At 37.0% G+C, this 69,859-nt stretch overlaps 8 protein-coding genes, 1 long non-coding RNA gene and 1 pseudogene across 9 annotated transcripts in view; 4 read left to right on the plus strand and 6 right to left on the minus strand.

Moving 5' to 3' along the window:
* Positions 1 to 837, plus strand: part of LOC119996117 (calmodulin-like protein 2) — a 1,210-nt gene extending 373 nt beyond the window's left edge. The window contains exon 1 of the mRNA XM_038842641.1: positions 1 to 837. This exon is cut by the window's left edge and continues 373 nt beyond it. Coding sequence (XP_038698569.1) covers positions 1 to 491 — 491 coding nt within the window. The 3' untranslated portion in view covers positions 492 to 837.
* An 804-nt stretch (positions 838 to 1,641) lies between these two features.
* On the minus strand, positions 1,642 to 5,132 carry LOC119997955. Its single transcript, XM_038845200.1, has 5 exons — positions 4,519 to 5,132; positions 3,970 to 4,126; positions 2,577 to 2,797; positions 2,243 to 2,416; positions 1,642 to 1,993 (listed from the first exon to the last, which is right to left on the minus strand). Exons 1-5 carry the CDS (start codon positions 4,702 to 4,704, stop codon positions 1,907 to 1,909), a joined length of 825 nt encoding a protein of 274 aa, XP_038701128.1. The 5' UTR covers positions 4,705 to 5,132; the 3' UTR covers positions 1,642 to 1,906.
* A 3,417-nt stretch (positions 5,133 to 8,549) lies between these two features.
* LOC119995903 lies at positions 8,550 to 9,081 on the plus strand. Its single transcript, XM_038842375.1, has 2 exons — positions 8,550 to 8,768; positions 8,866 to 9,081. Exons 1-2 carry the CDS (start codon positions 8,576 to 8,578, stop codon positions 8,979 to 8,981), a joined length of 309 nt encoding a protein of 102 aa, XP_038698303.1. The 5' UTR covers positions 8,550 to 8,575; the 3' UTR covers positions 8,982 to 9,081.
* A 3,026-nt stretch (positions 9,082 to 12,107) lies between these two features.
* LOC119995936 (heme oxygenase 1, chloroplastic-like) lies at positions 12,108 to 15,100 on the minus strand. Its single transcript, XM_038842417.1, has 4 exons — positions 14,427 to 15,100; positions 12,842 to 13,065; positions 12,500 to 12,607; positions 12,108 to 12,371 (listed from the first exon to the last, which is right to left on the minus strand). The coding sequence occupies exons 1-4, from the start codon at positions 14,863 to 14,865 to the stop codon at positions 12,279 to 12,281; spliced, it is 864 nt and encodes a 287-aa protein (XP_038698345.1). The 5' UTR covers positions 14,866 to 15,100; the 3' UTR covers positions 12,108 to 12,278.
* Positions 15,101 to 19,386: 4,286 nt separating this feature from the next.
* On the minus strand, positions 19,387 to 22,138 carry LOC119995875 (SPX domain-containing protein 1-like). Its single transcript, XM_038842342.1, has 3 exons — positions 21,732 to 22,138; positions 21,137 to 21,263; positions 19,387 to 20,064 (listed from the first exon to the last, which is right to left on the minus strand). Exons 1-3 carry the CDS (start codon positions 22,023 to 22,025, stop codon positions 19,619 to 19,621), a joined length of 867 nt encoding a protein of 288 aa, XP_038698270.1. The 5' UTR covers positions 22,026 to 22,138; the 3' UTR covers positions 19,387 to 19,618.
* Positions 22,139 to 35,443: 13,305 nt separating this feature from the next.
* Positions 35,444 to 36,780, minus strand: LOC119997044. The gene is made up of 2 exons (XM_038843815.1): positions 36,764 to 36,780; positions 35,444 to 36,194 (listed from the first exon to the last, which is right to left on the minus strand). The coding sequence occupies exons 1-2, from the start codon at positions 36,778 to 36,780 to the stop codon at positions 35,444 to 35,446; spliced, it is 768 nt and encodes a 255-aa protein (XP_038699743.1).
* A 1,707-nt stretch (positions 36,781 to 38,487) lies between these two features.
* LOC119997891 (ethylene-responsive transcription factor WIN1-like) lies at positions 38,488 to 39,642 on the minus strand. Its single transcript, XM_038845119.1, has 2 exons — positions 39,523 to 39,642; positions 38,488 to 39,059 (listed from the first exon to the last, which is right to left on the minus strand). The coding sequence occupies exons 1-2, from the start codon at positions 39,600 to 39,602 to the stop codon at positions 38,540 to 38,542; spliced, it is 600 nt and encodes a 199-aa protein (XP_038701047.1). The 5' UTR covers positions 39,603 to 39,642; the 3' UTR covers positions 38,488 to 38,539.
* Positions 39,643 to 43,369: 3,727 nt separating this feature from the next.
* LOC119997552 (TBC domain-containing protein C1952.17c-like) lies at positions 43,370 to 46,196 on the plus strand. The gene is made up of 9 exons (XM_038844655.1): positions 43,370 to 43,836; positions 44,112 to 44,204; positions 44,366 to 44,470; positions 44,612 to 44,752; positions 44,848 to 44,946; positions 45,166 to 45,294; positions 45,442 to 45,621; positions 45,697 to 45,813; positions 45,903 to 46,196. Exons 1-9 carry the CDS (start codon positions 43,525 to 43,527, stop codon positions 46,080 to 46,082), a joined length of 1,356 nt encoding a protein of 451 aa, XP_038700583.1. The 5' UTR covers positions 43,370 to 43,524; the 3' UTR covers positions 46,083 to 46,196.
* A 594-nt stretch (positions 46,197 to 46,790) lies between these two features.
* On the minus strand, positions 46,791 to 50,064 carry LOC119997045 (annotated as a pseudogene).
* A 697-nt stretch (positions 50,065 to 50,761) lies between these two features.
* LOC119995840 lies at positions 50,762 to 52,631 on the plus strand. Its single transcript, XR_005467735.1, has 3 exons — positions 50,762 to 51,643; positions 52,120 to 52,197; positions 52,305 to 52,631. It is a non-coding gene; the product is annotated as an uncharacterized LOC119995840 (long non-coding RNA).
* Positions 52,632 to 69,859: the final 17,228 nt, after the last annotated feature.

Below are 69,859 nucleotides of genomic sequence, written 5' to 3' on the forward strand. Positions count from 1 at the left end.
GTGACAGCACTAATGAGCTGAAGAGGGTATTTGCAACTTTTGACAAGGATGGAGATGGGTTTATCACAAAGAAGGAGCTCAAAGAATCACTGAAGAATTTGAGGATCACGGTGTCAGAACAAGAGGTTGAAGAATTCATGACAAAGGTTGATTCTAATGGAGATGGGTTGATTGATTTTGATGAGTTCTGTATCCTGTGTGATGAGTCTCCTGTTTTATGTAAAGAAGGTGGAGATCAAAAAGAGGGTGGAGGAGAAGAAGGGGATTTGAAGGAGGCATTTGATGTTTTTGATAAGGACAAAGATGGGTTGATTTCAGTGGAAGAGTTGGGCTCTGTTTTGGATTCCTTGGGGTTGAAGGAAGGAAAGAAGATTGAAGATTGTAAGGAGATGATAAAGAAAGTAGATATGGATGGTGATGGAATGGTTAACTTTGATGAATTCAAGATGATGATGAGAAGTGGAAGCAGCAGGCTTGTAACAGTCTTCTAAGACCATACCCAGAAGACAAAACTATCTCCATGGATGCATACTTGAGGTTTCATCATATCTTCATATCACAAGTAGAAATTGTACATACATCACTCACAAATATGTTCATTCATTAGAAACTGCAATCCAGTTCACGTTTCTTCCCAGATCTCTGATATAGTACATTAGGAAGATCTATCTTAGTAGTAGAGGAACTAGACATCATGGTTCATGTATGAATATAAAAACATATTTGCAGCAGATGGAGAATTTTCTTTCTTGTTTGGATTTCTTTGTGTTATCTGTTAGTGATTTAGAGTGTGTTTGGATTGAGAGATTTGGAGGGAATGAAAATGGATTTTCTTTCCAATTCTTTGTTTGGATAGTTTAGAAAAAAATTAAGAATACTAAAGTTGCTCTCACTGACACCATCTACGAGAAGGGGAGGTCGTCGTCTTTCTTTCCAGCCGCCATACGGTTCGGTTCGCCTTAAAGCCTTAAATACGGAGAAGGGGAGGAGCCGTTATCTATGTAATTACGGTCTTTGTTGGCCGTTGAGAGATTTGGAAGGAATTGGAATGAAAATTTTATTAAATTTTTGTCAAAATTCTTTCACCCAAAATGGAGTCATTCGGAGAAAAAGAATGACTTATTAAGTTATAAATATGTTAAAACCTTATTTTACCTTGTAAATAACACTTTAACATAAAAAATAAAGATAAATTAATAAATTAAACTAATTTTTTTTTTATTTTTTTTTTATCTATCCAAATATTAGAGAAGGAAAACTATTATTCATTCCCTTCCTCCCCTCCCTTCCAAATCCCTCAATCCAAAGATACCTAGTGTTCTATATTATGTTGACTTGTTCATTCCCTGCCTGCCTCGCACGGCACGCCTAATGATGAAAGCGCCTTGCCTTGGGAGGGCATTTGTGTGCAACACTCAACAGCTGAAGCATGAAAAGGCAAGAAATGTGGAACCCACTATAAAGGAAAACCAACCACCATCTTCTGCTTCTTATTGGGCTACAGAGGGCTAAAGAATTCCAGCATTGCAAGTAATCAAATAGGGTATATATTCGGGCCGAAAGGAAATGTGGAGTCCAATAACTTCACACAATCAAGGAATAAAGTATGGAGAAGGCGGCACGGTTTGTGCCTTCTGACAATAATATAAAACAGCTGTGCAAAGCACTGAGAATTGAGCTTAAAGATTAAGTAGATAACACAATTCTGTTTAACAATGTATTTGAATGAAGTCAATAAGCTTAATTAATTAACAGCAAACAATTTGAACATAGAAAGAAAACCCTGCCAAGTTGGGCACTAAACATACATGAAGTGCCTACAAAACGTGGCTGGCTTTTCATGTCTGCTCTGATTACACCTGCATATGATCCATCCTCCGAGCAGCACTAACACATTCGCCGACCTCTAGAAAACATCAGGGTGAAAATGCCCAGGGATAGAGTTGCTTTGCTCAGCCTGCTTCAGATGCATTGTTAATGCATAGTTGTTAACCTGATAAGGATCCACAAAAACAATCACTAGTTGTTATTGCAAGGAACAGCTAAAACTGATGATCCACTCTTGCCATCAGGAGAAAGAAGTGCATATAATAGTATGCCAGCGCTACTTATACAAGTTCCTATGAATGAAGGAGATGCACATAAAGAACCTAGAGACATAGTTCACAAACTAATCTAAAATATAAAGAAAACAATGGTACATTAAAGAAAAAATTTAGCAATTAGGGATCAAAAGATCAACCTCCAAGGTCCTCAACTGCTCCTGATACTGGGCTAACAGTTGCTTCAGTTGTTGCAATTCCTGACTCCTATCTTCAAACTCTTTCTGTCGCTCATGCTGAATAGCCACTGCCCGCTTGAGAATGGTGTTCTCGTGGAGCAGTGCTTCCACTTGCTCCTTCAACACCATATTTTCCTACAGCAGTACAAAGTAAGCACAAAACCAGGTGACAAAGTAAGAGACCATAACAAATAATACAGAGTTCACTTTATCTCATCCCTTGTTTTTCCTCTTAAACTCATCCACCAAAACAAAAGAGAAGATAAAAGACACAATAGATCAGTAACTGAACAACCTGCTGAAAGCTTTGGGCGGCCTCTGCTCCTGCACGGGAATGGATAGACTTCTCCAGAACTTCCAACGCTCTAGATGCACGAGCTCTAGCATCATCAATATTGGAGGAACTCATCATTTCTTGGACAAAAAGTTCCACCCATTCTGCACCATCCATTTGTAAGTTTGATGGAGCTGATGGATCCTCAGGCACAGGAAACTCTCCATTAGAATGTACAACACCTGCAAGACAAACCCTTACCATTACGAAGCATTCTCACATTCCAGAAAAAAACAATTATAATAATCATCAATGATATATTTATTTGACTACTCATCCCATGGAAGAAGTTTAAAAGGAAGAGCACACAACTCACACAATCTTTCACAAAATAAATAAAATCAAGACAAGCACCTCAAAACATATCCAAAAAAAGGGCATAAATCCATGAAGTAAATGGGCAACATTTATCAGTTCCAACTGATAAAAATGAATATCAAAAGGTTTACCAAAAAGGACATCCAATGAGTATAGCACCCTTTGAAGCGACCAAGTAAATTTGAAAGGCATTAAATATTGTCATTAACGTTGCCATATCGCGTAAAAATAGGTCTCGCACACTCCTTCAAATCACTTGATGATAGACTCTGTAATGGACTCTCAAGTATTACCCATAAATGAATGCAGATGAGAAGAGACATTCCATAAAATTCATGAGAAACATGCAGGAAGCCAGAAGGAAAGAAAATAACAAAGTTACCCGTGTAAAAGGAGAGAAAGCATCACTACTCATTCAGATAATGAAAAATCCCATTAGAGATGGCAGAAATCGTCACATTCAAGTACAAATCATCCACAGGAGAAGATGTAAAATCAGATGGCAACACAGGTTGAAGTGAATTAGTGATGAAATACTTATTATTCAGCAATAAGGTGCTCAAAGGTATATCAGCGAGCAGCAGTTAACACTTGCTGGCATAGGCAAAGACTCCAACTGTGAAATAATTAATACAGAAAAAAGTTGAAACCAAAGGATTATAGTGCCAATTAACCAACATTTATATTGTGTCGATATTCAAAATGCAAGGTATAAAAGGTTAACATTACACTAGTAATGCAAAGGTGGATAGGCAAAATTGAAGATTGCAAAGGAAAGACAAGTAATCGTACCACACTGAAGGTGAAACTCATAATGATCAATCGTCACGATTATACAAGATTGAGAAAATACTAGGGAAGTGATGCAAGAGGGGAAGAAGAAACTTTGTGAATTCATTCTGAGAATCAACATGATAAAATTCCAACCATATAAAAATGCTCCAAGTCATACAACTATTACATCATTTACATGTAATCCGCCGATGTAAATCACAAAGCCTGTAAATCCAAGAATTTCTCTATGAATACGGCATACCTTGTGCTTGAAGTTGAGCATTTGCCTCCAGAGATATTTCAGGTCTGCCAGCCACAGTACCCAAATTTCTATCACGAGATCCCAAACGAAGTTCAGTCAAACTTCTGATAGCCGAATCCAAGTCATCTCCGCATTCTTCAAGAGCTTTCTCAATGAGCTATAACAGTTTTTTTTTCACAAAAAGGTCAGTAATTTACAATATAATATCAATTGAACACAATCAAAATCTGGTAACACATAAATCTCTCTGCTAACAATAATTCAACAGGTTGTTTAATACTTCACCAAGGAACTCCAAGCACATGAGTCATTGGTAGATAGAACTTAGCCTGATGAATTGCGTATTAAGCACAAAAGCAGCAAGAATAAATCTATATATTAACACCATAAAAGCAAACAGAATTCCTCATAAATTCCTATCTTATTCTCAATCAAACAAATCTCGATTGTTCCAGAAGCAAGCACAGAAAGTTGCAAAAAAAATCGAAAAATTGACAAATACAAGAAATGTAACGATTGATTCCGAATTGAATAAAGTAAAGTAAGAACCTGTTTGTCCATTTCAGGAAATTTTTCCAGGAGATGGTCAACCAGCGCAGAGCGATTAGAGAAGGATCTAGGCGGAGAGAAACGAACGGGAGAGGAAGAAGAACAACGGATTCTCTTGGAAACGGGAGGTGAAGTAGCAGGATAGTCCTCGAATAGAGATCTCTTCCCGCACACTACGGCAGACATAGTTTCTCAAAGTAGCCTCCTTTGGCCCTCTCTTTCTCCTCTTCCTTCTCCTCTCTCTACCCCTAACCTCTACCCTCTATATGCCCTAAGCTACTCCTCGATCCCTCTCTTTATCAATCATGCAGCGATTTCGATTATCGATCGACCGTTCGATCGCCTCTGAATCCTGTCGAAACAAACGTAATCCGATTTCCTTCAGATTCAACGAAATCGAGAATCAAAGCGTTCCTGCAAAGAAAAACAGAAGAATTGTCGCATACGACCGCTTTCTCTGTGTTTGTCAATGAGAAATTTTGTTTTGTTCTGGTTTTTTTACGATCTAATTCGTCTTCTACCTGCGCGACCATGAAACTGTTGGACGAAGAACAAAGTGACGGTAGATAGGGTGAAACGGTTGACTGAATTTAAGACTTTTGTTTTTGACACTTGGTTGGACATGATTACTCGTCTTAGTACTTTTTAAGTTTTTATCTTCGTTCTTAGCAACCTGGGCGCGAGAACCGTCGGATTAGAGATGGGAACGAATACGCCGCGTAGGATACCTTGCACGACGACGTCGTATCTAATCCTGAGTGCTTTTCGAAGAAATATAAGGAATCATTATTGTAAACTTGTTATTAAGGGCAAACATTGATAGGAGTGTCAATTAAGTAATGAACAAATTTGTGAGGTAAACCTGACGAAGAAGGATTGACATACATAGGATAGGAGGAACCATTATTCTCAACTGATATAATATTTTCACAACTAATCTCAAGCACAAGCTCAACGGTGTCAAGACTAAAATCTCATATTGGTCTAGTATAATTCAGCCGAGTCACGAGTGGTTTACAATTAAAGTTCAATTCCTCTCGTGTTGAAGACGTGTTTTCACATAATATTTTATATATATAATAATGATCCATGCAAGTTCTCATGAGCAACTAAGGTTGAAGTTTTACATTTTTGCTCTGAATCTTAGGTGGACACACAACAATATTATTGATGTAGCCCATGTGTTCGACGTAATGTCTGAACTGCCTGCACTAACTATCATGTGACCTGCAAAGTGCTCTGTCTGATCCATGGGCCTTTCATCTAAAGTTTTTGAGGTGTTTCTCTACGAAGCATAAGAAGCATGAGTAGCCAATTCTCCCATTCATTTTTTATTTTCATCTAGGCACCAGCACCATTGGGTAATTTGCTGTTATTCAATAGCTTAATTATCTATTTTCCTTTCTCCTCATCCATGCCCTTGGTGTGAATGTAGTAGGTTTTCCATTCCTTGTGTGTGTATGTGTTTTAAGTGTGTTCATTATTCATATATATAGATCCTCTGTATTTGTTTGCATTGAACATCTTTATTTAATCGATCTTGTTATCTGTTTCAGTATCAGAGCATCATTCATTGTATAAACACCAACCTTGACAGTTTAACTGTAGTCCATTGTCTTCATTTCTCAACACTTGTAGCTTTATTTTTGAGCGTCTATGCTGCTACTGTCACCACCCCAAACAACACACAACCACCTCAGAGGTTGGTCATGAAGCTTATTCACCATGATTCTATGGGTTCAATGCGAGCCATGCCAGACATGTTTTCGACAGTCATATCCTATACTTGACCCTTCACAATCTTCCACTTTTCTTGCAACGATCCTCTTTGTTTACAGTTCGGTAATGTGAAATGCGACTCTCAACACAGATGCGGCTATGGCGTGGAATATATGGATGACATTAAGACTGAAGTAACTTGGGCCTTGGAACAATTCAGCTTCCAAGCAACTGATGAAGGCATTGCTGTGGTGTCCAATGTGCTTATGGGCTGCAGAAGAGAGAAATACCAAAAGAGCGAAGGGATCGCAGTAGTTTTTGGGCTTGGCAATGCTTGCCCCAAGGCATTGGCTCGCGTAAGTGTTATCGATCACCAGTATAGCTACAATCGATTAGCTCTTGGTGATGCCGGTAACGGCGATCCAACGCAGATATAAAAGAGGGAAACCTCTACTTTGTAAGACGTAAGTGTTGGAGAGGAAGATGCTGATGTGTTTAAACCAAAGGGTGAAGGTGCAGTCATCATTCATACCGGAAGTACACTCACATCTCTACCATGTTTAAACAAGTATAACATACTTTGTTTTCATGAAGTAGACTACACTCACATCTCTATCACGTTTAGACAAGTATAACATACTTGTGTGTGTTTTCATGAAATAGTGGGATGGAAATTGATTTGATACTTTAGGCGTGTCAACATCAATTTGTTGTGTTATGGAGGGAATGTAAGAGGAGAGATTCACTGGGCTTGTAGCAATCGCATTCCGCTTCGCCGGGCAGGGATGATTTGATGATGGATTAATTAAGAAAAGAGTATGTTTTTTGAGGCAGATTCAGACCAATTTTCTCTGTCTGCTTATCCCCTCAAGGATTGGCAGGAAGATCTCCATGATTGGAATCGTGGCTCAACAAAATTATAATGTGGGTTTTGACGCTCATTTAAAGTGTGTGACACTCATTTATGATTTTCAATGTACTCTTGCTATAAACACCCAATGACCCAATAAATAAATATCACATACTGTTAGAGATGTTTTTAAATGGTTATCATTTGATTTCTAGCATTGTTGATTATGATTTGTGTTTCTTGTTCTTTTGTTACCATAAACAAATAAAAGTATATATTATTATTAATAGACAAATAAAAGTAGATATTATTATTTTGTTGGGGTTTTTATTTTCTCTCTTACTTTATAAAATTCAGAATATTGAAAACTCGGTTGGGCTTAAGGCTGGTCCAGCTCTAAGAACACAATGAACATCGTACAAAATTGGGCCATGCCCACATTGAATTCTCTCGGACTTTCGGAACAATTCCCTGCGTTGTTCTTGATCAGTTCATCAAAAAAAAGAGTCCGAATTCGAACGAAATGCTGATTTGATTGAATTGTTGCTCACTATGATTCGGAATATATATATATATATATTGTAGAGAAAGAAGTGTATAAGGTCGTCTTGATCTTTCTACTTGTTTTTAGATTGACAATGCAGAAGGGTATGGTCGTCTTGATCTCTCTACTTGTTTTCTTTTTATTCTCAACCTCCGAAAGTATGAAGTAATTGGAGGAGCAGTTGAGAGGTATTTTCCCAAGCAACATCAAGTCCTTGAAATACCATATTCATGAGGAGGGAGATGATCAATGGTTGTGGGAGATAGAACTTAGAGAGTCGTGGTTGTTCCGTTGATTTTTTGGATCCTCAGGGTATTACTGTTGTTCAGTATGACGAAACCATCGTTGGCTATGAACCTTTTAACGTAACAATCATCTTTTCCCACAAAATTAGTGGGTTGGTGGTGATGAAAGAATCACAACTAGTAATTTCTCAAATCACTGGGATTGCGATCGAGACCTTCGTCCGTGAACCATTGATAGATGTGCCTAAGATTGTGGTCGATCAACAAACAAGAAATCGCTCAATTTTATGATGATTATGGCAGACCCTCTTTCAAAACACAGTCACAGCCTACTCCTCCACAGTTCATTCTCAACTAGATTATTATAGTATAGTGTTTTTTTTATGTTCTACTAAATTAGGATTAGCATTTAGCTGCCAGACTGGATTATAATTTTGGGTTCTCTTGCTGTTTTCTATTGTTTTCTATAATAGAAAAGTAGTAGATAGTAAAGTTCTGATCTTTTTATTTTGTTTTTTGTGAACATTTGATGTCTTTTTTTGGGTTCTCGAGAATCGAAAAGCTAAGTGACAGACAACCTTTCCATCTTCCTCCTTTTTAAAAAGTGTCTCTGTGTCTTCTGCAGTTAGGGTCTTCTGTATTGCTACTGTGTTTTTCTGTTGTTGGGTGTGTTTTTTTGTTGTTGGGTTTAGGGGATTCATGGAATGTTCATCCTGGGATATGATAAAACTGGCAAAAGAAAAGTTGGAGATGCTAGAGACCCAATACCCAAATCGTTTTGATTATCTGAAGCAAGAGCTCGAATCTTTCATTTCCCTTCATGAATCCAAACATTTCCTGCCTGAGACCAACTTTCCCTGTTCTTCCTCTGCTTCTGCTCCTGCTACTCAAGGTTTGATGCATCTCTGTACAGTCTTCTTCTTCTTCTCTCAATTTCATTTACGTATAAAGAGTTTGATATTCTTATTTTCACTGTGTTTTGAAAACAGCATCAACCAGTAGGAAATGGAAGAGGAAGAAGGAGAACAGGGTTGATTCGGTTCTTGAGAGAGCAAAATTGTGTCTTGTCAAGATTCAAAAACTGAAATCTAGCTTCTTACACTGAACGCCCTGAAAGTGAAAAGGCATTTGGTAGCTTGTTGATTGGAGTGATTGTAAGAATTGTGACCATATTTGGAGTAAAAATTTGTAAATGTTTAACTGAAAATCTTTTAACATGTTCCTCCCTCCATTATAACTCAATTCAAATCATTCTTTTAGTTGTCGTTATAGATGTGATTGTTGTGGTTTTTAAGAACTAGCTGAAGATAACAAAATATCAAAGATTGCAGCAAAAACTTTTCCTACAGGGAAAAAAGTGACCTATTCAACTATTAATTTTTGCTCTTTCAATTAAACAATTGCAAAGGTTATGCCTTTTATAACTCTAAGTTTATAGTTCTTAATATTTTTAACCTCCTAAAGTATTGGCGACTTGGAGCATTTTACTGGCGTTTTCCCAGAAACATGAAGTCCTTCCATTACAATGCAGATCATTAAGCTAGGTATATTGAAGTTGAAAGCTGTAGAATTTGCGGATCACATCAGTCCTGATTACATAACTGTCTTGTTTTCCAACAATCTCAGTGAGATGATGATGGAATATGGAACAACACTATCTTAAATGGACTGGTATTATTACTTAACAGAAATTTATAGACTACATTTGTAATAATGTGGCAGTAGTAGTTGAGTGTGCTTTGCTGGTGGATTCATGAGAAGTTTTGATGGTTAACATTATTAAGAATTGTATGTATCTTCAATGACACAGTCTGTGTTTAAGTTTTACTTTTTTGCTATGTATCTTACTACAATAACTATTGATGCAGCTCATGTGGTCGACGAAATGTCTGAACTGCCAGCATCAACTATTCTGTGAGCTGCAAAATGTTTTTGGTTGATCCATGTGCCTTTCATCTAAATTATGAGGTCCTTCTATTTGATATTTTTTCTTTTGCTTGGCTCTTATTCAATAGCTTAATTATCTCTTCTCTTATTCTCTTCATCCATGCCCTTTGTGTGAATGCATTAGGTCTCCCATTCGTTTTGTGTGCATGTGTTTAAGTGTGGACATATATATACATCCTCTGTATTTGTTTACATTAAACAGCATTTCCTGCCATCTCTTATTTATCAGTTTCAGTAGCAGGCCATCGTTCATTGCCTAAACACCAACCATGGCGAGTTTAATTGCATTACATTGCCTTGTTTTCTTAACACTTCAGGCTTATTTTTTAGCATCCCTGTTGCTGCTGCTGTTATCACCACCTCCAACAACACACAACCATCTCCTAAGTTGGTCATGAAGCTTGAATGTTTGACTGCCTCACCAAGAACTAATCGGTTACTGATGCATAGTACAGCTACAACCGTTAGTTCTTGTTGATGCAATCAATATTCAATCTTTTTACAGGAGCTGTTGGAGCCGCCATAAGTCCTTTTTTTAAACTTCTTTCATGTTTCCTCCTGTAAAATAGGATATAGCTCCAAGGTTTTTGCTCCATTTTATTCCTTGTGAACTTGCTTCTACATTAATTTATAAACACGTAAACTAACTGATGCTATGGCATTTGGCAACATGCAATTTGGGAGATTACTTCCATTTGAAGAAGAGGCTATGAAGCATGAGTAACCAATTCTCCCATTCTTTTTTCTTTTCTTTTTTTCATCAAGGCACTAGCACCTTTAGTGGTTATCCAACTTCCAACCACTTGGCGATATCTCTCCGGACTTAGGGTACGCTGTCCAATGGGAGTTCGAACCAACCAGCTCTGTATTTGTTTGCATTGAACAGCATTACCTCTGATCTCTTGTTTATCTGTTTCAATAACTGACCATCACTCATAGCCTACACACCAAACACAGGCCATTTTAAGTCCAATACCTTGTCTTTGTTTTCTTAACACTTCAAGTTTTACTTTTGAGCATCCCTGCTGCTGCTGTAACATGGCCATGAAGCTTATTCATCATGATTATGTTATGCTATGTCACCTTTCTATAATTCCACAGAGTATTTCTGATCATGCAGAACTCCTCTTGAGGATGCAATCACTAGTTCTTGTTCTATATTCACATTTTTTTATGAGCAGTAGTTGATATTATTTATTATTAGGTATCGTTTGCCTTTTGATCAAGTTTCCCAGACTGATAAGAACTAAAAAATGTTGTAGTTATCTGATTAAGTGTTGTAAGCGAAATCAGTTCTAGTTTAATCAAAGTCCTTTCTCCTTAGGACTCTGAATCTTCCACACACACACATATGTATGTATGTAGAGAAGAGTCGTGACATAATCCAGTCATTCTATTGAACAACAATGGCGAAGGCTATGCACTTGATCTCTCTACTTGTGTTCTTCTTCTTCATCTCTACCTTCAGAAGTAAAAGTATGGCAAACTTGGTTACGATTCCAAGCAACATGGTCTTGGTGGAGCAGTTGACTGGTGTTTTTCCAAGCAACATGAAGTCCTTCGATTACCATCGCAGCCATAATTCGTTGGAGATCGAACTCGATAATAGCTGTATTGTTGAGTTCATGAGGAGAGATTGTTCTAATGCTGGTAACGGAACGGCCTGCGCTGGTTCTGATTATGAAACTGTCATCTATTCCAACCAAATTTCTGGGTTGGTGGCGGAAGAATTGGATGGATCAGCACTGAATATATGTCAAGTGTCTGGAATTGGGATCTTTCAATCCCTCCGTACACCCTTGCTTACTGTGGCTAGGATTGTGGTCGACCTTGATCATGACCCAAGAAGAGCTCGTTTTTATGATCATCAAGGTACCAAGATTCTTGAAACACCTCTACAGCTTTCTCCTCCACAATGCATACCTAGACCTCTATATTGGTAGTTAGTTTTGAATAATTAATAGTGTAGTTAGTTTCTTTCCCTTTCGATGTGAAAAAGGAGTTATTGTTGCAACTTTACTTTGGATTAAAACCTTTTTTAACCGAGAACAACTCTACAAGCTAGGCCGCCCAGACTCGGGCCGCTAAATAAGCTCCGACTCGGGCTGGGATAGGCACGCTCAAACTCGCAAACAGATTAGCAAACCAAGTGAAAATAGTGGCATGCTAAGAATCAAACTTTCGATCTCGGCGAGATTCTTTACGCCCTAAATCTGATCCTGAGATATATCTCATTGTGCCCCTGTTCCAATAACATTGCACATACTGAACAAACACAATAATATCCTATAAATTATTTAATTTGTTTATATTTGTTCTGCTAATGCTTGACATTGGTAGCTTCACCAAGTTCACATAACCCATTGAAGATTTTTAAAAAAAGAAATGAAAAGGATTGAAGTATGGAAAGCAATGTTCAAGGCTTGCGCCGGTGCTTACAATGGTCCAAAGGGCATCATGACAATACTAGACGGAGGATGTCCCCTGAATGCTTGAATGATTTCTCAGTTTCTTCCAAACAATGGTTCTTCTCTTCTCGGGTCCAGCTCTGGAACAAAACACCAATTAAAGGCATTTTAAGAAGCAGCCGCAATGAGATTATACATGAGAACAGAGAAGTGAAATCCGCAGAGGCGGCTAATAGAAGTTCTGTGTAGAATAGCTATATAATTATACCTCGGCAACTTTATTCAGCTTGTCCTTGACACTCTGCAACAGCTGGGAAAGGTCACCATCCCATTTATAGAACTCTAATTCCTTCTTGTTCAGTATCATCTCAGCTACCTAAAATATAGCGTAAGTAAGCATTAGATAAATTCTTGAGCTTATTTTCTCTAAAGAAAGTAACAGATATAACATATATAACATAGCTAGATGTCCCTAAAATATTTGTCCATGCCAGCATCGGACATGACATAAGATGGGCCTGCATAGAGCGGAAATCCAGTATACTTTGGCATAACTGCTGTTAGCCAATTTCCATCATCTTGGAAATGCTTTGAAGTGCATATCCGTTACCTTCTTTCCAATCATTCGACCCCCAGCAGTATGGGCAAAATATATGTTGTAGAAATGGCAAATGAATGCTTGAGGATCCTTCTCCGATAATTCCATAAGATATTCTGCATAGGTAACACCTGGAGACGAGGGCTCGGGAATAACATGGCCTTGTTCTTTGAACCACTCCAAATCTTTTGCCAATGCTTCAGATCTTTCCAATCCAGTGTTTATGAACTCAGCATCTACAACAAAAAAGACGAAGTAAAAATATGCTTTAGGTACCGACATCCAACAGAACCAGAAATAAATAGACCTAAAAGACCACATCTTCGATCATGTGATTGACCACACACACAAGTGGACTTAGCATGAGTGCATTAAGTGTAAGCTGCAATGCTTATTCCATGCCATAAAAACTTTGTATTCAACCCAAGGTCAAAGGAGGTTATGCCACTTCAATACCAAATGCAAACTTAAACTAACTGAATAGATATGTCATTCATAAACATCACATGAGAATGCCACGAATACTGAAAACTTGAAAAGTGTAATTCAAGTACTAAAAGAACTAGCTCCTTTCTAGTCCCCATAGACGGTTAGAATTTGGAACACCATGCTATGCTGAAACTACCTCCATCATATCACAGATTAACTTCGACTTAGAAAGAGGGAAAAAAAACATTTTATTTGCTAGAAAGACAGATTCTTGACCATTAACCATCAGACGATTAGGTGTTACTTGAATTCTACATGGGAAGTCGATAATCAACTGAATAAGCAACAAAATTAATTAGGCAGGATCAAAACCTCAATAACACCATTAAATTCCACCTAAGTTGACGATAGAGTTTTAATTAATTGAAACTCATCCATATTATGCAAGGAGACATTGCTTTTGCTAATTCAAATTGAAGGGTGATATAAAATCGGTCTATTTCAAGCATCATATCCATAGTTAGTGCATTCATCCTAGTGAGAAGCTCCAGCTCTGTATCAAGATCATGGTCAATAAAAGTCTATCTAGTTTATGACAACTAAACAAATATCTTCCATTGTTCTCAGTTGGGTGCTGATACGTACAAATGTCATCACCTCAACGAACAACCAATGGTACATTATGCAAAGTGCAACCATCCTCTCAAAAGTGAAGACTCGTATAAGGAAAAACACTATAAAAGATATATTACTAACATTAAAAATATAACTGTCACTATGCTCTATCAGCTCCCCTCTCAAAATGCCAAGTGACACAACCCCAAATGACCAAAGCACAAGAGCTTGTCATATAGCTAAAAGAGATTCTAGATTCGTCATCCTTCCATTTATCCATTATCACAAAATGCCTTATCGGAACATTTTATCTTTCTGTAACCCACTCTGGACACATGTGAAACACTAAATGAGCAAGTGTAAACTCACATATTCAAGCAATTTCGAAGAAGCTATTATACTTGCAGCATCAGCAAACGTTTGGACACAGAGGACAAAATAATACCAACGAACCATCCGGACAATCAAATTGAACAAGAACAAGCAAAGGTATCCCACATTTAACGGTAACAAAAAGTTATCAGGAAAAAAAAACTCGCGAAAAGACACTCACAGAAAGGAAAAGCAGCCTTTTCGACGATCCCTTCAAGTGTATCATACACCAACTTGCTATCCACAAGAAACCTCAAATACCCTTCAATGGAAGGCTCCCATTTGGAAACAGGCCGCTCCTCTGGCTCCTTTGTTTCCTTTTCCCCCTCCTTAGCCTGGTCTCTGGTGTGCAATTTCATCGCCACAAACCTCATCTCCTCCACAAACCCCTTCGCCTCTCCTGGGTAACGCCGCTTCGGCTTCTCTGCCGTGGTGGCAGACACAACAGTGGCCTTTAAGGGCGATTTGATCATCCTGGAACAAGTGGCTAATCGAAACTGAAGAGAAATACTATTGGGTATGAAATCGGAGCCAAAATTAGCAATCGGGGCTTGTAATGGTTTCAGGTGAGCTTTCCTAAAAACATATTGAGACTGAGAAATCGGGGTAAGCGAAGCCATGTGTGTGGACAAAGATAGATTCTTGATAGTTTAATGTCGAAGAAGAGTGCACGGTATCGCTTGAAGTAAGAAAATAAACAAAAGAGAGAGTACCCTTGAAGGCAAAGCGATAGGTACAAGATACAGAGTGCTTGTTTCTCGAGAGAAGAAAAAATAATTGAATAGAAGATAGTTCCCTTTTATGAGGACTGGTCTGTCTCTCCCCATGTTTTTAAAGGTAATCCGCCATAGATTTTCGGATAGCTTTTCTGTAATAAAAAATGAGTCTTCTCACTCCTCAAGACCACAGACAGGGGTAAATAGGTAATTCAATTTGTTTTCCTTTGTGGTCTTCACCTATTTGTTTGGACGCGAGTTCGAATCTCTCAGGCGTCACAGTATTTAGTTCTTTTCTTCTTATGTTCAATGAATGATTTTCTCACTTTTTTGGAAATTAATTGTACATTTTTCAAACAAATATCGTAAAGATTCTAGTGTGTTTTTTTTATCCCAGTATTCCAAACATTGAAATTGACACACATGATCCATGCGAAATCGTGGACTCCATTTCAGTAGTTGGGATTAAAAAAAACCTCTCCGTAATATTGTTTTTTCAAACAACAGTGTTAGACGTCCCAATTGCTGAGATGTATTGATGAATATCCGTCACACGAGATGAGAGTCTAAGTCTAACATCATAAGTTTGAACTTAACTCTCGATTTGAAAACTCATGTTGACAATCGAAGGTTTGTCATTCCTTTTAAACTAAACTTCAAACACACATCTTTCGATGTGAGATTCTCATCATGTATGGATAATATTTAAAGTACAAGTGGAACCCATTATATACATTTTAATTGTCGTTCATATACCTCAACAACTTCCATCCAGTTGTTTGCTGGGCGTTTATCGTTTTCGTTTTTCAAATAAAGTTTGAACATACTTTGCTAATATCTCGTTGTGTACTAGTCAGTAGTCGTAACTTAAACGCTACTCATCTTAATTCTTAACCATGGCTTTTGGAAACTCAAAATCAAACGTAAACTCAAGCCTGTTTTGATCAAAAATAAAATGATAAAACGATGTGGGACCCAATGAAGCAAATGCACTTGTCAAAATTGGTTTGAGAAATGCATGAATGCGTAGCTGTTTTTGGAGCAGTATACTATTGTTATTTTGGCTAAGAGGATTTCGCAATTATTTAGAGTTGCAGAGTTTATAATTCATATTTGATGGTGATAAAAAAAATCAAATAAATTTTAAAAATAAAAAAATAAAAAGATGATGTGATGTGATGTGATGTGATACATCTTTCAAATAATTGTATTCAAATTGTAGACTCTAATAAACTCTATAAATAGAGTTGACGGAACCTAGTTCATCCCATACACTAGGGAAATTATTAAGGTCCACTCTCATGAAAAGAGTGGATCATCCACCCCTTCTAAATAAGTCTATGAATGTCATCATAATCTTTTTATAGGTGAGCATCTAAAGTGTATTTTTTAGATTCGACGGTGTTTGTTGTTAGTCTCTTGGGTGTTCTTAGGTACTGGATGAGAGAAAAAAATATTAAGAGTGTGGTTGTAACAATTTTTCATATAGTAAATTTTTCTTGTTGTTTTTGACAACACTCATAGTTTTTTCTCCGATTTTGGAGTTTTCACGTAAATTCTTATGTCGTGATTTTGGTGTTATTCTCCATTTCTATTTCTCTATTATTCTTGATATTTTTGTGAAGGAGGATTCTGATAATTTTCCCAATAAAGCAACCCTCTAAAATAATTGTGCACAATATTACGTGTTGCTCTTTGATCATACTCCAGCACTCCATTCCCATCTCTTACATTTATTGAAATAGCTCACATCCAACTTGTTCTGACTCTCTCTGTCCAATGCTATCCGGTTCAATTCGTCGCCATCTTTTGGACAAATTGCTTGAAGTTTGTGCCATGAATGACTGCTTTTATTGTCGAGTCTGCATTGCCTGTTGTGGTGGGTGCATGTTTATGGATCTATTTTGGGCACAATTAAATGTGGGACTCACACGTTTTTTAGGATGAATCCAAATTTGAGTACATACATTTCCAATTTAGGATGAATCCGAATTTGAGTACATACATTTCCAAATGTAGATGAGCGTATTAGATTTACAAGTTGCTTGGTATATGGTCGGCAAATCAACTTGTCAAAAATGGTTTGAGAAATGCATGAATGCGTAGCTGTTTTTGGAGCAGTATACTATTGTTATTTTGGCTAAAAGGATTTGAGGATTTCACAATTCTGTAGAGTTGCGGAGTTTATAATTCACATTTATTGGTGAAGAAAAAAATCAAATAAATTTAAAAAAAAAAACAAAAATATGATGTGATGTGGTACATCTCTCAAACAATTGGATTCAAATTTGATGCAGATTGAGATTGAGACATTTCGGTTAAATATTTTATTTTGATATTTAGGAAATCAATTGTTTGTGAATCAATTAGTATTATTTTTCTAGGAGTCTAGTATATTTTTTATTAGGAGTACTTTTATATATTTATTTTTAGGTATTTGTTTTCCGTTAGAATTGTTTAGGGTTTGACTAGCGTTTCGTTTAGTTTACTATTTCAGGTTGTAACCCTCATTGAGGAATTTCAGTTTTTGAGTTGAATAAAAATTAAGAGCCGAGCGTCTTTTTCCAATTCTTTGGTATTCGTCAGAATCAACAAAGTATTGAAGCTTTAAATCTAGTATTTGTGTGTCGAATCAACATATTAAGTAGATTTGTTCCTGATATTCGTGTGTCGAATCAACAGGTCCAAGTACGTGTTCTTCCCACCACGTCATGCTGCATCAAAATTGTAGACTCTAAAATTTAAAACGAATTGCAGAGCTCCCAAATTCGACTAATGAACTCCATAAATAAAGTTCCGCAGCCTTAGTTCATACACTAATGAACAAGACATAGAATAAAGAGAGCTAGCTAGAGAGAGAATTTGAGTGAGAAATTCTCCTTAGTGTTGTTAGTCTCTTAGGTGTTCTTGGGTACTGGGTGAGAGAAAAAAATATTAAGAGTGTAGTTGTAACAATTTTTCATATAATAAATTTCTTTGATTGTTTTTGACAACACTCATAGTTTTTTGTTCGATTTAGGAGTTTTCATATAAATTCTTATGTTGTGATTTTGGTGTTATTCTCCATTTCTATTTCTCCATTATTCTTGATATTTTTGTGGAGGTGGATTCTGATAATTTTCCCAATAAAACAACGTTCTAAAATAATTATGCACAATATTACGTGTTGCTCTTTGATCATACTCCAACACTCCATTCCCATCTCTTAGAGCATCTCCAAGGGAGGGATGCAAAAATGGGGTGCTATCCTTGTGTTCAACACCCCAAAAAATTGAAAAAGTACGATTGTAAAATTATTGTGTTCCAAGGGGAGGGTTGTAAATGGAGTGGTAAAACTAATTTTAGTCCAAACCCATTCAATTTAAGTCGAATTCATATGATTATTGTCATTAAACTCGAGCCCAATAGTCTTAGTAATGCTTTGTAATGCTCATTATACATTAAAAGAGTCATTACTCATGAACCCAAGCCTATACATTAAGAGAGCCCATGACCCAAGCCCAAGTATACATTAAGAGAGCCCATAACCCATGTCCATAACCCTCACCCTTTGTCTATACTTCGTCCCTGTCCTTCGTCTCCACAGCGGACTGCACGAAGTTGACGAGAAGCAGATCAACAGCTTCCATAATCCATGCTTGAATCCCTGGGTACCAGATCTATATTTATTAGCCGTTGGACTCTCCAACTGCCACTTTTTCTTTCCCTCCAAGATTTACATCTCTCCTCTCTCTCTTCAATTGGGTGTTAAATATAGCACCCAACTCTGACAGGTTGTATTATACAACCTGATATACCACCTGCGTTGGAGAGAGTTTTTCAAGGATTGGAGTTGTATTTTGGCAGTGAAGGGCTTTACAACCCCATATGCAATCCCCTTGGAGATGCCCTTACATTATTGAAATAGCTCACATCAAACTTGTTCTGACTCTCTCTGTCCAATGCTACCCGGTTCAATTCGTCACCATCTTTTGGACAAATTGCTTGGAAGTTGTGCCATGAATGACTGCTTTATTGTCGAGTCTGAATTGCCTGTTGTGGTGGGTGCATGTAAATGGATCTATTTTGGACACAATTAAATGTGAGAGACTCATACGTTTTTTAGGATGAATCCGAATTTGATTACATACATTTCCAACTGTAGATGAGCGTATTAGATTTACAAGTTTCTGGGTGACTTTGCATTCACTTTTGTATGCTTTTCAACCATATCAATTTCAGTTTGATGATTGGTGCCATATACCCGAAGGAACAGAGTATGCAGCTTGAGATTATCCGCTGGGCCTTCAAAAGTCCCAAGCCTCTGAAAACAACTAGTTGGGCCGAATTGGTATGATTTGGGCTTATTCACCGTGTCGATTGGGCCCTGTCGAAACAATAGTCAATGAACCGTCCAACATATAACCAATTAAGCCCACAAAATGTAAAACCAAATTTGTGTAAGCAAATTGGATGATCTAGTTTCAACTTTCAATTTCAATGAGAGCACATATTCTATCATACAGACCATTTTCTACTTCATCTTACATCAGTGCTAGTAGTGTATGATGTATCTAAGCCATGCATAACAAGTGCATGGAAGAAACAAGAAAAAAAGGAGAAATGAAAAACACAAAGAGGTAATTTTGTGGTATATTTTTTTCTCCTTAAAATCCAACTATTTGGCTACTTGTTCCAGAATTGGAATCTTCTTCCATGTCTCATCCATGCCACTTATTTGCAGAGGTGGCAATGAAAAAACACTGACAGTAGAACTTCTGCTTCTAATTTCCTTTAAAGATCGTAACGCTGATATGGTGCTCTTCATGTATAAGCTCTCCATGTGTTCAATCTCTGGGAGTTCCTTGGGGACTCTGAGCATACCAGAACCGTTGGTGGTGGAGGTTGAAGGATTGGAACCTCCTTCAATGTCCGCTGCCTTAGCAGATGATGAGGATGGTTCGTTTGTGAGGAAAAGGCGATCAAGCATCTTCTCACACTCTTTCACAAGCTTGTACAGCAAGTCTGTGGTGAAGAAGGGCTGTTGTAAGACCCTTTGGATGAAGGGCAACCGAATGAGGGCACCAGTTCTTTTGTCATACTTCTTCAGTATTTTCACTAGTCCTGTCAAGTGCAAGTACATACCAAGTTACTAACAAAAGAACTTAAGCCATTAGCTACCGATAAAAATCACTCGAAATTACAAGATGCTCAAATCTTCAAAAGTAAAGCAGAAACAGGAGAATTGATGGGATATCAGAAAGCAGAATACAGATGAACCAACTTAAAGATCCACTTATAATCTATAAGTGATGAAACATACAACATCACATCTTTACTTCTACACGAATCGATGTTGTTACGGAATCCTGGTTGTTTAACAAAAATATATGTGAAACTAAAGTAGTTAAAAACAAAAAACAAATTAAGAACATGAATATAAACATTAGGTAGGCCAATACCGAAATCCTTTTACACTAGATTATAGCAATGGATCCGATTCCTCTCAAGTTGTCGTTTTCCCCGAACGTCGACGCATCTCGATATACTCGATGCATCTCGATATACTCGATAGAATCTTACCGCCAAAATGTTCGTCCGAGAAACTCATGATTTTATATTAAGATTATCATCCATGTAGCTGAAGGCCCGACAAACTTTAAAAAAAAAACTATAATTGGCGAATATCCTGATTCATATGCAACTATTCAAACCGATCTGCAAGACAAATATGCGGCGACCAGTTTTCGCACAAAACTAATGCAGGACAAAATCAAACAAATAAAAGAGTCTATAAAGACAAATATTAGATACATAGAGCGCTTAGGGGAGTGGATTTATACCCAATGGATCTAATATCCTTTCTATTAATAACTTCCCAAGGTTTCATAGCAGACTCAAGTCTATGCATGTACCATTACTATAACTTTTTACACACTACAACAGAGAAGATCTTGATTCGTCAGTTGTTTATAAGTCAATAAATTTTCAAACCTTCCCATGTCTACCAATGAAAGTTCCGTGAACTCTGGGTAAACTATAAGTCATGTGGGCTGCTTGACATTGTATAAATGGATCTTAGGCACTCCAATTTACTAATTTAGTATGCCAAACAAATGAGAAGAAAAAACAGCAAAAAAAAATATCAAGATACTTGAACAGAACAGTGAAAATAAGATGGAAGAATTGAATTTACCAGTGTAGTTGAGGGCACTGTAATTCTCCAACAAAACCATCTCTCCATGGAAGTCCACAAACTCCTTTCGAATTTTAATCATCTCTTCATTGAAATCCTTTGCTTTCGCAACCCCATCTTGTAGCTCCTGCAAAAACACAACCAGTAAACTTCAGCTCTCACTTCCCTTAACCAACAAAAACATCTTGATCCCCCACTTTCGTGGGCACTAAAATAATAAAATTGACTCATAGTTTAATGGAATAGTTAGGATCACGTTAACATAAAATACTGAGCCACAATACTCGATAGTGCTTAAACGATATTGCGAGCCAGTTGGCTGAGAAAAAGGAACAAAAACGGTCACATCACTAACAGACTTAACGGTGCGTTACAGTGCGCGGTAAGAAGAACCTCCGGTGCGCAGTACGCACTTCATCGACCATACCAAACGACAACGTTTCTATTCTGTTAACCTAAGAATGGATGAGGAGTTCTTCGAAATTCAATCCGTTCGAATTCCGACTCGTCGTTCTCACAATCAGCTAATTTTCTCCCAACGAAGCAGATCACACAATAGTATAAAAAAGAGGACTAAATCAATAGACAAGATTACCTTCAATCTGATGATGTACTCTTCCTCCTTCTCGACAAAGAAGGTGTTGAATTTCTCGAGCTCGTCCTCCAACAACTGGATGAAATCAATCTCCTCTTTCGACATGCCATCACCGGCGGAGTCACTGCACTCTTCCCCGGCGGAGTCCAATCTGAGTCGCTTATTGGGCCTATCTCCGCCTTTGGGCACTATTAGCTTCAACTGCTTCTTCAGTTCCTTGTAGGAAAGGAACTTGTCGCGCCATTCAGGTAAAGTCTCCTCGATCTGGTTGCTAAGGCTCTTGCCGAATTTCATGATGTTAATCTCTATCGTCGCGCGCGTATGCGCTTGGAAGGAGAGAAAATGAGAGGGAAAGTGAGGGAAAATACAAGGTGGGGAGGGTGATATACTGGAAAGCGAAGGAATATTCGAAGGGTTATCTGTGGAATATCCGGCGTTTGTATGAAACGAAAGGATATCTCTGGTTATATTCCCTCTGAAAGAGAGAAGTTTTATTATTTTAATACATCTTTTTAACTTTTTTCTCTTTGGCTCTTTGGCTGTCGGCTGGACACATGGCAAGTAACTTTTTTTGTAGCGGCTCGGTGTGGGGCTTAATATTTTTTTTACACTAATTATATAATTAACCACTAAAAATGTGATTATGTGGGAACTAGGGATAAGATATTTTGTATCAACCCACCAAATTATATTTTTTCCTTTCCTTTGGTGGACATAAGAGAGTCTGATGGATGCTTCAAGACATATAACAAATATAAAACTTTAGAGATGTTGGCTTCCTTGATTTAACTGCTTTTGTATCGTACCATAAAATTGTTCCTCAATTTTCACACTCAAATACAAGAGATGCGCACTAATTATAATGAATTGCACATACAAATAAAATTAAAGAATGAAAATTGCATTAGTAACTAATTATTATGAAGAGTGTTTGTAACATGTAATGAATTGCACCTACATATGAAATTAAAGAATGAAAATTGCATAAGTAAATAATTAATATGAAGAGTGTTTGTAACATGTTTTCTGAAATACGGGTTCATCAATCTTGGACAATTAAACTGTTTAGTATTCTTGATTTTTATTTCGCGCCTCTAATGTTTAGATATGAATGATGGAATTGCTATAAAATTAGTTGTGTGAAGAGAGTGACCAAGAACATTTTATACTGTCACTTAAGTGACTCAATCCATCGAAGAGTCATAAATGCGTAGAAAACCCTTATATTTGACTAAGATGAATGCATCATCTATATTTATTTTGATTTACGTGATACATTAACTTTAATAGACATTAACATTTATGATGACCTTGATCAATATACCTAACGTAATTAGGGAGACTATACATGAATTTAATAAATATAAATGATCAATAAAGTAAAATATGATGAATAATGTACATGATGTTATTTTATTCATACGTGGAGTTTCATGATTTATAGGTGGAATTTGTGATTGGACGTTTTTGCCAGCAGAAGATTCGGATCTGTTAGTTGGATATTCTTTACTTCAACTTGGAATATCTGCCCATCCACATTTTGTGGAAAAACGTGTTCTTTACTACTCAACTACTGTTTCTTTTTCTTTTTTCTATTTCCTTATCCAAATTAAATTATGTTTGTGCTTTAAATCACCTTAGTTAAGAAATTGAATTTAACACATTTGGTTTGAGCTTCTATATTACTATTACCATTCTAGGTTTTTACTTTTTTTTTTATACGAGCATTTATAGTCATTACGCTTCAATTGTATATTCGGTAACTTATTAATCCATACAATAGTTCACAAATCACGCGTGTTAGACAAAATACATAAATATTTTATCTATGATTAGATAAAAATCGAATTCACACCATCCAAACGCTCTCGTAACCCATCAAATAAGTTTGATTATCTCCATGAATGTATGTGTTTGTCCAAATTGATGCATTTTTTTTAACAAGCAAATTGATGCATATGTTTCTCATTATATATATGATTGTACAATTATAGTTGTCTTATATTGTCTCCTACATTGAGACAAGCCCAACTATACATTTTTTTGCTTTCACAACATAAGATCTTTGATTGATAAATTTTTATGTTGGATTATGGGGATCTAATATAATTAATGTTTAATACTGTTTATACTTGAGAGCAATTTGAAAATATTAAAAATTAATTCTTTGAAGTTTATCATGCTCACATTTTGTTCTTAAATCCAAATCATCAATTGTTTTTTTGGGTAACCGAAAATTATATCAGACAAGTTTGTCTTTTGGACATGATAACTGACATGAGCTTAAATTTGGGTCAGCAAGTTGGCGTGCACATAAGTTTTCCATCTAACGACATAGTAAATTGGGCCAAAACCTAGTACGTGTCCACAAAAATATTGCTCTCAATGATAATTGAATTTAGGATCTTCAGATCCATACTATTTGACTAAAGAGATATTCACAAATTAAGCTATCACTCAAGTGGTTAATTGCTATCCTTATATGCGTGATTAATGCATTAATCCGAATCTTATGATTTGCACATTAAAAATGTTTTAAAATAATATAAAAATCTTGAAAAATTAATAAGGGAGGTCATACATAGAGGTCGAGCATGTACTAAAGTCTCAAGGATAAGCGATTTTTAAAGGAAGGTATATACTTTCTTTAATTGCCATTATTCCTTGTAGGTAAGGAAGATGGGCCCAAGGTGTTTGTATTTTTTGTGAAGAAAATCCAAAGGAGGAGTGGCATATTTCTTTCTTTGGATCCCTTTTGTGCTTTCAATATTAATTATTAGTTAATAGTTGCACAAAGTATTTGGTTATTGGGGAAAAATCAATATACTTCTAATGTACGTTGAATCAGGATTAACAAGGACAAAAATAAAGTATTGGGTCTAATTTTTCTTTGGTGTTAAGATAATAGCTATGAATAATTATCGATCCCGGAAAATGATAGAAGAATGGGTCTAATGTGGGACATATGGAGAAAATGTGTCCAAGATGTTTGTATTTATGTGAAGAAAATCCAAAGAAGGGGTGGCATATTCCTTTCTTTGGATCCTTTTGTGCTTTCCATATTAATCATTAGTTAATAATTTGCACAAGTTGATGGGCCCCCATTCCACTCCCAACCTATGTACCTTCAAGACGCTTGAAATTGCAAAAAATTGTGCTTGAGGCCCAGCTACAACAATAGAATTGGGCTTTTTAGATAAAGACCGAATTCGTTTGCTCTTTCGGCCCAGCTTACATTAGCCCATATAATATTCACGAGTCGATTTGACTTTGTATATTTATGAAAATGATAAAAAAATTTCAGCAGTTGATATCCCAATTATATCAACTGTTGAGTTAGACGTACATGATCCAAGTGAATTTATGGGCTCTACATGTCTAACATGATGCACATGAAATTCTCTACATACAACTCAGCATCAATTGGTATCTCTATCATAACTGGTCTATTTAAGTGCATAAATTGTACACATACGCAATTAATCAATCAATCATGTCTGAGATGAACTTAATTACCCTATAAGTGGTACTAGATTTGTCTAATTTTTGACATAATAAAGGTGTCATCATCGGACAACATATATGGTCTCAAATCTGGATGAAACGACTCTGTAATTCGACAAAGTCACAAAATTCGCGTCTAATGGTAAATGAATAATCAGACAAAATGATGTGGTGTAGAAAAAAATTCACAGAGTGATATGTCACACTTTTTTTTTTTTTTGATAAATCAGATATATTAATAAAGAAGGCTTTATGCAAGCCTAAGCAAGAAAAGGCCAATGAATCCCCAAGGCAAACAACAGTAGTGAACGTCACTAATACAGACATAGATCTTCCACTACGACTCATACTCTAAATAGGCAACATGCAGACCCGTGCAAGCCCCCTTCAAAACTTAGCCCAAAGGAACCATGTTATGCAAACCATGCTGTTATCATTTCGCTTCTGTCGACACCACTCTTGGCCAAAAAGTCCGCAACCCCATTAGCCTCTCTCCACGTGTGAATGAATTCGACATTAGCAAGAGTCTCAACAATATTAACTATGGCATTGAAGTCTTGATCTAGCTTCCATGGCGAGGGAGAACATTTTCGGAGCCAAGAAATGGAGTTTAGAGAGTCCGACTCTATGATGATGCTAGATCTGTTGTTGCAATTATGCTCCATAGTGATCTCCAGTGCCTTTCTTATAGCTTTAACTTCAGCAGATGTAGCATCAATGTCACCCACAGGACCAGAGAAGATACACAGGAACTCTCCGATGCTATTTCTCAACACTGCTCCTATGCCTGCCTTGTTCATACGCAAGGAACCATCAATGTTCCATTTTAGGCTCCCTGATGGGGGAGCTATCCAGTTAGATAAGGGCCTATGGTTCTTCTGCACATGAGACCTAAATTTTAGCCCCTCACTATCATTCATAAGCTCGGGACCGCTGAAGGGGATTGAGATGTTGATGGCCTTAAGCCACAAACCATACCTAATAAAAATAAGGTATAAAACGTTGCCCCACTGGTTGCGTGTATTGTCAAACACTATCCGATTTCTTTCAGTCCAAAGAGTCCATATAATAGTAGCAAAGACCATGTACCAGACTTTTTTTTGATGTTTGCCCGAAGCAAAGGACGTCCATTCTTCAAAGAGCTTTTTCACAGAACAAGGATAGCACCAATTCACACCCCACCATCTCATGATATTATACCAAATTGCATTAGCTCCAATGCAATGCAAGAAGAGATGATCCACTGTTTCTTCTGAAAGATTACAAACTGGACATAGATTATCGCCCACAATGCCAAGCCTGAAAATTTTATCTTTGGTATTCACCTTCCCACATAGAAGAAGCCAAATGAAGAATTCCACCTTTGGAGGAGCCCATCCATTCCAACACTTAGTATATGCAGCATCAAGCACTGGAGTGTCGTAATTGGTTGCTGCCTCAGAAAGAGAGTTAACTGTGAAGACCCCATCTATTGCATATTTCCAAATGATTCTGTCTTTCTTATAAGGGCAGAGGACCATGTGCTCAATAATTTTTTGGAGTTCCCTTTCTTGAATCTTTTCCCACTGGAAAAGCTCCCTTCTCCAAGGAATAATCCAGCACCAACCTGCACCTTCCCAAACTCCAAAGTTTTCGATTGCACAATTACACAACAGAGAAATAGTGAAAAGACGTGGAAATTGATCCTTCAAAGACAAGGACCCAATCCAAATATCCTCCCAAAATCTCACCATGCTGCCTTTTCCAATACTGAAGGCTAGACCTTCCTTTATAGCTTTCTCCACATTGCCATGAGAACCTGATAGCAAGTTTTGAATATTTCTCCAATTTGCAGAAGCATTCTGAGAGTCTTGGGTGGTTGATCGTAATATATTTTATATATTTTTATACCTCACTTTTACATTTATTTTTGTCTCTATTTATTTGAATGGACATGGATATTACATAAATACTCTTAATTTTGGATTGCAGATTAATTTGTACAAAAGTAAAAAAGGCTTCTTTAAGTCCATCAGATAAACCCATGTTCAATGCTTGCTTTGAGATGAATCCAATATAAATAAGGAATGAAGAATACTTGCAGATCAAGAAAGAGAGAAGGAAGGAAATAAATAAAAGAAAGCTTTGGTGTGAAGTTGAAGGAAATATTTTGGCAAGAAATAAGGAAACAAGGAAAACCGAATCAGATTGAGAGAAGGAAATCAGAGAATGATTTGGAATTGACATTGATTGAAGGAAGCTTTTGTCACTATAAAAGGGAGTCCTCTAGCATAATAGAAGACACGAATTGGAGTGCCACATTCTCTAGCTTTTGTTCTTGTTCTTGTTCTTGTCTCTAGTTTTCTCTTTGTTTTTGTTCTTGGTTCATGATGTTCTCATATTTAGTTTCCTTGTGTTCTTATAACATGAGTAGCTAAACTTCTTTGCTAGGGCTTGATGTAGCCTAGTATGATTATTGCAAGTACTTCAATTAATTGAATGCATAATTTTGGTTCATGATTCTTGTCTTTAATTTCTATGCTTATAATCTATTGTTTGTTTGGTTGATTGGCCACCAATTGAATGCTCAATTAGATTCATCTAGCTAGGACTAAGGAACGAACCGAATTCACGTGTCTTAGTGGAACTGGAATTAAGGAAATCAATTGTCGACTGCCATGAACAAGGTTAAGGGATTGATTGGTTGTTATAGTTCTTTAGATCGTAATGAGTTGTTAGCCTTGGGTTAAAAACTGCGAACCGAACAGGATTAATCCATTGTTAATAATATTTGTTGGCACCGCGAACGAACGAACCAACATATTTAAGAAAGAATCAACCCTTGGATCAGAACCATAATTGTGTGTTTGTTAATTGGATGCTTGTGATAGGATTACTAGGTGAAATCATTGCCCTAGTGTTCTTTTCTTATTGGATACTAAATCTGAACTTTATTTCTTTGTTTTTATTTTAATTTATTTACATCAATCATTCTCCCTTTTTCCCCAAATCTTAATCATTCATCAAGTTAGGTACATTAATTATATTAACTAGTCTCCGTGGGATCGACCTCGTACTTGCATACACTGTACTATTCGTAGACTCTTGTGCACTTGCGAGAATTATTACATCAGTGGTAAGAACAATATTAGGAAGGTCATATTTATCTTGCAGTAATCTTTTCCAACTCACCTCTATGTTATCATGAGCAGTGTTGTATCTCCAAATCCATTTAAATAGAAGCGCCTTATTCTTCTCAAGAATAGAACCAACTCCAGCACCACCATTCTTCTTGGCTTTTGTGATTTGATCCCAACTAATGCTATGCATTTTCCTTTGATTGTCAACCTCTCCCCAGAGAAAACGCCTCTGGATCCTCTCAATTTTTTGAGCAACACCTTTAGGAATTTTGAATAAGGACATATAGTAGACCGGCAAACTATTCAGGACAGATTTTATCAAAGTCAATCTCCCCCCTATAGAGAGGTGTCTGGCCTTCCACATTGAAAGTCTGGATTCAACCCTTTTCACCACTGGATCCCATAAGCTGGACTTTTTCATATTCCCACCAAGAGGCATGCCAAGGTACTTCATAGGGAGTTGTTCTGTTTGACACTGCAATAGATTAACCACCCTCGTCACTCTATCCGCTTACACACCAATACCAACCAAAGAGGACTTATGATAGTTTACTTTCAGGCTTGATATCAACTCGAAGCACCTCAAAACCCTTTTCAAATTCATTAATGATTTCGTGGAATTGGAACTGAAAAGGATTGTGTCATCCCATACTGCAAGTGAGAGATTTGAAGACCCCCATCCTTCACTGATATACCTTCTACTAACCCCAAGTTTTTTGCATTGTCCAACATTTGATTCAGGCCTTCAGTTGCAATGATAAAAAGAAATGGAGATAGGGGATCCCCCTGTCTTATCCCCCTTTTAAGATGAACTTCATTTGTTGGGGAACCATTAACTAAGACTGAAACTCTAGCTGTGGAGATGCATTCTAAGATCCAACTTCCTTTTCTTCTTCAAGTGATCAACAATTTCATTGGCCATCAATATGGAGTCCATAATTTGTCTGCCTTTGATGAATCCTGATTGACTGTCACTGATAACTGAACTCAAGGTTTGCTTCAGCCTATTAGCTAGAGTCTTGGAGATGATTTTGTATAGGCTACTAATCAAACTAATTGGACGAAAATCTTTTAGCTCGGCAGCCCCTGAAAATTTTGGAATTAAAGTGATCAAGGAGGAGTTGATGCCTTTAGGCAGCCTTCCTGATTCAAAGAAGCCATTCACCATATTCAAAACATCTACAGAGATACTGTCCCACATATTCCTATAGAAGCCCATGTTGTAACCATCTGGTCCTGGGGCCTTGTTACCGTCGCAACCCCAAACTGCACCTTTGATCTCCTCATAAGAAAAAAGAAGCTCCAAAGATGCGGCAATATCTGAACTTAGTCTCTTAAATTGCAAACCCTCCATACCTATCCTTCTCCGATTATTGGATGTATATAGTGAAACAAAATGATGAAAAACTTCAGTTCTGATTTTAAGAGGATCCGAGATAGTCCCTGATGAGGTGTTCAAGCTAGTTATTTTGTTGCTCCTGCCCCTGACACTAGCCACTGTATGGAAGTATCTTGTGTTCCTATCTCCTTCCTTGATCCACTTGACACGTGATTTTGTTAGTGAACCTTCAACAGAAACTGAAACTCCAGCATTATCTCAACAAACACTAGAAGCACCATCGATCTTATCTCCAAAGTCAAGAGCTTCAGTAACAGCAGCCACAACAAACTCTATCTCCTCTATTTTATCTTCGTGAATTAAGTAACAGCAAGATAGAATTTGTTACATGTATTTAATCTTGTATGCTTACAGTCTTGTATATATATATATATATCTTGTAACACATACGAATGAATACAATTGGAAAACATTGGATCCTTTAGTTTTGTTATGGTATCGGAGCTTTTCTCTCTAACGAGCTAAGATCCTCTTCTATTTTTTTTCTCTCTTTCATCCCAAATGGCCTCCAACTCAGCTACAACCAACTCATCCTCTACAGGCAACACAGCCACCATTGCTGCTGCCCCTTCTAATCCTACTCAAAGTCTAATAACGATTAATGCTGCTGCCCAGTTGCCCCTTAAGCTCACGCCACTCAACTATTTTTCATGGAAAGCCCAATTCACTGCTCTTCTCTTTGGTTTGGATCTTCTAGGATATCTCGATGGCACTCTCTCGTGCCCCTCTTCAACGGTGACTCAAAATGATGCTACTAGTCCCAATCCAGATTATCTTCCATGGCGTAGACAAGATCAACTAATTCTTTATGCAATTCTTGCATCCCTAAGTGAAGCTGTTATTCCACTAGTCTCTTCTGCAACATCAAGTCATGAAGTTTGGACTCGTTTATCTCGTCTCTATGCCGAGCGATCTACAACTCATATGATTCATTTGAAAGATAAACTCACTATGGTTAATCGTGGTTCTCTCTCTGTTACTGATTTTCTTGTTTCCATTAAGCAAATTGCAGATGAACTAACAGCTCTCGGTGATCCTCCAAGTGATGCTGACCTTCTTGTCTATGCAACTCGTGGTCTGGGCCCAGCCTACAAAGAGCTTATCACCACCCTTCGCACTCGAGACAGTGTTTTTCCGTTCGAAGAACTGTTTGATAAGATCATTGACCACGAGACCTTCCTCCTTCACAATGACAAACACAACTCTGACTCTACTCCACCCACTGCCAATTTAGCCAAACACACTCCATCTTCCCATCGGAATACAAAGCCAAACTTTCCTTCTCCTGCACCTGGCCTCCTTCCTCATCCTCTTACTCCCATGAAACCATACAAATTTAACTCCACTAATAACAACCCAGTTGTTTGTCAGTTCTGCAATAAGCGCGGCCATGATGCCAAGCGTTGCTTCAAGCTTTTTCCAAGTCTGCGCTCTCCACGTCCTACTGCCAATCACATTACTACTCAGTCTGCTCCACCCTCCTGGATAGTAGATTCGGGTGCTTCCCATCATGTTACCTCTCAGATGTCAAACTTGTCTCTGCATCAGCCTTATGAGGGTCCCGAAGATATTCAAATTGGTGATAGTTCAGGTTTACCTATCACTCATACTGGCATTGTTTCCATTTCCCCTTCTTTTACTCTTTCTAATGTTTTATGTGTGCCGTCTATTAAACGAAATTTACTATCTGTCTCTAAATTCTGTCGATCCAATCACACATTTATTGAATTTTTTCCTTCTTATTTTGTTGTCAAGGATTTACGTACGGGGACTCATCTACTCCGCGGAAGGAATAGACATGACCTTTATGAATGGCCGGTTGCGGCAGGTGTGCATACCAGTCCAGCCGTGGCTTTCTCTGCTGGTACCACTGTGTCTGCATCCCCGGTGATCTGGCATGGGCGTCTTGGCCATCCGTCTCTACAAATATTAAATTCTCTTGCTCAGTCTGGTTTAGTGTCGCTTTCCTCTTCCATTCCTTCAAATTTTATTTGTCAATCATGTTTATGTAATAAAAGCTAACGTTTACCGTTTGGTGAATCTACTTTAGAGAGTCATGGGCCTCTTGATTTAATTTACTCAGATGTTTGGGGACCTTCCCCTATTCAATCTGTTAATGGTTTTAATTATTATGTGATTTTTGTGGACCATTTCACCAAGTATGTTTGGCTCTACCCCATGCGTCTCAAATCTGATGTGTTTACCATTTTTCGTCAATATAAAGCTGTGGTTGAAAATTTTTTTCAACGTCCTATAATTTCTGTCTATTTGGATGGTGGTGGCGAATTTACTGCTCTAAAATATTTTCTTAGTACAATGGGTGTTCAACATCTTAAAACCCCACCTCATACCCCTCAACACAATGGGACTGCTGAGAGACGTCACAAACACATTGTTGACACTGGTCTCATAGCCGGCTCCAAGGGGAGGCCAGACAGGCAGTCGCCTAGGGCCTCTCATGGGGGAGGGGCCTCACTTTTCATTAAATTGTATATCTTTTTAGGTGTATATAGACAGTACAATGTACTTGTCAATTGATATAAGAAAAAAATGGATTAGGAGGCTCCGCAATTAGTTTCAAATTATAGAGTCTACAATTGGAATCCAATGGCTTGAGGGATGTGCCACATCACACTATATTTTTGTTTTTTCATTTTTAAAATTTGTATGTCTTTTTCTTCACCATTGAATATAAATTGTAGAATCTAAGGAATTGCGGAACCCCCAAATCAGAAAAAAAAAATCCTAATATATTGTTATTTAAGAAAACAAGCCCATTAACCCAAACACAAAATGACACGCCATCACATATATAAAAATTAAAAAGTGCAATTCATTGACCTATAACTTTGATTGTGGTAACAAATCAAATCCGAACTGTACAAGTGAGGCCCCTCCCCTATGAATTATTTGGTTTAGCGTTATTTGGTTTCATTTGATGTAATAAATTTATAAGTTCGAGTCGCTTAATTTATTGGATATTGGTGATAATTTATTTGTATTCAAGAACTAATTATATTGCATTTTGAATTTATTAGATATGCTGGATTTCATATTTATAAAAAAAAAAATTATTTTAAGTAATGAGGGCCTCAGTTTCTTAATTTGTCTAGGGCCTCCAAAATGCTACAGACGGCCTTGACTGATCTCACTCTTCTTCATCAAGCACATCTACCTCCAAAATATTGGTTTTATGCTTTTCAAGCTGCAGTTTATTTAATTAATCGCCTTCCCACTCCCATAATAAATTTCATCTCTCCTTAATTATGAAAAATTATTTCTCCGGCAGCCCAATTACAATAAATTAAAAGTTTTTGGTTGTCTATGCTTTCCTTGGTTAAAACCATATACTTCCAACAAACTTGAGCCCAAATCTTCTCCTTGTATTTTTCTTGGCTACTCTCCCAATCAAAGTGCCTATTTTTGTTTGGATACTATAACAAATAAAATTTATACCTCTCGACATGTTCGTTTTGTTGAAACTGTGTTTCCTTATTCCAAACTTTCTTCTGCTGATATGTCCACTAATTCTACCTCCATTCATTCTTGGAACTTACCCATTGTCTCTTTCCCTACCCAATCTATGCCCTTGACCAATGCCATGCCACACTCACCAGTAGAGGACACCACGGCAGCACCCTCGCAAGTCTTGCCGCAACATGTCAACACGTCATTGTCACCACCTTCTGCAGAGTCAGGTACTCCTTTTACTACTTCCTCTCCTGTAAATAATTTTCCTTTACCTCTAGTCACTACTACTCTTGATGCCAGCTCTTCTCCTGCCAAATCATCATCACCACATCACGTACATCAAATACCAACACACCCCACTACTTCTATCCCACGTTCTCACCCCATGACAACTCGCTCCAAAAATAACATCTTCAAACCCAAGTCTCTCTATCACACAACTACAAACCATCCCCTCCCCGAATCTGTTGAACCCACCTGTGTCACCCAAGCCTCCAAAAATGTGGGAGGAGGCAAGCCATGTCTGATGAGATTACCGCACTTCTTCGAAATGGAACATGGGAACTTGTCCCTCCCTCTCCCTCCCAAAATGTCGTAGGTTGCAAATGGGTATTTCGGATTAAAAGAAATCCCGATGGTTCCATATCCAAGTATAAAGCCCGTATAGTTGCCAAGGGCTTTCACCAACGTCTTGGAATTGATTTCCATGACACTTTTAGCCCGGTTGTTAAACCCACAACCATTCGGCTCATCCTCTCAATTGCCTTGTCCAATGCATGGCCTTTACGCCAATTGGATGTCAATAATGCTTTCCTTCATGGGACATTGTCTGAAGAAGTGTTTATGCAGCAACCGCCGGGCTTTGTTGATCAACAACATCCGAATTTTATTTGTAAACTGAGGAAAGCAATTTACGGTCTCAAACAGGCTCCCAAGGCTTGGTATAATGAGCTCAAGGGTTTTCTACTCTCCTATGGCTTTGCTAATTCTCGGAGTGACACCTCGCTTTTCATATATCATCACCATGATATTACTATTTATTTTTTGGTGTATGTCGATGATTTAATTGTCACAGGAAATGACAGTGGGTTTATCACATGTTTTTTGCAAGCATTAGCAAGTCGCTTCTCTATCAAGGACCTTGGCGACCTTCACTATTTCCTTGGTATTGAGGTACTTCCAACAAAATCTGGGCTTCTTTTAACTCAGCACAAATATATCCGAGACTTGCTTGAACGGACCAAGATGACAGGTGCAAAAGAATGTACTACACCTATGTCTTCCACCTAATCTCTTCAGCTGCACGATGGTTCTCCAGCAACTGATGCAACTCAGTTTCGTCAGGTAATTGGTGCATTTCAATATCTCGCACTCACTCGACCTGACATATCTTTTGTAGTCAACAAACTGGCCCAATACCACCTGCCAACAGAGACACATTGGTCTGCCGCAAAAAGACTCTTACGTTATCTGAAAGGAACCATCCATCATGGTCTCTTTCTTAAACGTAACCAACATCTCTCAGTTGCAGCCTTTACGGACGCGGATTGGGCAGGTAATCGTGATAATTTCAAATCCACTTCCGCCTACATTGTTTATCTTGGAGGAAATGCAATTTCCTGGTGTTCAAAGAAGCAAAAATCAGTTGCCCGCTCCTCGACAGAGGCGGAATATCGAGCACTTGCATCATGTGCTGCTGAAGTGCTTTGGATTAAAAACTTGCTTGGTGAATTACATGTCAGATGCTCATTACCTCCACAGATTTTTTGTGATAATATTGGAGCAACATATCTCTCTGTTAATCCAGTTTTTCACTCAAGAATGAAGCACATTGCCATCGATTATCATTTTGTTCATGATCATGTGGCTAGAGGATCCTTCATTGTGTCTCATATCTCCTCTAAAGACCAGCTTGCAGACACTCTTACCAAGCCCCTACCAAATCTCACCTTTCACAGGTTACGTTCCAAGATCGGTATCTCCAATGGGAGCACCGTCTTGCGGGGGCATGTTAGTGAACCTTCAACAGAAACTGAAACTCCAGCATTATCTCAACAAATACTAGAAGCACCATCGATCTTATCTCCGAAGTCAAGAGCTTCAGTAACAGCAGCCACAACAAACTCTATCTCCTCTATTTTATCTTCGTGAATTAAGTAACAGCAAGATAGAATTTGTTACATGTATTTAATCTTGTATGCTTACAGTCTTGTATATATCTATATATATCTTGTAACACATACGAATGAATACAATTGGAAAACATTGGATCCTTTAGTTTTGTTAGATTTTTGCCTCCATAAGGATTCTTGAGATTTGCTAAGGCTCCAAAGTGAACTCCTTAAATATCTGAGATTGCAATCTTCACTACTGTCCAAATCCCGTGTCTCTTTTATTTTGTCAAGTCTGTCTAAATCCGCCTCAACGCTTTTGAGCTTATCATTAATATTCCCAAATGTGTCATGATTCCAATCCTTCAAACGTTGCTTCAGTAATTTCAATTTGGTAACAATGCTATGAGTTTCCATATTTGCATTAGATAAGGCAGCCCAAGAGATGCAAACGAATTGTCTGAAGTCTGGATGATCCCACCAGCAGTTTAAAAACTTAAAAGGACGAGGTCCCCAGTTCAGATCCACCAAAGTGAATAGCAAAGGACAGTGATCAGAAAGTCCCTTGCTAAGTCCCTGCAAAACAATGTTAGGAAATAAAAAAAGCCAGTCAGTGTCTACGAATGTTCTGTCTATCCGACTCATACTCCTTGAGTTGCTCCAAGTGAATCTTCTGCCAGCTAAGGGGAGCTCCACCAGGTTGCAAGCATTCACAAAGTCTCCAAAATCATTCATTCCATTTGTGGTGTGAGTGCCTCCAAGACGATCTTCAGGTAGCAACACCTCATTCAAATCACCCCATATTAACCAAGGGACCAAAATGGAGGATTTTAGACCCCTAATTGCTTCCCACTGCTCCCTTCTCTCATTGCAGGAATTGTGGCCATAGACAGAAAGAATTGTACAATTAAAGTTGTGACTACTTTACAACTTTACCCTATGTCATACTCCTAAACCCTATGTCACACTTTACAAGTCATTAGATACGAATTTTAGATTCTGAGGAATTGCAGAACCCCGGCTCCCTCAAATGTTGTAGGAAAGGCCGGTGCTCCTTTGTCGAAAACGACAATGATCAGTTGGAAGTGGAATATTTACTTATAAGTTGTATTTCATTTTCTTTTTTTTCTTTTCAAGTTTTAGTTGCATTATTATTAATTACCTTTATGGTTCTCTGACCTAATGAATTTAGTTCAATTTTTTTAATTTCAGCTGGAAGGATTATTTATACAGTCAAGTTGGATTCGAATTCTTGTTGGGGGTGGTCCTCTTTTGTAGTTCGAGCACTGAATTCCAGTACATAAAATTGGGTGAGAGCGAGCGAGCTAACTAGGTCTGGACCATTGTGTGAAAAGAGTTAAGGAAGCAAACAATATCCAACAAAAGTAGTATCCCATCATATTAATATAATCAATTACTTGACCTTACCTAATTAGTTTCCCCATTTCAACTACACTTTGGTCCTCTTAGCAGTGTATTTATAAACTCCCCCCCGCCCCCCCCCTCCTCTCTCTACACACACACACACAGCCAACTAAGATATTGTGTATTTTATTTCAGAAATTGATTTCACATTGCTCACTTGAACCCATGAACTATTGGAGGTAGAAAAGTGTGTTGGGATTTTGTAAGGAGCATGTTCCTCTATGCGTGGCGACCCGACTTGATGACTTGACTTAAAAAGATTGTTGCGATCCGAAAGTGCTTTTTTAAGAAGTTTACTCCATGGAGTGGAGGTGAGGGCCGATAGGTCCAAACTTGAACTCTAATTTTTGGGGCCTTTAATGTATTTTCTGGCTCTTCATGTTATAAAGATTAATGTATTTTTGTTGGGCCTTTAATGTATTTTTCAGCTTATAATTTTTTTTTTTTGTGAATTATTTTACAGTAAATTATGTTGTGTGAGTGTATATATCAGTAGATAAAAACATATATGAATATGTGAAGTGAACGTCGATAAATGAAATCTAAGGTCGTCCGATGATGACACAACGGTCAAAATCCTGCATACTTGCCATTTATTATTATTTTTTTTAAAATTGTTTAAAAATATTTTATGTCTTAAAAATGAAGAATTAGGCATAAGAGGAGAGAGAATCCCAATCCCGTCAATGCATGCATGCTTCAATGTTAAATACAAAGCTTCAATTGTGTGTCCGTGATTTGCTTTTAAGGCGCGTGTGTGTGTGTGTGTGTGTTATACAAACTTGGGGAACTCAAAAAAGATGAATCTTTACAGTATTCACAGGTACACAATTTGCCATGCACGCCTATCCTTTTCTATCTATCTGGTAATATATATATATATATTGGGAACGCATGAAATTGAGACTTCCGAACTTACATCAAATATAAATTGTGGATTCAAGGATCTGCAATTCCATGAAGACTACAAGTCATATCCAACGATTTGGAATGTGTGTCATATTACTGATCAGATTATTCTTGCACCGTTAGAGACAAATTTCAAACTATATTTAATTATAGAGTTTCTCCATCCAAATGCAGTTTAAAGTAGAGTTCCAAGTACTAAAGAAATTAAGAAATAAAAAGGGCGATGACTGATACCTTAATAAAAGTATTGAGTAGTTATATTAGAATTTTCAACCCAATATACATTAATAATATTGTCCGTTTTAGGTTGTTCGGTTACCGTGGATAAATTGGGTCCACACGGTTTGCCTTCCTAGGAGGTCATCCATTCCAATAGTGCTCCTGTAAAATTATGCTTAACTGGGGAGTTACAACAAGATGTTTTCCTCTAGAAAAACACATTGTTGATGGTAAGGAACTGAATTTATCTATATATGTTAACATTCCCCAGCACTTGTGGGCTGTGTATACCAGACCCAATAAGTGGACTATACGGGTTAAGATTACTTATAGATGATCCGTCCATTGACATCTGAAAGACCCAACAAGTGACCCAAACGAAAGGAGTGGACTCCGATACGAAGTTAATCAAAGAAATTTTTGATGCACTCATTAATCAGTTTACATGAGGGATACACACATACACAAGCAGACATTCTGAAAAGGAATGTGAAAGGATCCCAAGTCAAATGAAAGTTGTCAATCACACAGTTGCATTATTTCATATATATATATATATATAAAATTATATATGGATACATAGAAAGTGAGCCTTTACACACACAATACCATCAATTTCCCATGAAAACACACACCCATTACTCAGCTGGCTTAGGCTTCGTCTTCTGGGAGACCAAATGAAGCAAAATCTGGGGTTGGACAGTTTCTGTTAAGCAATTCTTCGATCATTTGAAGTGCAATCCTCTCTTCTTCATCCATCTCCACTCTCACCTCCGGCAGTACAACCCCCGCGGACTCTGCCACCAATGGCAATGCATCCTCAGAAGAAGCTTCCCCATTTCTCTTCCCAAGATCCAATGGCATCACCCAATTAGACTCCGACCGCTGCCCCGCTCGTTTCTGCCAGACCCCAATGTGCGAGTTCTCAGTGTCAAGCCTCAAACATGTGATGGAAGGTGATGGTGCCTTGCTGCATTTTCTGAGCTTGGCATGTAGGATCTCGGATAAGCCATTTGGAGGCAATGGTGGATTGGATTCGCTTGAATTTGGGTCTTGGGCTATTGGGAAGTTGGTCTTGGCATTCCTCCCACTCATAAGGATCGAGGCTTGATCATAAGCTCGAGCGGCCTCTTCTGCCGTCTCGAATGTCCCTAGCCACACCCTTCTCTTCCTGTAACAAACACAACAACCAAATTAGTTCGCACATCATGACATAAACGAAGCAAGTTTAAACAAAAACCACGGAGCAATAGCTCAGTTAATTATATCTCTGGTCTTAAGTCGGATGACATTACGATCGAGAGTTCGAACCAATTAGGAGTATTTTCTGGTTTCGTGGGCAATTGCCTTCCGAGGAGGGTTACAAGACACATTTCTTCCGCATGGTGCGGGTTGTTCTGACGGCATGAAGTTTACACCCACTTAACTGTTCGAAAAACATGCTGAGCTGGGTGGTTTCTCAGCCACCAGAAAAAGAAAAGAGTTCGAACAAAATTCTAAATTGAAATTGTATGTAAGAATGAGTTTGAACTAGATTCTAGTCTGATAAAAGGAGCCGAGCTTGAGCTTAAACAGAAAAGCATAGTTCTGGTTTCTATATATATGACGTGTAGAGGTGGAGACAGAGAGGTTACAGAAGAGGATGTCGGATTTCGGAGACCCAGGAGCCCCAATGACGTTGTCTGACTCCTCTGAACTTCTTTGATTGCACCATTATTGATTGATTGCTTGAGAGAGAGAGAGATGCAGAGACAGATAAGTACAGAAGTTTCAGAGATTTGTACAGAAACTAAGGGGGTTTTGAGAGAGAGGAGAAGATATATAGGAGTCCACTGCATGTGTCGGCGAACTAGAAGTTGGTTGTACTAGGATGCCTTTGTATTTAACATTGTCACCTGCTTCTTTTACATCCTCTCTTTTCATTTTTTTTGTTGGAGGGTAAACCCACCCAATTAATGAATTAATGAGGGCAAGACAGACAGACTCACTGCTGAGTGCTGAGAGACATCTCCCACTTCTCTTTGGCTTCTTCTTTTTCTGCAAAATTCCATTTGAGTATATGATGTGAAGATTCAACTTCTGTGCCCTACGCCCTGCCCTAACCACTTTGATGCCCAAAACAACACGATAAAGTAGGGTCTTATTGCAAATTACTATAGAGGTATCGATTTATCTCTTCTCTTATTATAAGTCTAAGAAATCATACCTTTAACCTAACCTATGTACTAATGACTCGGTACAAATTAGTAGTCGTAAATATAATTTCAAGCACGAAATTTAACCCAGTACATGCGCCTATATATACCACACATATCAAGATCCATTTTGTTACCCAGACTACTCTGTGGGACATATGTAGATTATATTATTGAGTCATTTGATGAGAACGTCAGTACAGATATCTAACCCGGCCCCCAGCCCTAATGGAGAGGTACGATGATATTATATCATATGATATGAAATCGATCGGTGGTTATAAGTGAAATTATGGCAATTCCGGTGTCAGTATCATTAAGAAAAAATAAAATGAAAATAAAGTACAAATTAAATGAAATTATGGACATCTAGCTAGCACCAATCAAGACTAAGACAGTTTAAGAATGACATGCATGCATGGATTAGTCGGTTTAACTTCCTAGGTTTGAATTTCTCTTTATGCTTGATAGAGAAAGAGAAGCGGTCCATGGAGTAGTTTGGGTGGCAGAGCAGATTTTGATATGTGTGAGTTAGGTGTATGTACCAGGTTCGATTATGTGATTCAAGACTGAATTTATATATGCATTGAAATGTACCGCCTTTTTTTAGAATTTACCATACAAAAATGGGCCAACTCTTGGATGGATTCTCCGTTAAAAAGAGAGAAGATATTTGTACATCGTAATCAAGAAAATCAGTGGATCATATGAGATGCCATTACTTCCAACCTCTATGATGTCTTAAAATCTTGTTTTGGTGGTACTGTTTTGCATCTTTTAGCATCAAATTAAGATCAAACCACATATGCAGAAGCAGAATCAATCAAACTTTTTTTATTTTTTATTAAAAAGTAAACTACTCATTGCATTTGCATGTTATGTCATTTTTGTTGCTCAAAATGTTTGCATTGCTTTAATTACTGAGCTCGATCCATCATATGTACTAAAGCAGTGCTAGATATTGACACATGAGAGGGATTAATTGAAGTATAGAGACTGTCAAATAACAATGTTGATTACTACTACTGAAGCTATGCGTTAATCAATCTTCCAACCCCCAGAGCACACCGAGTTCTCTCTCTCTCTCTATATATATATAGATATAGATATATAGATACATGTGCATTGTCCTTTGAAGGAGATGGTAGTGTCTACACCAACCAATCATATCATCTGACCAACCCAGACTTTACTTAGATATGATAGTCATATGATGTATCACATTTACAATTAATTACTACTTTTCATTTCTCTTTGGGTAACACAGGTAAGATTCTTGTGATACATACAAACAACTTTCACTTTCATAAACTTTGCCCCTCTTAGTATAATTCAGAAAAGTTGTTTATTCTGATGCATAGTGTATGTATACATACATCAACTCAAGTAATGAGTTACATTTGCTTATATGGATTTAATTAATTTCAAAGTTTCTACGTAGTATATACTTGAAGATATATAAACCATTTGAGTGACAGTCTAGTGGTGAACTTCTCTGAGACCAAACCGTATAGCTTTTGAGTTCAAATTTCACAAGGAACAATATTTTTATGGTCATGTGTTGGGTTTTAACTCAAATTTAAACTTGTAAGATGTCGTTCTTGATAAAAAAAACTTCAAGATATATATATATAGAGAGAGAGTATTTTGCTATACTCAAAATTAACTTTATGGCAAGTAATTGACCATCAATAATGTGGACCAATTAAGGACAAGGCCAATTTACAATAACTTTCAATTAATGGGAATAAATTGGCTGTATTATTAGCTAGATAGCTATGGTATTTGCACCAATAGTAATGCATGTAATATTTTTTATTATCTGGACAACGGACCACCACATAGCCATGCATGAATTAATGTATGTAATTGGATGGCTTTGGAATCATCAGAAGAAGATGCTTTTGCTTTCAATTGGCCTCAATCCCTTGCTTGAACGAAACTAGATTTTGTGGCATCATATTGAATATCTTACGATACATTCCGTAATTTGTTAAAAAATCGATCCTTGTTTACCAACCACGCATTAATGTATAATTAAATTCAATTCTCTCTCAATATGTTCCTCGAAAAATCCGATTCGTGCGGATTATTTTCCCAACTAATTAACGAGGAGATTTTGATGGAATTATCACATATGAAATCGAATTTTATTAATAAGACCATAAACGATTTGTCAATGATGGTGTTACTCAATGATAAGGAGTCTTGTACCCCCTCTCATCAATGTTCAAATCTCACCATAAGCGCAAGTTCACACATGAATTTTTCATTTGCTTGCTTAGTCTGCATTAATACTTGTGAATTATTTACGTAGTCTCAATATAGTTTATCCAGTGTTTTTTCAAAAGATAGTGATTGCGAGTTTAGAAAACCCAAAAACAACTTTTCATGCATGATGTGGACAAAGAAATAAATTAAGGTAATGAAAAGAGTACCGTGGCTTTACATGTATGGAGCAATCTAATTCATAAGCCCCTCTCTACACAGTACGATCAATGAAGAGCTGGCCAAGTAATTAATAAAATCTGGTCCAAAGTCCAAACCCACTTCAATACATTCAAAAGTACAGGCTCTCGACCGACTTGCACGTTCAACTGATTTATTTCAATTCATCCTAAATTGAGTCAAATAATATATAATTCAATAATAAATTTTTTGTACGTCAAATCATATGGACTTAAAAGATCCTAAATTCGATTCTCACTGTAAATAATACACTTGTGGACACATTTAAGTCCCGAGTTCAGTTCTTACTGTAAGTAATACACTTGTGACCACACGTTGAGTTTTAACCCAACTTACTATGTAGTTGGGTGGGAAACTATGTGCGTGTAGGTTGACAGCCAAAGTTTAGGTTCATATTGAATGTCCAAATGATAAGTTTCTATAATATCATTGTCGTCCCGAGTTTAAGCTCATATTGAATGTCCAAATGACAAACTTGTATAATATCGATCTCGGTTATAAACAACGCATTAGAGAAATAAGTTTAGACTTAAAGACCTTTTAAAACTGTAAGATCAACAACAACTCTATCGGCTTAGCTCTGACGAGGGTTATCCAATTTGTCTTGGGTGGATTTATAACTATGTGGGCTTTTTAGTTGCGCCAAGAACAGGAGGGTGTCCAATTTGTCTTGAGTGGATTTGACAGATTTGTAACTATGTGGGCTTTTTAGTTGGGCCAAGAACAGGAGGGCTTGGAAATTTGATGTGGCGGACGCCTATTGGTTAAACTCAGGAGAACTAAATCTGTCCCTTCAGATGCAACTGACATTCAAACCGTTTTAACTACCATTCTTCGCCGGAGACAAAATTGGGAGTTTAACAAACGGTCCAGTCATGAACCCTCAAACCTTTGTTTTCATCAACAAAACCCACCAGTCCAAATCGTCCGATTCAACTCCTTTGACTCGGCTGCAACTCACCCTCGACGACGATGCTTAGAGGCAAGCTCAAGTTCGTAGAAAAGCCCAGCCGTGCCTTCCCAGACAGGCTCGGAAGTCTTGTAGCCGGCTTTGACGAAGAGGTGGATGAAATTTCAGGATCGGAAAATGTATTTGAGTGCGGAGAAGAGCTCGAGATCATCCAGCCCAACGGGTTCGGTTCGGGTGATGGGGATAGCGATGAGACCATTAATGGCGGGTCGGATCGTGAGGTCCGGCCAAGACCAGATAAAGATGGATCAGCTTTTGTCTCTGTAAAGAAGGTTATTGCTGCGGATGAGAAGCGGTCTGATCTCGAGTACGAGGTACATATTTTGATTTTCGTGGGTTTTCTTTCTTTGCCATTTGGGAGAATTGATGGCTTGTTTTTACTTTTGATATATTGGACTTGAAAAATTTAATCAAATTGGGTGTTTGATGTTTGTTTCTCGAGAAAACCGGGCAAAAGAAGGAAGCTAAGTGCATATAATCCACAATGTACCTGAAAAGGGAAAATGGAACTTGATTGTTTTTATGCGCTTCACATGTTTGTTGAAATTCCAGTTCCAAAATTTTTGTACTGATTGACTTTCCTTTTCAGCTATCTCAGAAGGAGATAAACTTGGAAAAGCTACAAAGAATTGCTAGCACAGGACTTCCTGATGGAGGAAGTATACGTGCCACAGCTTGGAAGGTTTGGGTTTCCTATTTTCAGCTGAGTATTGTTGATACTACTGAAAGCAATAGAATCTGCATATATATCCTCAGCAATTGGTTTAATATGAGTAGATTGATTGATTCATAGTTTGATCTGTCTTAGAATGAGCATTAGTTGTTGTTATTTTATGCTGGCAGTTGTTGTTGGGTTTCTTACCTCCTTCACATGACATGTGGGAAAAGGAGCTGGATGAGAATCGACAGAAGTATGCTAAGCTAAAGGAGGAGCTTCTACTGACTCCTGTAAGATGCAAATTTTCTATACACAATGGACTGCTAGTTTAGTTGATGAGATTTACTTACACATACATGACTATCTGGTGAATTTTTTGGTTAGTGTCTTTGTTGTTACCTTGCACTAATCAAAATCATGAATCTAGACAGTCAGACCTTGCAAGGATGAAAGATGAGGCATTGAGTACTGAGAATCAGAAGGACGACGGACCACTCAAGCGACATGAAGTTTCTCATGAGGATCACCCTCTCAGCTTGGGTAAGTGTAGCTTTTGGCATCAATACTTCCAGGTAAAATGGATTTTCGATTATTGGATTTCTCTTGACTTGCTTGCCTTCAGAACTCTTGAGCTGATATGCCTAAAACTGGACATGTTTGTTGATAGTATACGGAGATCGTGGAACAAATCGACCGTGACCTTCAGCGCACACATCCTGACATTAAATTCTTCTCAGGCGATTCCTCATTCAGTAAGAAAAACAGGGTATATTTTCGCCCCTTCCTTCTTCCTTTTCACATTACCACAATTTCTGCGTATATGAGAGTTTGTTCAAGCCGACTTGTGTGGAGAGTTATCAAACCCACAATGGGTTTTCGTGGTTTGGACTTGTGATGCTTGAGTTGCAGTGCGACAACCTTATCAATACATCAAGGATTTCTCTCTTGTTTGATTGATTGAATGTTTGATGTTATTTGTGAGCAGGAAGCAATGAGGAATATTCTTATCCTCTTTGCAAAACTAAATCCCGCTATTAGATATGTTCAAGGCATGAACGAGGTCTTGGCACCGTTATACTACGTATTTAGTAGAGACACCAATGAGCAAAACGCTGTAAGAATGCACTCTTTTTATTCGTTCTTCAGGATTTTGAATCCTTGTGTTTTTCTTTATTTTATCATCAGACCACAGTAGTAGAATTTTGTAAAGAAGCAAGATGAACTGAGCAAGAAAACTCTTTCCCATTACCCAACCGTGCAGGCAAATGCAGAAGCAGATAGTTTTGCTTGTTTTGTCCGGCTCATGAGCGACTCAGTTGATCACTTCTGTCAACAGTTGGATAATAGCTCAGCGGGAATACTTTCTACTCTTTCGCGCTTGGCGGAGTTTCTGAAAGCGAATGATGAGGAATTGTGGCGGCATCTTGAGTTTACCACTAAGGTGAATGGAATCAGATTGAACTTCTTGAGTTTACCATATGTACTGCAGAGCCCATAACTTGTATTTGAATGGCAGGTTAAGCCACAATTCTATGCATTCAGATGGATCACATTGCTCCTTACTCAAGAATTTGAATTTCAATCCATTTTAAGAATATGGGATGCTCTCCTGAGCAACCCTTTTGGTGTGCAGGTGATTTCCTCCTCTACTTATCATTCTGTGTGTAAATTAGGCCTCATAGAGCATACTGATGTACTGAAAACAAAGTCTATTGTGAACAGGATATGCTTCTAAGGGTCTGTTGTGCAATGCTGTTATGTGTGAAAAGCAGGCTTCTGAGTGGCGATTTTGCAGCTAATTTAAAGCTTTTGCAGCACTATCCTGACATCAACATTGAACATCTTCTCAGAGTGGCTCAATATTTAAGTCCTGACACCACTTCATCTTCTTTGTCTCTTTAAATTCAGAGCATTTTGTGTACAAGTATTTTGCTGATTAAAGTTTGTAGCCATGCGAGAACCATAATATTATGGAATGTGGATTTTCGATGGTTGGAATGGATGTATGAAGGAGAACGTCAGATGACTTTGCAATGAACGTCAAATGATGTCAAGGCACCCTAATTGGACACAACTTCAATGTTAAATCAGCTATAAAGCTTCTCACAAATATTATTTGATAGACAAAATCTTGGAAAGTTCCCCGGTGGAAGGGGACTGATTATTCATTCGTCGTTTGGTAGGAAACTATATGGCTACCTCATCCTTAAACTAACAAAATACATTTTAAAGTCGTGGAAGGGGACTGATTATTCATTCGTCGTTTGGTAGGAAACTATATGGCTACCTCATCCTTAAACTAACAAGATACATTTTAAAGTCGTGCTGGTGGGAGACCCGAAACGAACAATATTATGCTAGTGGTTGGGCTTGCATCAATTTGGTAATGGAGTTAATGATGCAGAAGGTTCTTTGGTGGAAGGTAACTGGTCATTCATTTGTCTCACATTGCTTGGGTAGGAAGATAATGTTACTGTCTGTACGTATACACCAGATCTCTCCAGAATCAACCGAAATTCAGTGCCTAATTGAAACAGTGAGGACAAACACACAACTCTTTGGACTCTAAATGATTCAGAGGACCATTCAAATTTTATTGCCATATCTTAATAGCCTTTGAAACTTGAAAGTAACAGGTCTATGAATAAATACACATTAAAACAGAATACAATTCCATCAGGATTTACAAATATCAAGCAGTTTTTGAATCACAATCAACAAGGAGGTAGAGAAAACATAGAGTACACACACATAACCCTTTCAAATCTCAACGCCTGGTGTTTCAACAAGATTAATTGCTAAAGCCATCGTCCGCTAAAGCCTCTTCTCTGAAGTCTGAACTGCCATTGGAGATCATGAGTTAAACAACAAAAAAACAATAACACATGCAGTGCGATCATATAAGAGTCTGGATAAACGGTTTGTTATCTGATTGTCATTCCCAATTATTAACATTGATGTTTGGCATGTGAGCTATAGAATCCATTTCGTCACTTTCCTTCAATGCAGAACAGCCCCATAACTGAAGTGTTTTGAGTGCTTTGAAATTTGTAAGCCACTCACCCAAAGATGATATGCTTTCGCAATTGAGGATTTTCATGTCTTGCAAAGTTTTGGAAGACCTTTGAATCCATTCTGGTAAGCCCGTCAACTGTGGTAAGTCAGTAAGCCACACTGTTTGAAGCCTAAACTCAATGTCTTGAATATCACCCCCCTCCATCAATTTAAGGCGAGCACACTTCATGATTGCCAAAGTCTCTACTCCAGCCAAGTCTTTCCAACTGGGTGCCAGAGAAATCAAATTCCCACAGTCTAAAACCCTTAACATGCGCAAGGACGGGAGATCTGGTGTTTCTTCAAACAAAACTTCAAGGTTGGGGCAATGTCCAACTACCAAACGATAAAGACATTTTAAACTGCTGAGTCCATCCTTTGGCAATCTCTTTTGCTTAGTTGTGAGTATCAGAACTCTCAACCTAATCATCTTCCTTATGTCCCTTGGGGACTCTTCAAGCTGTACGCAGCCATAAAGCTTCAAAGTTTGTAAATTATGCTGCTTCCAAAGTGAATCAGGCAGTGTCTTTATTTTGTCATTTTCAGATAAGTCGAGATATCTCAAATGAATCAGGCTACCAATTGAATCAGGCAGCAACTCAAAAGAGATACCTCTTACATCCAACATCCTTAAATGCCTACATGTAGAGATGCATTTATCCCCAATGAATAGAGCAGCTAAACTTTCTTCTTTAAACCGCGAGGAAGTTATGGTTCGCAAACTGTTTGGAACTTCTATGTCAAGAAAATTTTTGACACCAGAGAATGACATATGTTGAGTCCCATCAGATGTATTCTTGCTGTGTTGATTTACCACCATGCACTCATCGCGCGCCACAGACATTGCAAGATCATGCACCAAATCATGCATTTTAAAAAGCCAAGTGTTACCCACTTCCTTAATGTCATGAAAAAATGATCTTGAACATAACTCCTTAATGTAGCGTAATCCAATATCTTCAGGCTCTTCGTTTTCATTTGATAATTGAAGAAGCCCATGCGCCATCCAAACTTGAGTGAGTAAATGACTGTTGAAACTGAAGTCCTTTCGAAAGATTGAGCAAATAGCAAAACATGATCTCAAGTGCGACCCTAATTGATCATAACTTAGTTTTAAGGCAGGTAAAATACCTCCTTCGTGCTGCTCAAGTTTCCATATGTCGTTATCTCTTACAAAAATCCAATCTTTTTCATTGTTCTTGCCATAGAGTAAGGCTCCTAATGTCCTTATTGCCAAAGGAACCCCCTTGCACTTTTTCACAATATCTACCCCAATTTCTAGAAGGTTTGGGTAGCTCTTATCTTCTCCTTCCCTAAATGCTATTCTCTTAAGTAGAGATAAGCAATCCTCTTCACGAAGAGCTTTTAAATTGTATGTTGAAGTAGTACCCATAATTTCGCCTACTGAGTTACTACGCGTTGTTACAATGATTTTACTTCCACTTTTGCCTTCCTTTAACAAGTCTGCTAAATCAACCCATTCATTCCGATCAACACTCCAAACATCATCCAAGACCAGTAAAAATTTATTGCCTTTCAGTTTATCTCGAATGGAAATTTGCATTTGTTCTGACTCATAATCACTAAGATTTGCTTAGTTAAGATATTCATCATCTTCACCATGATTTTTTTCTTGTCAAATTCATCCTCCGACACAGACACCCACATCTTTGACTCGAAATGTTCATCAATCAATTTATCATTGTACAACATCTTAGCAATTGTAGTCTTTCCCAACCCTCCTATTCCAACTATAGGAATCACACCCACACCCTCGTCACTCGATTCAACGAGAGATTTCAAGATTTTTGTCTTATCAACTCCCCTTCCAATAAATCTAGATGTTCGCACAAAAGAGTCGGTCATGTCTCTCCCCAAAACTGGTCTAGGCACCATTACTGGTGGTCCGACCATCTCTGTGAGCTGAAACACAGACTTTTGAGCCACTATATCATCAAGGCTCTCCCTAAGATCTTTAACCTTATGACCCATTTTAAATCGAAATGCGAGTGGATTTGAGGATGAAAAGAAGCGGGATACCTTTTGTCTGGTGCTTCCATATTTCTTCACCACTTGCGTTCGCAAACCTCCATACTCCAACTCATCAAGCACATCCCCTGCTTCATAACAGAAATTCTTTAGTCCCCTGAGCCAGAGCTGCAGCTGCGGATTTTGTTGGACAAAAGTCCCACATCGGGTAATAACCACTAAAAATCCTATATATAATAGCAATCCCTCCTTTCCTCTAATAGGTCTTTTAGGGGAAGATAATGGGGGTCTAAAATTTTTACATGATATCAAAACAGGTGCGCAGTCGTACTCGATAAAAAATTCACTCGTCGGGCCTTGGATAGAGAACCCCGAGTACGTTGATGATGGACAAGTTTTGTTCAAGCTTTTTCAGGTCTTTTTCAAGGTTCCAAGCGAGACAAACTTCCGCTTGGACAAGAGGGCCTACCTTTCCCACAAGGGTTTCTACAATGGAGAGGGCTACGTCAGCCGTGTACTTTGATATGATCAAAAGGAGAGGAAAGACAATTTGGGAAAGTTTGGTGAGAGTGAATGGAAATGATATGGGTTTCTTGAGATGAATTCATATATATATATATGTATGGGTTTCTTTAGCTTTTGCTCAATTTGCAAGCCTCGAATATTTGTTGCTTCCGTGACCTTGCCCAAATCCCCAAGTCTCCTCGGTTCAAAAAATTATGCCTTTCTTTAGGATGGAGGAATTCCAGACCACCCTGAGAAATTGCAGAGCACCGGATCCCTTTCTCTCATGCCTGTCAATTCTTTTTCCCTGCACATAATTGTTTGTTCGTTGCTTCATGAATTACAAAAGAACTAGAGAGGAATGGATTTCACGAGTATAAAATCTGTTGGGCCAATCCCTTGAAAGGGGCTTATAGTTGGGCTTCTTTTCTTATAAAATTTGTGCCTCTCATTTTTGTTCTCTTGGGCTTGGGCCCTGAAACTCATTTGCTAATAAGTAATAACTGCAGCGCTGGATTGCCCTCCGAAAGTCCGAATTGATTCAATATTTCAAATTTTCAATCTCTATAAAATATTTTGGGCCTATCCCTTGAAAGGGCTTATAGTTGGGCTTCTCTTATTTTAAATTATTGGGCCTCTTTTTTCTTCACTTGGGCTTGGGTAAGCCCTGAAACTCTCTTTTGGTCAGACCCTTATTAATAAATCTTACTTGGATTTTGTTAGAAAAAAGTCAATTTTTCAAATTTCAATATTTATTACATTTTTTCAATATTTAATATTTTTTAAACTTGACTAACAATGCAGACGCACAAAAAAAAAGGAAAAAGAAAAACCAATGCACTTCAAGGTTCAAACTATGAAAATTCGTAAATGGAAAAATAAGGATTGGAGTCGTAAATAAGGTAATGAAGTTTCACCGTTCATTATTTTGATTAGGATTAGCGTACGGTAGTGATTTGCCTGATGGGACCCACTTCTATAGTATAAGACAGGATATACCCAGTACCGTTACGATTTCTAGTATGCAAATTTTTAAAAAAAATTTACATATGGCGGTGGTATTCATATATGACCGCCATAGGGCATCGAGGCTCTTCCTGTTTCCTTGTTTGGTTCCGGGAGTTATATATGACCGCCATAGAGTTTTCCTTTTTCACTAATCTCTGGTTTTCTGCTTTCCTTGATTGGCTGCTGGCAAATCGTTTGGGTATTCAACTTTCTTATGTGATCTCGTGTTTGACGACATTCATTCTCTAGCGTTTCCTTTCACTAATCTCTCCTTTTCAGATTTCGTTGTTTGGTTGTTGGAAATTATTGGGGAAAAGTTCGCCGTGAACTTAGGGTTTTCGTGATTGTTTGGTTTTGAATTTCTTTTCAAATAGACGGCGTCCTATCTGGTTTTCGGCTTTCCTTGATTGGCTACGGGCAAATCTTTTGGGTATTGAACTTTCCTATGTGATCTAGTGTTTGACGACACTCTCTAGGGTTTTCTTTCACTAATATCTCGTTTTCAGATTTCCTTGTTTGGTTGCTGGGAATTATTGGGGAAAAGTTCACCGTAAACTTAGGGTTTTCGTGATTGTTTGGTTTTGAATTTCTTTTCAAACAGAGGGCGTCCTATCTTCGTAAAATTCCTTCAAGAAATCATATATAAACTCAAAATTTGTGTTCTAGATTGACTACTATTTCTAGTTCAATCGTTGTAGATGTTATTTTATTTAGATGAAAGACACAGTTGCTCTTAATAAAATCTTAGATGATTTCCAGTTGTCTGTTGAAGTTGTTTGTTAACCTTAATGATTCACTCAAATATGTTTTTTGCAGCGTAGATGCTTATTATTTGGGAATGTCCTGTCTGTGGCCTAAGGTTGTTTTGTATGGCACTAACGCTCTCAGTTGTTTAATCACGTCGCGTGGTATGCATAAATTTCTATTTTGGTGTTTTTGATTCTGTAGCACGTTTCTTTTTCTTTCCCTTTCTTAGATTCACAATTTGTAACTCAACTTGGCTTTTGGCTTACTGTTTGATTTTGCTTGCAATGGTGGATTATTATCATTGTTTTTGGTGAAGGCTAACTTGTGAAGATTAAAGCCCATGATTACTTCAGACTCTTCACATTGAAAGATTTTTAGGATGATGCATTGCACATGGATATTTTACCATGACATATTGCTCTTGTTAGATTTTATTGACGATGCTTACAGTTCTACACATTCACATAAGATGGATAGGATTTTGTAGGGTGGAGTTGAGAATAGTGTCTTGCTGTCTCTGACGTCATGTTTCTAGTTCTTTAATTTATTGATAGAAGTATTCTGCAAGCCTTTTTTTGGCGGGTTTTGACATTTAAATAAGTGTGATGGTACTTGAAATGAATTTTTTTATCCTCAGTGTTTTGGTGGGCGTGAGAATTGATATTGTCTTCAAAGTGGTGATAGGATACTGGAATGCTTTGGATACAAAAATGAGGTAGTGTACATCATTCTTGTTATCACTATATGCTCGAATAGGGAGGTTTAGACTCATTCTTAACTGGCTATGTCATTCATTGATTTAATAATTTCCTCTTATCAAAGTATCAAAAATGCATCGAGCAAAGCATAAATATGCAGAAAAGCTGCTGCAGGAAGTAGATGGTTACGAGACAACTGGCATTGGTGATCGTTCGAAGCTGCTTGATAAGGTGCATTCATTGTATAACTGCATGAGTGTTTGTTCTGATTAATCCTCATAAAATTGATGACAACTGGCATTATTGATCGTTTTAAGCTGCTTGATAAGGTGCATTCGTTGTATAACTGCATGAGTGTTTGTTCTGATTAATCCTCGTAAAATTGATTTCATTTATATTGTGCATAAACAATGCTTTGATCTCTCTTCTTGAATATGTGTTTCTTTTTTCATGTCTTTTTTAACTGAGCTATTATGGGGAATACCACCTTTTTTTTTATTCATGTCAAATCAATTTGTTAATAAGGCATAATAAAGAAATTTGACTTATGAGTTACTTCTATTGGGTTTATGGTTTCCTATGGCGCTGCTTCACTATGCTCTACCCAAAGCTATATTATTTTCAAATTTACTTTTTACCAGTCAGTTTGGCCTGTTTTCTCATCTTTTCATCAAATCGCACTTTTCTTATTGGTGGATTTGCTTGCATATGGGTGCACATTGCGAGATCTTTCCTTGATTTGTTTCAATCGATGCAGCCTTCATTATCATCGATATGTATTTATATTCATTTATTGTGCTATATCATATCTATGTTAAGACCCTCATGCATCTTGGTTGCATTCACTTTATGAATAGTGAAGCCTCGGCTTGGTTAAATTCACATTATGAACATGGAACTCTCGGCTTGGCTACATTCACATTATGAACAATGAACCCTCGGCTTGGTTACGTTCACTTTATGACCAATGAACCCTCGGCTTGGTTACGTTCACTTTATGAACAATGATCCCTCGGTTTGGTTACGTTCACTTTATGAACAATGATCCCTCGGCTTGGTTACGTTCACTTTATGAACAATGATCCCTCGGCTTGGTTACGTTCACTTTATGAACAATGATCCATCGGCTTGGTTACCTTCACGTTATGAACAATGAACCCTCGGCTTGGTTACGGTCACTTTATGAACAATGAACCTTCGGCTTGGTTACTTTCACTTTATGAACAATGATCATCGGCTTGGTTACATTCACATTGTGAACATTGAATTATCGGCTTGGTTACATTTACTTTATGAACCATGAAATCCCAGCTTGCTTACATGCACTTTATCTGGAGGCCTATATTATAGAACTCTGAAAATGTGGTGTCAGATATGTTGGGAACAAAATTTCGTAACTTGACTGTGAATGGACCAAATATCTGTGACATTGGATGTGAGGATGACGGATCGAGTTTAACACAAGAGGGGGGGTGAATTGTGTCCCCAAATTCCAATTGGAATCCCTTTTTCAATTTAAACAAATTAATGGCAATTAACAAGTAGCACACAAATTTGGACTCTAATGATTTTCCTAATCAATATTCAATCCAATGCAAGATGTGATACAATATAGTGAATGACCAAATATCAAATAATCAAGAATTGCACAAAACAGATTTTCAAGTAACACACTGCACACAGATTTTTCAACTCAGATTTTACCTATCAAATGATGTCGAAATGCAACGAAATTTTATATGCAATGTCACAACACCTTAATAAACACTATATCAAAATTTCAGATCAAAATTCAAAGTTTAAGGCAGTCTTCTAATCTCGGACAGATTAGGGTTTTGAAAATCCTGCAGTTTGAAACAAGTAGTAAATATAAACAAGTAAACAAAGAAATCAACACAGTGATTTATAGTAGTTCGGAGACCCTTCTCCTACGTCTACTACCTAGATTCACCAACCTAGGATTTTCCCAACTCCACTAAGGTGTGGTTTTAAGAGACCCACAAAACTCCTTACACCAAGGGTTTCTAAGAACTCCCTCAAACTTCAATGTTTACAATTTCCCCTAACAAAGGGAATTTCTCAATGGGATTTTCAGCCAAGGTTCTCACAGGTTACCTCAAAGGTATTTGGTGTGGAACTCTCAAGATTACAGCAACACTCTCAAAGATAGGATTTTAAGAACAATAGAGGTTTAGATTGTAAGTAAACAAAGCCTAAAGGATATAGGAACTTCCCTTTTGCAAAAGCAAGAGTAGTGAGAAGTCCTTGATTGTAGAGGCTTGTATTGGAGAAGATTGTTGTAGCAAATAGCAAGAAAGCTTGATGATTGATGAACTTGATAGCAAGAGGTTTCTCTCAAGGATAATTTTCAATTTGCTTCTCCAAGTTGTATGAAAGGGAAGATCCTCTTTTAAAAGCAATTTTCTCCTATGCTTGCAGCCATTGGATCAAACTTCAAGAGTTGATCTCTATCATCCATTGCAGCTCCTAATCTTGGTCATTGATGATTTGAGCAAACAAATCTCCACCATAGAGCATATAGACGTTGCACATGCTCCTCTTTTAAGTCAAAAATTGCAAGCAAGAAAGTTGTCTTATGCACAACCATTTGATCAATGTATGTCTTCAAATCTTGACCATTCAAACTCTCTTTAATTCTCAGCCATGGATGTAGATTGTACTATGCCATCTTGTCCCTTCATTTTGAATCAAAGACTTCAAAAGTGATCCCTTAGTCAAGGATCTTGTTTGATTGCACCAACCTAACTTTCTTGGTAGCACATGTCTTGAGTGAAAATGTCAAGGATCTTGTTTGATTGCACCAATCCTAACTTTCTTGGTAGCACATGTCTTGAGTGAAAATGTCAAACAAGAATATATCACTAATGATAGAGAGGACAAGGTTTGTCCCACATGTTTGAAAAGAGTTGTATCTCCATGAAGACCACAACCAATAGCCTCAATGTTTGATTCATTCAACTTGATTAAGTGCCTTAGTGGAAAGTTGGCAAATATAGGATTTTTCATAGTTTCCTAGAGCTCCAAGCTCATTCTTAGAAACTGGACTTCGACCACTCTTGAACATACTGAATTCTGAGCCATATGAGACCACAATGATGATTAACCTACAAGGAAATAGGAGGTAGAACTCCCCAATTGCATGTAAGCTCAAAGAGCTTCATATAGAGCGCATAGGTTAATTACATTAGAAAAACAACCCAGAAAATTCATATTACTGCATGATAAATCATTTTATATGTATTAGAATGTCCATGTAAAATTTCATAACAATCGGAAATCGTTTGGTCACTCAACCAAGCAATTAGATCACTAATAGTGAAACCGATAAATTCTAAGTGTAAATTCAAAGTCATTTTACAAACTCAGTGTAAATGACCTTTTCTCTTGAACTTTACTAAATCAAATATGTTCATAGTGATGAAACTAAGATGCACACGAAATTTCATTTAAATCGGAGTTCATTTGGTTCACCACGTTCACAAAGAACACATATGCACAAAATTAGCTAAAACCTAGTTTTGGCGGAATTTAAGCATATGACCAAATATATATGTGATGCACTTAATTTCTCATGATTATAGTCCTAGAACATATATTAAACCTTCATGTGCATGTGGTTCAAGTTTCAAGTCATTTGTACCTAAATTGGTTAAGATATGATAATTGGAAAATTGATGCTCTAACTTAGTCCATGTATGTTTGTTTTCAAAACTTAATTTCCAGCACTATCTCAAAAATATATAGTCATTTAAATTCAATTCATATAAATCAAATATTGCTTTAATGTTTCATTATCATTTATAAATGATTTAATATCATCAAAATTAGACATATAGGACCATAGGTCCAACAATCTCCCCCTTTTTGATGATTACAAAACATGCATGATATAAATGTCTATTTGATTGTAATTGAATTTAATATCAATTCAAAGTGCATTAAAAAGTTTAATGATATCAATTTAAAACAATTTTGAAACTCATATACAACTTTAGTTAAGTAAGCTTAGCTCCCCCTTACTTTAACATCTATTCTCTCCCAATCATGGCATATACACTCCCCCTTAAGTTATGCCTATATATGCATTTTGGCAAATGATTTTAATGCAATTTATCATCATGTCTCTCCCCCTTTTTGTAATAATTCAAAAAGTGGAGAACTAAGGGGTTGATGCAAGTTTTGTAAAAGATTTATAAGCATTTTTGAGATTTTATCACAAAAGTGATTTAAGACCATAAACATGCTTCAAATAATATCAAAACTAGTTCTCATCAACAAATAGTCATGGCAACACACCAATTGAACTAATAGAACCCAAGTGACCCAATTTGGAGCCTATCACACTAAGTGACCCATGGCCTCCTAATGACACTAGGTTACTCCCCCTTCAATCATGCATACCAATTTATACACTTAGCTTATAAGCACATATCACCAAGAAAATATAATAAGCATTCAAGTTCAAACTTGGGATATCAATCAAACAAGGATATGCATTCAAGTAATATGCACTCAAGGTGCTTCACACAAACCCAATGCATTTCTTAGTTTTATGAATCTATCCTTAGCTAAAGGCTTAGTGAACAAATCGGCAATATTATATTCCCCTTCTACATGTTCAAGCACAATGTTCTTTTTAGCAACATGATCTCTAATGAAATGATGTCTAATGTCTATATGCTTAGCTTTACCATGATATCTAGGATTCTTAGACAAATGTATGGCACTTATGTTATCACAAAGAATTGGAATGTTTGAAAATTCCATATTAAAATCAAGCATTTGTTGTTTAATCCAAAGCAATTGGCAAGTACAACTACCAATAGCCATATATTCGGCTTCGGTAGTGCTCAAAGCAACACATGTTTGCTTCTTGGAGAACCAAGATATGAGCATATTTCCTAGGTATTGACAAGTACCACTAGTACTTTTCCTATTTATTTTGCAACCCGCAAAGTCGGCATCTACAAATGAATGCAAGTCAAATGAAGATTTCTTATCATACCACAACCCTAGGGAAGGTGTGTCCTTTAAGTACCTAAGAATCTTCTTTATGGCCATGAGATGTGTTTGCTTAGGATTAGATTGAAATCTTGCACACATGCAAACACTAAACATAATATCGGGCCTAGATGCGGTCAAGTAAAGTAAACTACCAATCATTGACCTATATCTCTTTTGATCAACATCATTACCATCTAGGTCGGGTTCTAATTTGGTTCCCACTCCCATAGGTGTGGATGAACCTTTAGAAATATCCATGCCAAACCTTTTTAATATCTCATTTGTATACTTAGTTTGACTAATGTGAGTGCCAAGTGGGGTTTGTTTAATTTGTAAACCTAGAAAGTAAGTCAACTCACCCATCATACTCATTTCAAATTCATTCTTCATGCATAATGCAAAATCTTCACACATAGATTCTAATGTAGCACCAAACACAATATCATCAACATATATTTGCACAATTAGCATATCAAGACCTTTGTATTTAATAAACAAAGTATCATCAATACTACCACATTGAAAACCATTTTCAAGCAAGAACTTAGACAATCTTTCATACCAAGCTCTAGGAGCTTGTTTTAAACCATATAAAGCCTTGTCTAGTTTGTAAACATGGTTTGGAAATTTCTTACTTTCAAATCCGGGAGGTTGTTTAACATAAACTTCCTCATTTATCACACCATTTAAAAATGCACTTTTCACATCCATTTGAAAAAGTTTAATATTTTTGTAACATGCAAATGCAAGCAATAATCTAATAGCCTCTAACCTTGCAACCGGTGCAAAGGTTTCATCAAAGTCAATACCCTCTTCTTGGCAATATCCTTGGGCCACTAATCTAGCTTTGTTCCTAGTTACATTACCATTTTCATCCATCTTATTCCTATAGACCCATTTTGTTCCTATAATGGTGTGGTCTTTAGGTTTAGGACAAAGAGTCCAAACCTTACTTCTCTCAAATTGTTCTAACTCCTCTTGCATGGCATACACCCAATCATCATCATGCAAAGCATCACGTACATTTTTAGGCTCTACTAAAGAAAGCTTGGCAAAAGAGTTTAAAGGATTAGAATTGACCGTAGAGTCCCTTTTGGCTCTTAGTTGCCTTCCTTGATGCAAGTCTCCAATAATTAGTTCTTTTGGATGAGACTTCATCACCTTGTATTTGTGAACACCCGGTTGTTCCATAGCATTTTCAGCTTCATTTTGTTCTTCATTTCCCTTGGGTTCACCTTCACTTTCTTCATTTGGTGGTGTTTCTTCATTTGAGATATTCATCTCCCTTAAGTTCTCCACCAAAGGGACATCATCTTCATCTTCTTCTAGCAATTGTACTCCATGTGTACCTTCATTTTTGTGCTTCAAAGGATGTTCTAAATCTGAAAATTTATTTTCTACACGCACATTTGGAGCAAGTGTGGTCATATCATCGAATTTAACATTTACACTTTCTTCCACAATTTTAGTTCTAGAGTTAAATACTCTATATGCTTTAGATGATGATGAATATCCTAAAAATATTCCAATGTCACTCTTTGCATCAAATTTATCCAAATTGTCCTTGGTATTTAAAATAAAACATTTAGCACCAAAAACCTTAAAGTAATCTACTTTAGGTTTCTTGCCATACAAGAGTTCATAAGGAGTTTTCTTTAATCCTTTTCTAATGCTAAGTCTATTACTCACATAACATGCATTACTAGTAGCTTCGGCCCAAAAATATTTAAGAAGATTATATTCTAGAAGCATGGTTCTTCCTAGTTCTTGTAAAGTTCTATTCTTCCTTTCTACAACCCCATTTTGTTGAGGTGTCCTAGGAGCACTAAACTCGTGTTTAATACCAAAAGAAGCACATAAAGAATCAAAATTAGCATTTTCAAATTCACCTCCATGGTCACTTCTAATTTTTGAAACCTTTAAGTTATGCTCATTTTGCAATCTCCTAAGTAAGTTTTCAAAAGCATGCAATGCATCACTTTTATGCACAAGAAACAAACACCATGTAAATCTAGTATAATCATCCACAATAACAAATGCATAGTATTTTCCACCTAGACTCCTAACTCTACTAGGACCAAATAAATCCATATGTAACAATTCTAGAGGCCTAGAAGTACTAATATCAAGTTTAGGCTTAAAAGACTCTTTAGTTTGTTTACCCCTAACACAAACATCACAAACATGTTCAACATTGAAATTTAACTTAGGCAATCCTCTAATAAGTTCATTGGCACACAACTTTTTCAATGTAGACATTCCGATATGACCTAATCTTCTATGCCAATGCAAAGCATCATCATTCTTAGCAAGCAAGCAAGATATTCTAGAATTTTTCATAGCATCAAAATGCATTACATACATATCACCACTTCTACTTCCTAATTTCACAACATTACCATAAACATCAAACACATAACATTTATCATTTTTGAAAAGAATATCAAAGCCTTTATCGGCTAAATGACTAACACTCAATAAATTAAAAGATAAATTTTCAACCAATCTTACTTCACTAAGGGAGAAAGAAGAGTTACCTATGGATCCCAAGCCTAGGATCTTACCTTTGACCTTGTCTCCAAAGGTCACAAATCCTCCATTCTTCTTTGCTTCAAAGGATGTGAATAATGAAGCATCTCCCGTCATGTGTCTAGAACAACCACTATCCAAATACCATTTGCATGACTCGGATTTGGATTTTAAGCACACCTAGATAAACACATGTTTAATATACCTTAGGTATCCAAACTTTGGATCCTTTGGGGTTAGTAGCAATAAAGGCATATGCATCAATTTTGAAAGTTCTCATCACATATGCTTTCTTTTCAAAGTCATTCAACCCTTTAGGCACCCAAACCTTCTTCACGTAAACTTTTCTCTTCCTAGGTGTAGTTCCCTTAGGAACATTAGCCTTACCCTTGGGGTAGGTACCATTTTTGTTCACGTTGACCGTGGCCTCCTTAGCCTCTAGGGTGTCCTTAAGTTTCATAGGATCATATCCTAATCCACTCTTGTCAAGATAATGTCTTTGAGATGCAAGAAGTTCATCCAATTTAGAAGAACTCATAGAAAATTTTGAAAATTGTTTTTCAAGCATATTGTATTTCTCATTGGCCATATCAAGCTCTTTTTGTAGAGAAGAAGAGTTAGGCATAATAATGCACTCATGATCATCCCATGTATCCAACTCACCTTCTAGCTCATGAATCCTAGCATGCAAAGCATCTAAGTCATGTGAATTGCTAGATGATGCAATGTTACTAGAATTAACAAATGTTTTCAATTGATTTTTTAAATTCTCATTTTCTTGAACTAATGCATCAAGTGAAAAACATACATCATCATATTTAGATTTCAAATCACAACACTCATTTAGATGCATTTTTTCTACTTTAGAAAGTCTACTAACTTCTTTCTTAGCATGCTTGTGTTTATGCATCAATTTCTCATAAGCAATATAAAGTTCATCATAAACACAAGAGAGCTCATCATAAGAAGGTTTAGAAGATGTTACCATCTCATCCGAATTTGATGAGGACACTTCCTCTTCCTCATTTGCCATGAGACACAAGTTGGCTTGGAGTTCCTCTTCACTATCACTTGAAGATGATGATGAAGAATCATCCCAAGTGGCCTTGAATGCCTTCTTCTCCTTCTTCCCTTTTTCCTCCTTCTTCTCTTTCTCTCTATATTCCTTATGCTTCTTCTTTTGAAGCTTAGGGCAATCGGCCATAAAGTGACCTACTTTGCCACACTTAAAGCAAGTACTCTTTTCTTTCTCTTTCTCCTCTCTCTTTTCTTTAAAAGCCTTTCTATTCTTGAATCCTCCACGTTTGTTCATCTTCAAGAACTTCTTGAAATGCTTAGCTAATAGGGCTGCCCCTATTTCACTATCATCATCACTAGAATCCGAACTAGTGTCACTATTGATCCTAAGAGCTAAGCCATTTTTCTTAGGTGGTGCATCTTCCTCATCTAATCTTGACATCTCCAACTCATGTGTCATTAGACTTCCTATTAATTCCTCTATCTTAAGCTTCCTAAGGTCTTTAGCCTCTTTAATGGCTACTACCTTATCTTTCCAAATCCTAGGTAAACTCCTAAGGATCTTTTGGACCTTATCAACTTCCTCATATGGTTTGTTCAAAGCTTCTAATTCATTACATATGCAAGTAAGTCTAGAAAACATCTCCCTAATGCTCTCACCCTTCTTCATTCTAAAGGTCTCAAACTCGGTGACTAGCATGTTTATCTTAGAGTCCTTCACTTGACTTGTTCCTTCATGCTTCAACTCTAACATATCCCAAATCTCCTTTGCACTCTTACATTGAGCTATGTAATCAAATTCACTCCTAATAAGTGCAATGTGCAAAGTGTTGATTGCCTTATTATTTAGGCTAAGTAATCTCTTATCTTCCTTAGTAAACTCACTCTTTTCCTTATCTACCATCTCATCACCCAAAAGTTTCCTAGGAACATAAGGACCATTCTCTACAACTTCCCACAAATCATAATCAATGGAATTTATAAAAATTTTCATCCTATTTTTCCAAAAACCGTATTGCAAGCCATTGAAAAATGGTGGTCTATTCATGGATAGGCCTTCGGCCTCACCATAAGAATTAATATTTGCCATAAATATGCCAAATAGGATATAACTCCTAGTTTTAGCTAACCTGCTTCGATACCAATTGACGGATCGAGTTTAACACAAGAGGGGGGGTGAATTGTGTCCCCAAATTCCAATTGGAATCCCTTTTTCAATTTAAACAAATTAATGGCAATTAACAAGTAGCACACAAATTTGGACTCTAATGATTTTCCTAATCAATATTCAATCCAATGCAAGATGTGATACAATATAGTGAATGACCAAATATCAAATAATCAAGAATTGCACAAAACAGATTTTCAAGTAACACACTGCACACAGATTTTTCAACTCAGATTTTACCTATCAAATGATGTCGAAATGCAACGAAATTTTATATGCAATGTCACAACACCTTAATAAACACTATATCAAAATTTCAGATCAAAATTCAAAGTTTAAGGCAGTCTTCTAATCTCGGACAGATTAGGGTTTTGAAAATCCTGCAGTTTGAAACAAGTAGTAAATATAAACAAGTAAACAAAGAAATCAACACAGTGATTTATAGTAGTTCGGAGACCCTTCTCCTACGTCTACTACCTAGATTCACCAACCTAGGATTTTCCCAACTCCACTAAGGTGTGGTTTTAAGAGACCCACAAAACTCTTTACACCAAGGGTTTCTAAGAACTCCCTCAAACTTCAATGTTTACAATTTCCCCTAACAAAGGGAATTTCTCAATGGGATTTTCAGCCAAGGTTCTCACAGGTTACCTCAAAGGTATTTGGTGTGGAACTCTCAAGATTACAGCAACACTCTCAAAGATAGGATTTTAAGAACAATAGAGGTTTAGATTGTAAGTAAACAAAGCCTAAAGGATATAGGAACTTCCCTTTTGCAAAAGCAAGAGTAGTGAGAAGTCCTTGATTGTAGAGGCTTGTATTGGAGAAGATTGTTGTAGCAAATAGCAAGAAAGCTTGATGATTGATGAACTTGATAGCAAGAGGTTTCTCTCAAGGATAATTTTCAATTTGCTTCTCCAAGTTGTATGAAAGGGAAGATCCTCTTTTAAAAGCAATTTTCTCCTATGCTTGCAGCCATTGGATCAAACTTCAAGAGTTGATCTCTATCATCCATTGCAGCTCCTAATCTTGGTCATTGATGATTTGAGCAAACAAATCTCCACCATAGAGCATATAGACGTTGCACATGCTCCTCTTTTAAGTCAAAAATTGCAAGCAAGAAAGTTGTCTTATGCACAACCATTTGATCAATGTATGTCTTCAAATCTTGACCATTCAAACTCTCTTTAATTCTCAGCCATGGATGTAGATTGTACTATGCCATCTTGTCCCTTCATTTTGAATCAAAGACTTCAAAAGTGATCCCTTAGTCAAGGATCTTGTTTGATTGCACCAACCTAACTTTCTTGGTAGCACATGTCTTGAGTGAAAATGTCAAGGATCTTGTTTGATTGCACCAATCCTAACTTTCTTGGTAGCACATGTCTTGAGTGAAAATGTCAAACAAGAATATATCACTAATGATAGAGAGGACAAGGTTTGTCCCACATGTTTGAAAAGAGTTGTATCTCCATGAAGACCACAACCAATAGCCTCAATGTTTGATTCATTCAACTTGATTAAGTGCCTTAGTGGAAAGTTGGCAAATATAGGATTTTTCATAGTTTCCTAGAGCTCCAAGCTCATTCTTAGAAACTGGACTTCGACCACTCTTGAACATACTGAATTCTGAGCCATATGAGACCACAATGATGATTAACCTACAAGGAAATAGGAGGTAGAACTCCCCAATTGCATGTAAGCTCAAAGAGCTTCATATAGAGCGCATAGGTTAATTACATTAGAAAAACAACCCAGAAAATTCATATTACTGCATGATAAATCATTTTATATGTATTAGAATGTCCATGTAAAATTTCATAACAATCGGAAATCGTTTGGTCACTCAACCAAGCAATTAGATCACTAATAGTGAAACCGATAAATTCTAAGTGTAAATTCAAAGTCATTTTACAAACTCAGTGTAAATGACCTTTTCTCTTGAACTTTACTAAATCAAATATGTTCATAGTGATGAAACTAAGATGCACACGAAATTTCATTTAAATCGGAGTTCATTTGGTTCACCACGTTCACAAAGAACACATATGCACAAAATTAGCTAAAACCTAGTTTTGGCGGAATTTAAGCATATGACCAAATATATATGTGATGCACTTAATTTCTCATGATTATAGTCCTAGAACATATATTAAACCTTCATGTGCATGTGGTTCAAGTTTCAAGTCATTTGTACCTAAATTGGTTAAGATATGATAATTGGAAAATTGATGCTCTAACTTAGTCCATGTATGTTTGTTTTCAAAACTTAATTTCCAGCACTATCTCAAAAATATATAGTCATTTAAATTCAATTCATATAAATCAAATATTGCTTTAATGTTTCATTATCATTTATAAATGATTTAATATCATCAAAATTAGACATATAGGACCATAGGTCCAACAATCTCCCCCTTTTTGATGATTACAAAACATGCATGATATAAATGTCTATTTGATTGTAATTGAATTTAATATCAATTCAAAGTGCATTAAAAAGTTTAATGATATCAATTTAAAACAATTTTGAAACTCATATACAACTTTAGTTAAGTAAGCTTAGCTCCCCCTTACTTTAACATCTATTCTCTCCCAATCATGGCATATACACTCCCCCTTAAGTTATGCCTATATATGCATTTTGGCAAATGATTTTAATGCAATTTATCATCATGTCTCTCCCCCTTTTTGTAATAATTCAAAAAGTGGAGAACTAAGGGGTTGATGCAAGTTTTGTAAAAGATTTATAAGCATTTTTGAGATTTTATCACAAAAGTGATTTAAGACCATAAACATGCTTCAAATAATATCAAAACTAGTTCTCATCAACAAATAGTCATGGCAACACACCAATTGAACTAATAGAACCCAAGTGACCCAATTTGGAGCCTATCACACTAAGTGACCCATGGCCTCCTAATGACACTAGGTTACTCCCCCTTCAATCATGCATACCAATTTATACACTTAGCTTATAAGCACATATCACCAAGAAAATATAATAAGCATTCAAGTTCAAACTTGGGATATCAATCAAACAAGGATATGCATTCAAGTAATATGCACTCAAGGTGCTTCACACAAACCCAATGCATTTCTTAGTTTTATGAATCTATCCTTAGCTAAAGGCTTAGTGAACAAATCGGCAATATTATATTCCCCTTCTACATGTTCAAGCACAATGTTCTTTTTAGCAACATGATCTCTAATGAAATGATGTCTAATGTCTATATGCTTAGCTTTACCATGATATCTAGGATTCTTAGACAAATGTATGGCACTTATGTTATCACAAAGAATTGGAATGTTTGAAAATTCCATATTAAAATCAAGCATTTGTTGTTTAATCCAAAGCAATTGGCAAGTACAACTACCAATAGCCATATATTCGGCTTCGGTAGTGCTCAAAGCAACACATGTTTGCTTCTTGGAGAACCAAGATATGAGCATATTTCCTAGGTATTGACAAGTACCACTAGTACTTTTCCTATTTATTTTGCAACCCGCAAAGTCGGCATCTACAAATGAATGCAAGTCAAATGAAGATTTCTTATCATACCACAACCCTAGGGAAGGTGTGTCCTTTAAGTACCTAAGAATCTTCTTTATGGCCATGAGATGTGTTTGCTTAGGATTAGATTGAAATCTTGCACACATGCAAACACTAAACATAATATCGGGCCTAGATGCGGTCAAGTAAAGTAAACTACCAATCATTGACCTATATCTCTTTTGATCAACATCATTACCATCTAGGTCGGGTTCTAATTTGGTTCCCACTCCCATAGGTGTGGATGAACCTTTAGAAATATCCATGCCAAACCTTTTTAATATCTCATTTGTATACTTAGTTTGACTAATGTGAGTGCCAAGTGGGGTTTGTTTAATTTGTAAACCTAGAAAGTAAGTCAACTCACCCATCATACTCATTTCAAATTCATTCTTCATGCATAATGCAAAATCTTCACACATAGATTCTAATGTAGCACCAAACACAATATCATCAACATATATTTGCACAATTAGCATATCAAGACCTTTGTATTTAATAAACAAAGTATCATCAATACTACCACATTGAAAACCATTTTCAAGCAAGAACTTAGACAATCTTTCATACCAAGCTCTAGGAGCTTGTTTTAAACCATATAAAGCCTTGTCTAGTTTGTAAACATGGTTTGGAAATTTCTTACTTTCAAATCCGGGAGGTTGTTTAACATAAACTTCCTCATTTATCACACCATTTAAAAATGCACTTTTCACATCCATTTGAAAAAGTTTAATATTTTTGTAACATGCAAATGCAAGCAATAATCTAATAGCCTCTAACCTTGCAACCGGTGCAAAGGTTTCATCAAAGTCAATACCCTCTTCTTGGCAATATCCTTGGGCCACTAATCTAGCTTTGTTCCTAGTTACATTACCATTTTCATCCATCTTATTCCTATAGACCCATTTTGTTCCTATAATGGTGTGGTCTTTAGGTTTAGGACAAAGAGTCCAAACCTTACTTCTCTCAAATTGTTCTAACTCCTCTTGCATGGCATACACCCAATCATCATCATGCAAAGCATCACGTACATTTTTAGGCTCTACTAAAGAAAGCTTGGCAAAAGAGTTTAAAGGATTAGAATTGACCGTAGAGTCCCTTTTGGCTCTTAGTTGCCTTCCTTGATGCAAGTCTCCAATAATTAGTTCTTTTGGATGAGACTTCATCACCTTGTATTTGTGAACACCCGGTTGTTCCATAGCATTTTCAGCTTCATTTTGTTCTTCATTTCCCTTGGGTTCACCTTCACTTTCTTCATTTGGTGGTGTTTCTTCATTTGAGATATTCATCTCCCTTAAGTTCTCCACCAAAGGGACATCATCTTCATCTTCTTCTAGCAATTGTACTCCATGTGTACCTTCATTTTTGTGCTTCAAAGGATGTTCTAAATCTGAAAATTTATTTTCTACACGCACATTTGGAGCAAGTGTGGTCATATCATCGAATTTAACATTTACACTTTCTTCCACAATTTTAGTTCTAGAGTTAAATACTCTATATGCTTTAGATGATGATGAATATCCTAAAAATATTCCAATGTCACTCTTTGCATCAAATTTATCCAAATTGTCCTTGGTATTTAAAATAAAACATTTAGCACCAAAAACCTTAAAGTAATCTACTTTAGGTTTCTTGCCATACAAGAGTTCATAAGGAGTTTTCTTTAATCCTTTTCTAATGCTAAGTCTATTACTCACATAACATGCATTACTAGTAGCTTCGGCCCAAAAATATTTAAGAAGATTATATTCTAGAAGCATGGTTCTTCCTAGTTCTTGTAAAGTTCTATTCTTCCTTTCTACAACCCCATTTTGTTGAGGTGTCCTAGGAGCACTAAACTCGTGTTTAATACCAAAAGAAGCACATAAAGAATCAAAATTAGCATTTTCAAATTCACCTCCATGGTCACTTCTAATTTTTGAAACCTTTAAGTTATGCTCATTTTGCAATCTCCTAAGTAAGTTTTCAAAAGCATGCAATGCATCACTTTTATGCACAAGAAACAAACACCATGTAAATCTAGTATAATCATCCACAATAACAAATGCATAGTATTTTCCACCTAGACTCCTAACTCTACTAGGACCAAATAAATCCATATGTAACAATTCTAGAGGCCTAGAAGTACTAATATCAAGTTTAGGCTTAAAAGACTCTTTAGTTTGTTTACCCCTAACACAAACATCACAAACATGTTCAACATTGAAATTTAACTTAGGCAATCCTCTAATAAGTTCATTGGCACACAACTTTTTCAATGTAGACATTCCGATATGACCTAATCTTCTATGCCAATGCAAAGCATCATCATTCTTAGCAAGCAAGCAAGATATTCTAGAATTTTTCATAGCATCAAAATGCATTACATACATATCACCACTTCTACTTCCTAATTTCACAACATTACCATAAACATCAAACACATAACATTTATCATTTTTGAAAAGAATATCAAAGCCTTTATCGGCTAAATGACTAACACTCAATAAATTAAAAGATAAATTTTCAACCAATCTTACTTCACTAAGGGAGAAAGAAGAGTTACCTATGGATCCCAAGCCTAGGATCTTACCTTTGACCTTGTCTCCAAAGGTCACAAATCCTCCATTCTTCTTTGCTTCAAAGGATGTGAATAATGAAGCATCTCCCGTCATGTGTCTAGAACAACCACTATCCAAATACCATTTGCATGACTCGGATTTGGATTTTAAGCACACCTAGATAAACACATGTTTAATATACCTTAGGTATCCAAACTTTGGATCCTTTGGGGTTAGTAGCAATAAAGGCATATGCATCAATTTTGAAAGTTCTCATCACATATGCTTTCTTTTCAAAGTCATTCAACCCTTTAGGCACCCAAACCTTCTTCACGTAAACTTTTCTCTTCCTAGGTGTAGTTCCCTTAGGAACATTAGCCTTACCCTTGGGGTAGGTACCATTTTTGTTCACGTTGACCGTGGCCTCCTTAGCCTCTAGGGTGTCCTTAAGTTTCATAGGATCATATCCTAATCCACTCTTGTCAAGATAATGTCTTTGAGATGCAAGAAGTTCATCCAATTTAGAAGAACTCATAGAAAATTTTGAAAATTGTTTTTCAAGCATATTGTATTTCTCATTGGCCATATCAAGCTCTTTTTGTAGAGAAGAAGAGTTAGGCATAATAATGCACTCATGATCATCCCATGTATCCAACTCACCTTCTAGCTCATGAATCCTAGCATGCAAAGCATCTAAGTCATGTGAATTGCTAGATGATGCAATGTTACTAGAATTAACAAATGTTTTCAATTGATTTTTTAAATTCTCATTTTCTTGAACTAATGCATCAAGTGAAAAACATACATCATCATATTTAGATTTCAAATCACAACACTCATTTAGATGCATTTTTTCTACTTTAGAAAGTCTACTAACTTCTTTCTTAGCATGCTTGTGTTTATGCATCAATTTCTCATAAGCAATATAAAGTTCATCATAAACACAAGAGAGCTCATCATAAGAAGGTTTAGAAGATGTTACCATCTCATCCGAATTTGATGAGGACACTTCCTCTTCCTCATTTGCCATGAGACACAAGTTGGCTTGGAGTTCCTCTTCACTATCACTTGAAGATGATGATGAAGAATCATCCCAAGTGGCCTTGAATGCCTTCTTCTCCTTCTTCCCTTTTTCCTCCTTCTTCTCTTTCTCTCTATATTCCTTATGCTTCTTCTTTTGAAGCTTAGGGCAATCGGCCATAAAGTGACCTACTTTGCCACACTTAAAGCAAGTACTCTTTTCTTTCTCTTTCTCCTCTCTCTTTTCTTTAAAAGCCTTTCTATTCTTGAATCCTCCACGTTTGTTCATCTTCAAGAACTTCTTGAAATGCTTAGCTAATAGGGCTGCCCCTATTTCACTATCATCATCACTAGAATCCGAACTAGTGTCACTATTGATCCTAAGAGCTAAGCCATTTTTCTTAGGTGGTGCATCTTCCTCATCTAATCTTGACATCTCCAACTCATGTGTCATTAGACTTCCTATTAATTCCTCTATCTTAAGCTTCCTAAGGTCTTTAGCCTCTTTAATGGCTACTACCTTATCTTTCCAAATCCTAGGTAAACTCCTAAGGATCTTTTGGACCTTATCAACTTCCTCATATGGTTTGTTCAAAGCTTCTAATTCATTACATATGCAAGTAAGTCTAGAAAACATCTCCCTAATGCTCTCACCCTTCTTCATTCTAAAGGTCTCAAACTCGGTGACTAGCATGTTTATCTTAGAGTCCTTCACTTGACTTGTTCCTTCATGCTTCAACTCTAACATATCCCAAATCTCCTTTGCACTCTTACATTGAGCTATGTAATCAAATTCACTCCTAATAAGTGCAATGTGCAAAGTGTTG

This window comes from Tripterygium wilfordii, chromosome 4, assembly GCF_013401445.1.
Source record: "Tripterygium wilfordii isolate XIE 37 chromosome 4, ASM1340144v1, whole genome shotgun sequence".
Taxonomy (NCBI): Eukaryota; Viridiplantae; Streptophyta; class Magnoliopsida; order Celastrales; family Celastraceae; genus Tripterygium; species Tripterygium wilfordii.

Excerpts from the sequence above, each read along its gene's own strand:
- LOC119997955 (XM_038845200.1), bottom strand. The coding sequence starts at position 4,704 with ATGTCTGCCGTAGTGTGCGGGAAGAGATCTCTATTCGAGGACTATCCT. Across the intron at positions 4,127-4,518 it reads TTCCTGAAATGGACAAACAG|CTCATTGAGAAAGCTCTTGA; the intron begins GTTCTTACTTTA and ends AAACTGTTATAG. Across the intron at positions 1,994-2,242 it reads AGCAGTTGAGGACCTTGGAG|GTTAACAACTATGCATTAAC; the intron begins GTTGATCTTTTG and ends GATCCTTATCAG.
- LOC119995875 (XM_038842342.1), bottom strand. The coding sequence starts at position 22,025 with ATGAAATTCGGCAAGAGCCTTAGCAACCAGATCGAGGAGACTTTACCT. Across the intron at positions 21,264-21,731 it reads AGTACATCATCAGATTGAAG|GAGCTACAAGATGGGGTTGC; the intron begins GTAATCTTGTCT and ends GTGTTTTTGCAG. Across the intron at positions 20,065-21,136 it reads CAGTGCCCTCAACTACACTG|GACTAGTGAAAATACTGAAG; the intron begins GTAAATTCAATT and ends TGCACTTGACAG.
- LOC119995903 (XM_038842375.1), top strand. The coding sequence starts at position 8,576 with ATGGAATGTTCATCCTGGGATATGATAAAACTGGCAAAAGAAAAGTTG. Across the intron at positions 8,769-8,865 it reads TTCTGCTCCTGCTACTCAAG|CATCAACCAGTAGGAAATGG; the intron begins GTTTGATGCATC and ends TTTTGAAAACAG.
- LOC119997891 (XM_038845119.1), bottom strand. The coding sequence starts at position 39,602 with ATGGTGCAATCAAAGAAGTTCAGAGGAGTCAGACAACGTCATTGGGGC. Across the intron at positions 39,060-39,522 it reads GAAATCCGACATCCTCTTCT|GAAGAGAAGGGTGTGGCTAG; the intron begins GTAACCTCTCTG and ends TGTTTGTTACAG.
- LOC119995936 (XM_038842417.1), bottom strand. The coding sequence starts at position 14,865 with ATGGCTTCGCTTACCCCGATTTCTCAGTCTCAATATGTTTTTAGGAAA. Across the intron at positions 13,066-14,426 it reads AAAGGCTGCTTTTCCTTTCT|ATGCTGAGTTCATAAACACT; the intron begins GTGAGTGTCTTT and ends TTTTTGTTGTAG. Across the intron at positions 12,608-12,841 it reads GTCGAATGATTGGAAAGAAG|GTAGCTGAGATGATACTGAA; the intron begins GTAACGGATATG and ends GCTATATTTTAG.
- LOC119997552 (XM_038844655.1), top strand. The coding sequence starts at position 43,525 with ATGCTTAGAGGCAAGCTCAAGTTCGTAGAAAAGCCCAGCCGTGCCTTC. Across the intron at positions 44,753-44,847 it reads TTTGGCATCAATACTTCCAG|TATACGGAGATCGTGGAACA; the intron begins GTAAAATGGATT and ends GTTTGTTGATAG. Across the intron at positions 45,622-45,696 it reads ATCTTGAGTTTACCACTAAG|GTTAAGCCACAATTCTATGC; the intron begins GTGAATGGAATC and ends TTTGAATGGCAG.